Genomic DNA, 72,089 nt, shown 5'->3' with positions numbered 1-72,089 from the left:
GTATATGATTGCTGGGCTTTGGCGATCATGTCTTTCACTTTATCAAAAATAGTATTATGCATACTAGCAATATCATCAGCACTCTGAATTCTATTTGACAAAGATGCAACAGGTGTAGATAATCTATAATCATAAATCACTTCAAACGGTGCTTTCTTTGTAGATGTGTGTGGTGTATTGTTATATGCAAACTGCAATAAATGCAAATGTGTATCCCATGTCTGAGGTTTAGAAATAGTATAAGCACGTAAAAGATCTAGAATAGTGCTATTAGTGGCTTCTGTTTGTCCATTAGCTTCAGGATGAAATGTAGATGAGAAATCAATCTTTGTGCCTAGGTTAGCAAACAGAGTAATCCAAAAGTTGTTACAAAATCTAGAATCACGATCTAAAATAATAACTTTTGGCAATCCATGGTTAGTGAAAACAGTTTTCAAAAACAATTGTGCTGCCTGTGATGCTGTTAAAGTTTTCTTACATGGAATGAAATATGCTTGTTTACTAAATCTATCTACTACTGTCCAAATCATATTATGGTTAGATTTAGTATTAGGTAAACTAGTAATAAAATCCATAGAAATTTTTTCCCATGGTCTAGATGGAATAGACAAAGGCATAAGTAATCCATAATGTTTACCATGATGTCTCTTAACTCTTTGACAAATCAAACATTCAGAAACAAAGTTAGATACATCAGGGTTCATATGCGGCCAATAAAAATCTTCAGTTAATATACGTAAAGTAGATATGATACCTCTATGACCTTCATATGGGGGACAATGAATCTCATTCAAAACAAAAGATCTGAATGGAACTGTAACACACAATCGCTTTTCATAAAACATAAATCCATCATTATTTGACAGTGAATCAATAGGAATCAAGTTATTTTGAACTAATTTATTCCAATCAGCATGAAAAGTAATATCCTGATGATAAGTATCTTTCACATCAATCAAAGAATCAAAAAATATAACAGAAATATTATGAATGGCGGGTCTTCTACTTAATGCATCAGCCTCACTACATTTTCTTTTCCGGGTTGATATTGAGTAATAGGATGAAAACTCTGGATAAAGGATGCCCATTTGATATGTCGGTCAGATATTTGGGGTTGGCTAAGTAAATGTCCAATACTTTGCTGATCGGTCTTAATCATAAATTCTAAACCCATTAAGTAGTGTTTCCACTGTCTTAATGCTTGTACAAGAGCTAATAATTCTTTGTCATATGTGGAATATTTCAGTTCAGAGGGTTTCAGCTTACAACTTAAATAGGCTATAGGATGATTGTCTTGCATAAGTACAACTCCTATTCCTGATCCGCTAGCATCAGTCACTACTAGAAAGAATAGTCTATTAAAATTAGGCAACTGTAGGACAGGGGCATGGGTTAATGCATGTTTCAATAAGTCAAAGGATTTCTATTGATTTTCGGACCAATGATAGACAATACTTTTCTTCAAAAGTTTAGTCAGTGGTAAAGCAAATAATGAAAAATTACGTACAAACTTCCTATAGAAACTAGCAAGACCAAGGAAATATCGTAACTCATGCACATTTTTAGGTACAGGCCAGTTCAATATTGCATCTATTTTCTTAGGGTCAACTTTAATTCCATCAGATGATACAATATGACCTAAATACTCAATTTCTGTTTTAAAGAATTCACTCTTTTCAGGATTTGCATATAGTTGATTATCTTTTAATAATTGAAAAACCAATGACAAATGCTCATAATGTTCTTTCTCATTTTGACTAAACACCAAAATATCATCAAAGAAGACAATTACACAATACTAATATTTCAAAAATATACGGTTTATCATTCTACTAAATGTAGTAGGTGCATTAGTCAATCCGAATGGCATCACTAAAAATTCGTAATGACCAAACTGTGTCCTAAATGTAGTCTTGAATATGTCTGACTTATCTAGTCTCACCTGATGATAACCAGACTTAAGGTCTATTTTACTAAATATAGCAGATCCTTGCAGTTTGTCCATAAGATCATCAAGTCTAGGAATGGGATACCTATTCTTTACAGTGATCTTATTTAGAGCTTGATAGTCAATGCACATACGATAGGTATTATTCTTTTTCTTGACTAACAGAACACGTGCACCAAATGGAGAACTACTAGGTCTAATCAATTCTCTATTTAGTAATTCCTCAACTTGACTTTGAATTTCTTTTTGCTCTATCTGGTTATGCCTATATGGTGCTTTGCAAGGTGGTTGTGTGCCAGGAATCAAATCTATTTTATGGTCTTCTGGGTGTGAAGGAGGTAAACCAGGTGGTAGATCTTCGGCAAAACAGCCTTTAAAATGTGCAAGAAATTCTTTATGCCTAGGATGCATATGATTTTCTTTAACTTGCAGTTCATTCACCCAAATGAGATAAGATTTACTACTTTTGCGTAATGCACGTTTAGCTTGAGTATGCGAAAGCAGTGGAAAAACATTAGATGCATGCATAGCATACAATGTAATAGGTTTTCCTTGAAATTTAATATTCATTGAATGTGTGGCATAATCTATATCTGGGTTATGCTGATGACGCCAATGCATACCTAAAATAATGTCACTCGACTGTTATGGAACAACTAGAAAATTTCTTCTTTCAGTGTATTGACCAATTTGAATTTCTAAGCCATGCACTTCCTGTGTGCCATTATATCTAGTGCCTAAGAATGCTGCTTTAATGCGATAATGTGTAGGTACAGTCTGTAATTTCAATTCTTTTACTAGCTTTGCTGAAATAAAATCATAAGTGCGACCGTCATCATGCAAAATAATCTTTTCCTTTCCATGCACTAAACATTTCATAGTCAATAAAGAATGTGGAGTTGGCATACCTGGTAAAGTATCCGAAGGAGTAGTAATGTCGTCCTCATCTTCTGTGAAATCAGGCATATCTTCATGTTCTTCATATTCCATTGCTCCAAGGTAGTTGATATGGGCAGGTGGCTTCTTTGAATGGCAATTTGCTGCTAAATGTCCAGGCTGGTGGCATTTATAACATACTATTGGCTTGGTTTTGGTTACATTGTTTGCAATGGCAGGAAGTCTAGGGACATTAGGATTTGGCTGTGGAATAGGCTTAGAATTTTGATTGACATTGGATGGTAAAGCAGGAGGTTGTGCCCAATTTTTATGGAAAGATGATGAAGCGAAACGTCCTTGATTAAATCTTCTAAAATTTGAGTTGAATTGCTTAGATCCATAGTTACCATTGGCTTGGAATTGTTGTGGACGTCTATCTTTACCTCGCAGCTTGTCTTCAGTGTCATGAGCTAGTGAAATGGCGTATTCAAGAGTAGCAGGCTTGAACATGTTAACTTTAGCGTAGTAATGCCCAAGGAGTCTAGACATATACTTGCGCTTGTGTGTTGCTTCAGGTACATCTTCAAGCATGCATAACTGGAGTAATGCATTCCAAAAACGCTCTGTATACTGAGGAATAGGCTCATGATCCCGTTGCTGAAGAAGATCCCATTGCTTAATAGCTTTCTCATGAAATTGTGGAGGAAGGAAATTCTGCATAAACTTCTTCTTGAAATTCTCCCAGGTAGTGGGACAATCTATACTCTTGCGTACTACAGTCCACCAAAGAGATGCTCTATCCACTATATGATTAGTGACACACTTGATTTTATCTTTTTCTGCATAGGTTTCCTCACGAAAGTAGTTGTCAAACTGACTAATGAATGTAAGAATAGTTTTTCCCTCTCGAGTGCCATTGAAAGTACAGAATTTGAAATTTCTTTTACTTATCTTTGATTCCTTACGGATGGTTTGAGCTTCGAGAGTCGCGTCGATGGTACGTCAAATAAGATCTTCAAATTGAGGTTCTTCTTTGTTGATAGACAATCTTTGTAAATTTGCCAATTGAACTTGTAATGCTTGCCTAGCTCTTCGTTCTTCATCCAATTGCATCATGATTAAGTCCAGCTTTTGCTCCATCGTAGGTTCAGGTAGGTCGCCTTCAGCCATTAAATCATCCATATGTGGTTCCGTCATCCTACAAAACTTAAAAGAGCTTTCTCACTCAAAATCAAGTTAGCGGGATGAGCATAGCTCAAGTTCAGGAATACAGGGCTTATGTATTTTTGGGTGTGGCTTTCACAATCTTCAACAAACCTGCATATGTGTAGAGTACCTTCCAATGAACAACTTTGCAGTTCGGAGTTTCTGCGCAGGAACAACCCTTCTATGAGTTTTGGACAGAAGTCAGTTTTGACTCCAGTTGACTTGTTTGACTTGCATAGTACCAGACTAATGTGAGTTGCAGAGTTTATAAACTTGCAGAACTTGGTTGCTTTATGAAACTTGCAGAACTTTGACTTGATAGACTTGCTGAACTTGCTGAATCTGATTAGTTGTGTGTGACTTGAAGTTTGTTATGACTTGACTGATTGAAGCTTAGTAATGGTAGTGTAGCTTAGGTAGGCAGAAAAACGTCGATTTGAGGGGGGGGGCGTTTTTCAGCCAGCGGCGCAAAAATCGGAGGTATTAAGATACCTCGCGTTGATGTTTTGAAGCTTTTAAGCTTCTTAAAGCTTATAAAGCTTTAATAATAACTTATTAATCATAAAAGCTTTTAAGCTTTTGGGCTATGGAGGCTTATCTCTGTGTATGAAGATGACTTGATGAAGAAGAGATAGAAGTGGTCCTCCGCCTCTGCAGACTGGTCCTTTGCGATCCGATGATGGAAACAAGGGTTCTTGATTGCCAGGAATCTGCCTGTATCGACCGTTCGCGACGAGATTGACCGTAGAGCCCCATCGTTCCAGGAGCTCCGCCTTCGCACAAGATGGGTAGCGATTGGAAGCTCTTGATCTCAGCTTCACTCTGATACCACTGGTGCACAGATCGGATGTTGTACGCTCGCGTAGTGAATGCCGGAAGGTCCCCAAGAACAATAGAACTCTACTTTTTGCACAAATTACAAGGTAAAAAGCATGAACGACAAGAGCAAGATACCAATTGGGTGCAATCTCCCCCCATGCCTTGTGTGAGCGCTCCACAAAGCATGTATTTTATGTATTATTCATCTTCAAGCTCAAATAATAGCCCAAATTACAAAATAGCAAGCTTTTAGCTTTTGAGTTTGCTGTAACACAAAATAGGAATAAAGCTAGTTGACGGTGCCCAAATAGTCGGGCATGCCCAATACAATGTCCAAGTAGAAATAACATAATCGTGCGCCCATGTGCATACAAAATAATAATAAATAACCGACGCCTCAATAAATAGGCATGACAAAGTATAGGCGCCATGTCTAAGGTATGCGCCCATCAAAATATAATCCATAAATCGAATACTCTCTATCCTCCAATGCTTTTCTCCGCCACTGTTGCTATCTCTACACATCAACTGAAGCATTCACAATCATTAGTAAAGTAATACAATGAAACCGACAAAAGTGAATACCTAGCAGTCTTTAGCTACATAAATAAATCAACTGGTTAGAAATAAATCCTAACCTTAATTTATTACGAGTGCACACTCTAAACTCATAAACGTTTATTAATTTAATATGAATTTTGCGGAATCACCCGCTATGGAATCACCCATGTACACACTAAAATAATGAAACGCCCGAAAAGGACAGGCGTCCCCATCAACTTCTCACAAAAAGAATCCACTTTGTGTATGAGCCCCGGTCATCAAAGTTTACGGAATCCACTGTAAAACCTCACGGAATCCACCGTGAAATATGTCTTCTGGCATCAATGGGACCTTAGATAGAGTAAGGATTCATGCATGTTGGGAGCAATTGATTACAATGTACAATGGACTTGGAATGATTCAATCTCAATGCTATAAGATTTGTGGAGGTACACATGATAATCCTCATGAGATGGAGCTTTTTGAGCCTAGTAGAGAAGATCTATATGTGGGCAATGTTGAAAAGTGTTCTTGTCCAATAAATAGAAGACAAAGCATCTTGAAACATGATTGCTTGATTTGTTCTTTCTAGTGTCCAAGGTGTCAAAAGCCATGAAAGGATATGCTTTCATTTGACTATTTATCTATTAAGAACCAACTACAACTTTTTGTAAATAGTCAAAGCTTTTGCCATGGATTTTTACAAATATGGTGCCACAAAGAGAGATGGCTTGGACAGGTTGTTTCTATGCATCCAAATTCATCCTTTGAATTTTGGGATGGATCAAAATGTCATGAGGTCCAAGATTTCTGGAATCCAAATGTTGAGTACGAGCTACCTATCATCTGCCAAAACTCAAGGTGTAATACTGTGTTTTTCACCTTTCCAAGAAAATCAGAAACACTTCAACATGGATGGAGTGAATCTACCAAAGAGTATATATTTTTATGCAATAAGTGTCATACTTTGAATAAACACCATCAACAGTTATGCAAGGTACATATTTCAGTAGTTATCTTTTCAAAATATGTATACCAAATCTAGTTGTCAATACATAGAATCATACTAGTTATTGCTTTATGCATATTTGTACTAAACTAATTTTTTATGTAGGGAGAGCCTCAAAGCTTCGCTCTACTTTTACATTAGGATGGGTTCCAAGCTTCTCGAACGACTAAAAAATATTGTGGTGCGGTAGAAATTATGATTTTAAATTGTGGCAAAAGGTCTAGGGTTGGGATTCTTCTTGTATTATTTTTGCCACTAAGCATCAAGAAGTTGATTCGCAATTCAAGCTCTGCATTCGGAATCCTTTTGAGACCATTAATAAAAGAGCTTGAGGAGTTATTCATTGAGGGAGTAAATGTGTTTTATAATTATCCAATTGAACGTATCTTTGATAATTCTGCTCAACAAACACAATTTTGCAAGATACGTGCAATGTTAATGATGGTCATAGGTGACCATCCAGCCCAATGCACACTTGGAATGTTTAAAGATGGAGGATAGTCCCTTTGTTGAAGGGACAAAGCTCAGGCTACCTTGGATAGTAATAACTCAGCATTTCAAGGTTGTTATATTTATGATGGAAATGGACATCAAGCTTGGTATCCTCTGGAAAAACTTACCATAGAAGGAATGAAAGAAGCACTTTTACAATCCAAAAAAGCATTCACACAGATTGAACGAGAATGTATACACAAGGAAGCAGGATTATCAGGAGAGTCTATAATGTGGAGATTGCATGATCTATATGGTTTCAATTTATCATTGGATTTAGTCTATGATTCAATGCATATTTTTGCATTGAATGTATTCAAAAAATATATAAGTGCTCTTATGCAATGTGCATCCAATGAGAGAAAGAGAGAAATAGATGCTTGTGTTGAAAAAGTATTTTCCCTCACTCCACAATCCATTCGATATGGTCGTTGGCCATCCACTCCAAGCAAATACCATGATATTTTTAAGGCAGAGGAGAATCAAAAGTTCATCCAGTGGTGTTTACCATATATTTTACTAAGAATTCCTGACTTACATAGAGAAATCTATGACGTGGGGATTCTTCTAGTAGATATATACCATGGGTTTTATAATTATAGTCGCGACAAATGCTAGTCAAAGGAATGCATAGAAATGATGTGTTCCTTGCTTCTTTCATGGAGAGTAAGAAAGGAAGAGTCTATGGGAGAAAATTATTCTCCTCTTGAGCATGTTGCAGGTATAAACCTTTATTAATTCCATATATAAATTTCTCATAGCCTCTAATAATCTCTACTAACTTATTTTATTTACAGGGTTTGAAGAAATACTTTATAATGTTTGCAGGCATGGAATGCATGATATCTATTGGTGTTATGAGTTTGAATGTAAGGTACTAACATATGTTGGTATCGAGACCAATAAAAAAGACATGCAAATATCATACATTCATTATTATATAAGAATACTATTTATAGAGGTTTTCTCAATCTTACAACAAGAAAAGGATAGCCTTTTGCCACATGAGAGAACATTAAAAAGTACTCATATGTGTTTGTCAGTTCCTTCTTTTTTTGAGATAAGAAGTCGTGACAACACATCATGCCACGCAACACATGAACAAGCAATCTTAGAGGTTTCATCAGTCAAGAGGGAAAAGGAGCTATGGAGGGAGCTTGAAATAATAAATCAAGATATTGAATGTTGGAGAATGATAAAACAAAAAGGTATAGCAATACGACAAAAGAGAGGAATAATTGGACCATTTATTCAAGAGGAACAAAAATATGTAGAGCACTATTGGTCTCTTGAAGAGAATTCTTTACAATCTCAACATGTGACAATGTATAAAAAGTTATTGTTCAATGGGGATGTTTATAAGCTTGGGGATGATGTAGTAGTTAAAGTTGATGAGCCTAACACTACTGTTGAAAGAATGGGTCATTGGAAGGCTCCTATTACTTCATTTTTTTCAGTACAATGGAATAGAGAGATCGTGCTTTTCTTTGGGGCAGAGAATTATAAACAATGTATCATAGTAAAAGATAATAAAGAGTGCTTACTTATCGAATCAACTACAGGAATTAGTGTGTCACAAAGAGAACGTCTTCCATTTGACTGGGATTGTGTAAGGCCTATAAGCTCATTATTGCACAAGTGTATGCTTCTCCCTTTCACTAATAAGCTTATTGCTTATGAAATAAAAGATCTCTCACCAAGGATACGACTGCTTCAAGTAGGTGAAGTTGGATGTACTCCTCCATAGCTAGAGAAAAATGATATTGTGTTGGCATATATGGATAGGAATAACAATTTAACCAAACATGCTGCGGTACATGAAGTGGATAGAGAAAAAAAAGAATGCAAATTAGCATGGTTGGAGAAAGATCACAATCAAAATAACTTATGGAAAGTTTCTATGGAGGATAACTGCATGAGGGACTGGAATTGTTGTATCACAATAATGCATAGATGGTCGATAAGGAAAAGGAGGAGATAAATATTTCCCTATGGAGAATTATGTGATTTTTCAGTGTCATGGATATCCTAAATTTATGCAAAAAAGACACGTCTTTATAGACTATATACATGCTTACAAATGTAAGTATTTTTTATAACATCTATTTTATTAGATCAATCCAACTTTCAAATATCTTTAAAACTACTATTTACCATTTTGTAAATGATTACTATCTTAAATATTATGTTTATTTGGCTTGCATGTATTTTTTTTTCAGGTTATATTTTACGATGGCCTCTAATGAGGTCATGGCTGTAGATATACCAACATATGAGTGAGAGTGGATTTTTGAGCCCGGAATATGCCTAAAATTTGCCAAAAAAATTGGAATTTAGGGGAAAAATATTTAACATCGAAGGCAGCGGGTGCAGCTAGGACGATTTTAAGCACCAAGTGAAAGACGGCTTTTAAAAGGCGCCCGAGCGACACTTGTGGATTTTTGATAATTTTTCTGACTATGGTACGGGATGCTAGGAGCTGCCAATCAGTGAGGGATGCCAAGCCGGACGTGCAGGATTTTTCAGAGCTTGAAACGGAGCCCGGACGAGAAAGGGGCCACAATTTGGCCAAGATTTGAAGAGGTGGACATTGAGAGGACCAAAGGAGGGGTGCCCTTTAGGAATTTTAACGCTCCCCCCCCCCCCCCCCCCCCCCCCCCCCCCCCCCCCCCCCCCCCCCAAAATTTTATACAACAAATCATGAAGAAATCGTGAAGAAGCGTGGAGAAAACGTGATGAGACATGGCGCCAATTTTTGTGCCCTCATCCACCCACATGATGATTCTGGGCTGTGAGTAACCTATCCAACCGACATTGGGCCTCAACTTCTCCCTCTTGGCTGATGATATCGCCGGTCTTCGTGTGAGATATGGCTTTTCGGATGAAGAGATCAGATTCTAGTCTTTCTCTCTCCTCCCTCTCTCTCTTCTCTATGGGCTGTTCATGTGTACCAACTTGATGGAGGAACCGAGGAGGGAGAATGAAGGAAGTGGTGATGGAGATCTATGGAGATGCTGAAGATTAAAGTATAGAATTTAATTGAGAGAAATGGAGGCTCCATCGACTGGTTATGCAGTCATTCAAGGCATCTCGGGGTATGTAAAAACACGGTATGACCATTTTTATGAAGAAAATGAAGGATTTTTGATAGTTTATGATGATAATTATGTTCTTATTGGATGAAAATTTGTTTCTGTGCTGTTTGCAACATGAGTAATTGCTATGTATCAGAAAATCTTGGTTTTGCAATGATTTACATGCTTTATTTAATTCTCGTAAACCCGAAATGCGGTCCTTAAGCGGTAAAATGGTAGTTTTTCCGTTTCGAGTGGGTAAAGGTGTTCCCATGTAGGGAATATGAAAGATAAATTGAATGTTAGTATGCTGAAGTGATTGGAACAAGAAAAACTAGAAAATAGCCTATTTTATTGCCAAATAAATTTTAAAAATGGAAAAAATAAGGGAAAAAATAGAAATACATCTTGGAAAAATATAATTATTGTTTGTGGATATGTGGTAGTGGCAAAGCATGAGGTTTAGCCTCAGTTTGCCCTATCTCTTTGTCAAAGTTTGTGATTTATTGCTTTTTATACATCAAAACATGACAAAATGAACCTCTACACCTATGCAACGAAAGCAATACCTAAATGTAGGGGGTTGGGATGTTTGAATGGTGTGGTTTGCATGCTGATTGTTGCTGATTTTCTGATGCATATCATGGCATAGAGTTCGTGTACTTTAATTAAAAGGATAGTAGCACGAGTATTGTCTCGGTGCTATCCTTTCATTGCTGCAACGCGTTAGGGAATAAGCATTTGAAAGTCTGGTTGTGCATCACATGTCTGATTTGAAAATTATATTTGAGCACTTTAGGATCATTCACTTTGCATGTGCATGCAAACCATGGTATCGGAATAAAAAACCTGGATGCATAGCACAAATACAAAAAGCAGAACGTGATGAGAGGGCTAGACGGCGGTTGGAGATCGTAAGTCGCTATTCTCCTCAAAGGAGTAGCCCGATATACATAAAAGGTAGTGGTCTTAGTAACCCAACTGTTGCACATAGTCCTTTAGGTGCAGGAGGAAGCGCAAGTTTTTCCTCTCATCCACCAAGTCAACCCACTTCAAGTGGGGGTGTGATACCATCAGTTTAAACTCCCATTGTCAATCCGATTGTCATCATGGCAGAACCCATTGCAATTCTTGCAGGGACGCTGGATTTGCCAGGTTTAGGAGTGCCTTTGCCCATTTTTAATGGGTTAGACGAAGAAGATGCAGAGTTTCACATTTGTGAATTCCAAAGATTAAAGTTTAATTACCGCATCCAAGATGAGGGACATCTTATGATGTTCTTTAACATGACATTAAAAGGAAAGGATGCGGTATGGTATCATAGCATAGAGACTGGAACCATAACCACAATTGACCAATTTTATGCAGCTTTCTGAGGAGAATATGCCCCTGAAAGAGGTGGTCAATACTGGTTTCATGTGTTTAATGTAACACGCCAAGACCCCCATGAGAATGTGAAAGCCTATGCTAAGAAGCTTAAGGAAGTATTTCGTAAGTTATAAACTTACATTCCTATTCCGCCGGCTGCCCAATTGCAATACTTCTTGCATGGATTGGATTTCAATATTCAAGTGCAATTGAGCAGTGTGGCTTTGGCTGATATAGACACCGCCATCACGCGGGCAGAAGGAGTAGAGTCACGATTACAAACGGCCTACTCCTCTCGAATAAATCTTAATGCAGGTCTAGTACCTGGAGGCAATTTACCATTGATAAATGGAAGTCAAGGGACACCTATGAATAACCCTAATGGGAGAGGAAGCGTGGTTCAAAATGTACCTTTGCTGCCAACTCCTCCCAGTATGACTATGTCTATGGCTAGTCAGTTGGCTCCACCAAATGTTGGAGGCCAAGTTTCGAATCCTAATGTTGTTCCTGTGAGTCAACAACCAATGCCCAATCAAATTGTTAGGCCAATGGAACGACGGATAGACGATCAAGGCTATGAGTCGAGTGCATCTAATGTCCTTGGCGAAGTTAAGGATATGATGAAGCACTACACTGACATGATTTCTGAACAATATCGGCAAATAGCTGTTGACGTCAATTTCCTGAAGAAGCAGGAGAATCTGATAAGGAGTCGACGCCCTGAAGAGGGTGGTCCCTCAAGATTCAGCTGTAAGTGGTGTGGTGGACAACATTTTTCTAGAAACTGTCCAAATGTTAAATGTGATATTTGTGGGAAGTCGGGCCACGTAGCCGCTACCTGTTGGAGTACGATTAGTTCCCTCCAACAAGGGAGTAAACAACCAGGTCGAGTTAATCATAGAGCGCAAGGTAATAACCTCCAGCAAAATGATGGACCAAGACAAATATTGCAAAGGGGAAAGACCACTATAGAAGAGTTGCCACAAGGCAATGGAGTCAGCCTTATTGAGGCTGTACGCGTCAATGGCGCTGAAACCTCTAACCTACGAGCCGTGACAAGAGGCCAAAAGGCTAAAGAGGGTAATAAAGATAATGCAAAACCGATCGAGGGAAACCCTAAGCAAGGGGATAAGGGGACGCAAGTCCTAAATCCTGGCATGGAAGGTGGACCTCTAAGGCCTGTTGATAAAAAAATCGATTCTAAGAAGGATGAGGAAGTGCCAAGAAAGAAGGCAAGAGCTAAAAGAGAAGCACCAAAGCCAGTCCCGAGGCCAAAAGAAAGGATGGTGTGGCGAGAAAAGAGAGCTTTGGCTACCTATCATGATTTTGATCTAGCAAGTTCTCTTTGCGAAGTCAAAATAGATGTAAACCTCTTATAGTTGTTTAAATTATCTCCAGGAGTACGCAAGGAATTCAAGAAGATCCTACCTATTGGGTATATTGTAGAACCATTGGGCATAGCACGAGTAGGGGAAGATTGGTTTGATCATGCTGAAAAGAATTGCCCTAGGGTTCCAGCATATATGGATGGAATATTAGTGGAGCATGCTATTGTAGACAGTGGGTCCTCTGTCAATATCATGAGTTCAGAGTTGATGGAGAGGTTGGGTCTAGGAATCCAAAAAGATAGCTCCACCCTTCTTAGAATGGCTAATGATAGTCTAAGGCAACCAGAAGGTTGCGTTACTAAGGTCCATGTTACAATTGCAAGTGTAGAATGCTTCTTGGACTTTAGGGTGATAAGATTTGCAGGACGTCCTAGCTATTGAGTTTTGCTAGGTAGGCCTTGGATCTTACAAATAGACTGCCAAGTCGATATACCCACCAGTCGAGTGGTTCTAGGTAGAGGTGCTAATCGAGTAATAGTCGATGCTTACCCTGAGTCTCCTCAGAGTGAGAGAGCTCCTTTATCCTCTACTGAATTAGAGACAGTAGATGATCCATCTGGTAGTGAGACATCATCCAATGATGAATCTAGAGAGGGGTCCACTACAGAGGATATTTATCAGATAACTCTAAATGAGCCAATAGAGCCACAAGATAGGATAAGAGACGCGGATGTGATTGAGTTGGACCTTAGCACACCAAATGATTCGCGGCCAATTAAATTAGGTTCCATGCTCAGTTCAGCAGGAAGGGAGGACTATGTATCCTTGATTCAAGAATTCCGCGACATCTTTGCTTGGAGTTATAATGAGCTGAGAGGCATTCCTCCGGCTGTTCATACTATTCTTGTAAAAGAAGGCGGTCGCCCTGTGTGTCAGAAAGTAAGGCATATGCCTTTTGAATTGAGGGACGGACTGTCTGAGGAGTTACAGAAGTTACGAAAAGCTGGTTTAATCTTCCCTGTATAGCACACAGAATGGTGTTCACCAGTTGTTATCAGGAAGAAGAAAAACAACCAAATCCGACTATGTGTAGATTTTAGAGAGCTGAATAAGCAGACGGTTAAGGATTACTACCCATTGCCATTTATTGACCACATTTTGGATCAATTAGCGGGTAGGGAGATATATTCATTTATGGATTGCTTTGCAGGATACAACCAGATGGCAATTGCAGAAGAGGACAAATTGAAAACAACTTTTATTACTATCTTTGGTACTTTTGCATACCATGTGATGGCCTTTGGATTGTGCAATGCACTGGATCATGGTAACGAACAGCAGACAAGACCTTTGGTGACATCTCCCAAATAAGTTGAAAGTATTTATCGATGACCTGGGGGCAGCCATTGTAAGGAAATGGATGTTGAGTATCTTAAGAAAGTGCTTTGAGCGCTGCAGACAATTTTGTATCGCTCTTAACCCACATACGTGTGTATTTGGAGTGCCTTATGGGCTATTGCTAGGCCATGTGGTCAGTTCAATAGGGATCGCAATTGAACCTAAAAAGATCAAGGTTATAGTTGCTATGAGTCTACCACACACTCCGAAAGAGGTACATAGCTTTCTTCAATCGATAGGGTATTATCGGAGGTTTATAAATGCCTTGGCAGAAAGGACGTTGCCATTAACGAACTTATTATCCTTTAGCTGTCTATTTGTATGGAGCGACCCTTGTAAGGTAGCTTTTGAGGATGTGAAACAAGAGCTAGTAAAAGCACCAGTTTTAAAAGTACCTAAAAGAGGTGAGGTATTTTACATATTGTCAGCAGCCACCATGCATAGTATTAGCTGTTGTTTAGCCCAAATCTGGGAGGAAAAGTGGTATCATCCGATAGCTTTTGCTAGTCAAAAATTGGGCATATCAAAAGTTAACTACACCTATATGGAGAATTTGTGCCTTGCGATGGTCTTTGAGACTAAAAAATTCAGGCACTACATCCTCTATGAGAAAGTAGTTTTCTATACGAAGGCGGAAGGGCTTAGATTGCTTATAAACAAGCTGCAACCGCCTGATCGTTTGGCAAAGTGGTTAATCACTTTGCAGGAGTTCGATTATGAGATTAAGAGTAAGCCACCGAGGTTGCAGGGTATTGTGGAATGCCTTGTGGATTTCGGGGAGCCGAAAGAGACTTTGGCTGAAGGAAGTGATATTGAAGAAATGTTTAAAATTGATACAGCTTCTATCCCATCTTGGTATATTGCTATCATGCATTATCTATTAACAAGAGAGACTGGAGCTGGTTTATCAAAATCTAAAAAGAGGAAAATCAGAAAATAGGCTTTGAAGTTTTCCTTGATAGGAGGAACACTATATCACCAGGGTGTTGATGATATCTATAGCCGATGTGTGATGCCTGACAAGGTTCCTTTCATCTTGGAAAAGTGCCATGACTCTGCATGTGGAGGGCACTTCGTTGTCGATGGTTGACGACATAGAAAGCTTTAAGAGCTGGGTATTGGTGGCCATCCATCTTTCAAGATTATTTTGAGTACATTAAGAGATGTGATACCTATCAAAGACATGACAGCAGAGAGAATATGAAATGCCCACTTATGCCTATCATGGCTATCCTTCCATTTGAGAAGTGGGGCATTGACTTTGTGGGTCTTATCATCCCGTCATCTACTACTCAGAAGAGATACATTATAGTAGCAATCGATTAGTTTACAAAATGGTTAGAAGCATGGGCGACGAGGTAGGACAATGCAAAAGAGATTGCAAGTTTTCTTTTAGAGTAGATTATCTCCCGTTTCGGTCCACCGAAGAAACTAGTGTCAGACCGTGGAATCCACTTTTTGAATAAAGTGATCAAAAGCCTGACTGAAGCTTGGCAAATCAAGCACAACAAAATGATCCCTTATAATTTGCAAGACAATGGGCAAGTCGAAAGTACTAATATGCAACTTGTGGGTATCTTGTCTAAAATCGTCTCTGAGAAGAAACGAGAGTGGGACAAGAAGTTGTATGTGGCAGTATGGGGTATAATACAACATTCAAGCGAGCTACCGGCCATACTCCATTTAAATTAGTTTATGGGGAAGAGTGTGTGTTACCCCTCAAGATTGAGTTGCCAACCATACGGTTTGCAATTAACCACTCTTTGGGAGAGGAGGATTCACTCTTTGAACGGTTCACGACCATAGCCCACCTGGATGAGTTGAAATTGCAAAGCTTATTACACCAGGAGGTAGCTAAACGTCGGATGAAGCAGTTGCACGACCTTAAAGCAAAGCAGTTACCTTTTAAAAAGGGCAATTAGTTGTGTACTACGATGCGCGTAGGGAGCTGTTTCTAGGAAAGCTGGAACCTAGATGGAATGGCCCCTACAAGATTGTTAGGATAGGAAAAAATAGGTCTACGGCTCTACTAGAGCTGATCTGCAAGGAGTAGAATTTAAAAATAAGGTTAATCTTAATAAGATTAAACCTTATTATTTATGAGTATGCTAACATGGAAAAATGCATTGCATGTCCATGCTGGGGGGCTGATTTGAGACCTACAAAAGAGCTTAAAGCTGGTTGATGGGGCAGTTAATTCCTTATTTGGAGCACCCATATCTAGAGTAGAGATATCATCAAGGGAAACTTATCTGGTGGAGCAAAGGATACAACGTGATTGAGCAAGAAGACGGAACCTTTGTGTGGGAGATCAAAGTCTTCTGCCATCACTGCTTACGAGTGTTGACAAGTATCCCTATTGAGTTTAATGAAAAAGGTGGGATGGAGCCGTCAGTTCATGCTCTCAACATGCTAAATTTTGATTATCATAATTACGAATAGAGGAGTTCGTGATGGCAGGATGTGTAAACCCATTGTGGGCGTACACATTATATTTCGATGGGGCGTCCAGGGGTCCTAATAAAAAAGGGAGTATTGGAGTAGTAATCCGAGATCCCCGACGTAGAGTTACGATGAAGTTAGCTGCTTATCTCGAGGTAGGATTTACTAATAACATAGCGAAGTATAAAGCCTTGATTATGGGACTACATATTGCCAATCAAGGTGGTATTTGGCGGTTGTTAGTAAAAGGGGATTCCCAATTGTTCTTGAATCAGCTAGATGGGACATACACAGTGCGGAATCCCATCCTTTGTATGTATCATAGAACTACCATGACCCTACTTGAGGAGTTTGAGAGAGTGTCTCTTCAGTTGATTCCATGTTACTGGAATCAGTTTGCGGACTCACTGGCAAATCTTACTTATGAAGAAGACCTTTTCTTCAACTGTGATCCTAGTTTGGATATTGCTATCAATAATGAGACAGGACCTGGTCACTTGTGGGGAATGTTATCAGAGCATGCAATATATGGCAGGCGATGGTTAATATGGATGATGCAAAGAGTAGCCGAGACCAATCTATCGTTGTTATCTTGGTCCCATAGGCTGATTAGGCAACATGTTATATGTACACCTCTTGCTATATACGTAGGAGGGATGGGTCATAATCTTATGCATTTAGTTTACGGTTGTGAGTCCTATTTTTCCTCCTTGGAAAGGAGCATATTATTGTATATCTGTACTATTTCGGGGAGGGATGTGTAGGTGCTATTCTATTTAATCTTGTTAGGCCAAGAGGGCCAGTTTTGCGAGGTTTTAGTGTTTTATTCCATTAGGCCAAGAGGGCCAGTTGTCTGTTGAGTACAGGTGTGGTTAATGGGTTTTTCTTTTAGTCCTATGCTAGACACGTTCAAAGAAGAGCTTGGAAGGATCCTATGTCGCGCGGAAGCTTCTCGTGGCCCTATCCAAGTGATTTCTCTCCTTTACGAGTAACGTGTTTTTATGCTATATGTGTCTGTGTACTTGTAGGGGATTTTCTTTTCTTGTTGGGAACCGGCGTCCAAGACATGAAGTCCTAGGTCTAGGTTAGGTATGTCTGAGGGAGGTTTGAATAGTCGTTGCCTCCTGTAAAGACATTGCCAGGCATCGAAAGACCTGTTTTAGAAGGCAGTTCTAGTGACCCTGTTCTGCTAGCCTGCTAGGCAGCCATTCTAGGAGTTCTTGTTAGTTGTGAGGCAGTTAGAGAAGCCTGCCAAAGGAAAAATGATGATGATAGAGAGAAGAAAAACCCTGAATATCTCAAAGAAAATAAATAGATATAAAGGTGTGTAAAAAGGGGTTCTAACCCCTATAAAAATAGAATAGAAAAGAAAGGAAAATTTGAAAGCAGTTGATCATTGCCTTGCAAAATCCTGGTAGGTTCCTGGGGACGAGTCAGACCCGGGGCAGACTCGGGGCAATACCTTGTCTTCCTAGGGATGGCGTCTCGCTGGAAAAGAAGGAAGTAAGGAAGGTTGGAGCAAAAATAAAAGTGAGCGTCAGAAAAGGATTAAGTGTCACCTCACGAGGGCTTGGTAGGTTCTTAGGTACCAAGACAGGACCCGAGGCGGAAGCCCTATTCTCCTCAGGTCACTACGCTCACCTCCCTCCTGTTTACATGCCCGAGTATGGAAAAATAAAAACCTAAAAGAAAAAATGTGCTAAAAGACAATGCTTCTTGATCAGGCTATAGGAGTCCTCGCCTAGTAGGAGCTCCTGGTTGTGTTGTCCTTAATTAGGTAGGTAGTTCAGACCTCCACTTAGGGCGACCTGTTTGATAGTTCTTTTTAGTTTGGCCATGTTGGAGCAGTCGATTTTAGTGACTAGCTTTGGCCCTTCTATCAGATTATGCTAGGCCTACTCCTTGTGGATGTTATGCCTTGGTTTTATCAGGGGGTAGGGTGAGTATTGTGCTTTGTTTTAGTACGCATCTATTTTGTGATGCTTCCTTTGGTTGTTTTGTGCAAATTTCTTGTGGGATTCCATAGGCTGAGTGGCCCTATCCCATGGTTTTGACATGGGAAGTGCCTAAAATTTTCCAAAAAATCCGGAATTTAGGGAAAAAATATTTAACATCAAAGGCGGCGGCTACAGCTAGAACGATTTTAAGCACCAAGTGAAAGACGGCTTTTAAAAGGCGCCCGAGCGACACTTGTGGATTTTTAATAAATTTTTCAAATGCAGTGCGGGATGCTAGGAGCTGCCAGTCAGTGCGGGATGCCAAGCCGGACGTGCATGATTTTTCAGAGCTTGAAACGGAGCCTGGACGAGAAAGGGGCCACAATTTGGCCAAGATTTGAAGAGGTGGACATTGAGAGGACCAAAGGGGGGGTGCCCTTTGGGAATTTTAACGCCCCCCTAAAATTTTATGCAACAAATCATGAAGAAATTGTGAAGAAGTGTGGAGAAAACCTGATGAGACATGGCGCCGATTTCTGCACCCTCATCCTCCCACATGATGATTCTGGGCTGTGAGCAACCTATCCAATCGACATTGAGCCTCAACTTCTCCCTCTTGGCTGATGACATCGCCGGTCTTCGCGTGAGATATGGCTATCTGGATGAAGAGATTAGATTCTAGTATTTCTCTCTCCTCCCTCTCTCTCTTCTCTATGGGTTGTTCATGTGTACCATCTTGATGGAGGAACCGGGGAGGGAGAATGAAGGAAGTGGTGATGGAGATTGATGGAGATACTGAAGATTGAAGTAAAGCATTGGATTGAGAGCAATGGAGGCTCCGTCTTCTGGTTATGCAGTCATTCAAGGCATCTTGGGTTACGTAAAAACACGGTATGACCATTTTTATGAAGAAAATGAAGGATTTTTTATAGTTTATGATGATAATTATGTTCTTATTGAATGAAAATTTGTTTGTGTGCTATTTGCAACATGAGTAATTGCTATGTATCAGAAAATCTTGGTTTTGCAATGATTTACATGCTTTATTTAATTTTCGTAAACCCGAAAAGCGGTCTTTAAGCGGTAAAATGGTAGTTTTTCCGTTTCGGGTGGGTAAAAGGTGTTCCCATGGGGAGAATGTGGAAGATAACTTGAATGCTAGTATGGTGAAGTGATTGGAATAAGAAAAACTAGAAAATGGCCTATTTTATTGCCAAATAAATCAAAAAAATGGAAAAAACAAGAGAAAAAATAGAAATACATCTTGGAAAAATAAGAAAAAATATAATGACTGTTTGTGGATGTGTGGTAGTGGCAAAGCATGAGGTTTAGCCTCAGTTTTCCCTATCTATTTGTCAAAGTTTGTGATTTATTGCTTTTTATACGTCAAAACATGACAAAATGAACCTCTACACCTATGCAACGAAAGCAATACCTAAACATAGGGGGTTGGGATATTTGAATGGTGTGGTTTGTGTGCTGATTGTTGCTGATTTTTTGATGCATATCATGGCATAGAGTTCGTGTACTTTAATTAAAAGGATAGTAGCACGAGTGTTGTCTCGGTGCTATCCCTTCATCGCTGCAACGCGTTAGGGAATAAGCATTTGAAAGCCTAGTTGTGCACCACGTGTCTGATTTGAAAATTATGTTTGAGCACTTTAGGATCATTCACTTTGCATGTGCATGTAAACTATGGTATCGAAATAAAAAAGCTGGATGCATAGCACCAGTTTTCAATGACAATGACCCACACTTGAGTGTGGAAAGGCATCCTAAGCCGTAGGATAGAGACGTTCGTTTCTTGGGGGATTATTTAGTAAGGACACATGGTATCTCTTGGAAACTTTCGAAGTGAAGAGTGGAGTTTGTTTGTTTGTTCTATATGTTGAGCAGCGCATCAAGGGGCTAATCCCTGCGATGTAGGAGAGCTACAATGGGGCTGCGGTGTTTGCACCGAGAGGTTGTCTCCCATGTATGTGATTATCGTGGCATTTATTGCCAATGTGTAAGGGTTCTCCCTCTGAGGAGTTTATAGAAAGGGAAACGTTGGACTACAAAACTATAAAAACTATAAACGCATAGATTAGGCTTTAGGGCAGTTTGTCCTTTAGCAGTAGATAGACGCTCCTGGTCCACGAGGTCGTGAGGGTGTGTTTGTCTGTTATGAGCATGAGGTTCGGCTAGTACCATATCCAGTGCTAGCCTATTTGAGGTCCCATCAATGAGCAGATATTTTTACCTCCATCAAACAATCGCAATCCTAATAAGAAATATGGAAGAAAATATCACATAGCATATTGTCGTAGTACACAAAACCAAATTTATTGTGCAAATCAAGCTACTATAAGACAGTGGGTGGTGAAACATGTGGAAGAAAAGTATAAACATTTGCGACATAAGCTTGACTTGCAACACGAGATAAAAGATTACATTGAGTCTAAGCATCATGAGATTAAGCCACTTGAGTTTCCAAGGGCAACTTATATTTGGAGAAAAAAAGACATCTACCTATATTTCCTTCAAAATATACAAACAAATAGAAAGTTCAAGAAACAAAATATGAGACACTTATCGAAGAGATCCTCTATGGTACACTCTTTTACATGTATTAGAACTTACTTTACTTTTTATGTTGCTTACAACTCAATGTCTTTTATCGAAACCAACTACTTCTATAGTTAGAGAAGATGCTAAAAATGATCAAGAAGTTCAGTAGGTTTATTTCAAAAAAATTATTTCATTTTTGGAGTGATGTTTTTTTGAATTAAGATTTGGTTTACATAACTGTACTGATATAAATTGCACTTTTTTGTTATATTTAAAAAAAACATTGCAGCAATCCCAAGCTTTTAACAATGAAGAAAATGAGGGTTTGGATCATAATGCATGTGGCACAATAGAGGTTTTTCAATAAAACTATGATGCACCTCATTGATCATTATTTTTTGGAATATTTATGTTTTTTTATTTGATTACTGAGTTTTCTTTCAAACAAGATGGAGATAGAGGATGCTTATTGTCCATAACTACCTTCACATACACAAGATGATTCAAATCACAAAAAAAATGATGAGAATTTTGATACGATGAGCATGATATTCATAATTATTTTTAATTAAAACTTTGGATAATTTTACTAACATGCTTCATTTTCTTTTAAGGATGACATGCTCAAGAATTATAAATCACTTACCGACCTTCTTATACATGCTACACATGTTAGTTACCTTCAATGCTTTGTAAAAATTAAATATTAATATATATAATATTATAATTTAATAATATTATTTTTTTAAAATTATAGATTGAGGAGAACATGATGTTGGCAAATAATGTTATAGTTCTAATTCGAAAAAGCAAGTGAATCCCAAAGGTACTAAGATATTTCTCATTCTTTTTATCTATATAGTTTGTATTAAATATTATCTTTGTTTAATCAATTTATTTTTATCTTATAGTGGAGTGAAAAGATGAAAGATAACATGAAGGAAATGAAGAAAAAAGCTTCAAGGGATATAGAGAATCATAATAAACCCAAGGTATTTTGAGTGTATCTTAAGATAAATATGGATGTCTTTATTTTGGTAACTTAACCCTTTTATGATGCTTAACAGGGGATTGAGAACTCCAATGTGTTGCTAGCTAGGAGCCATGCTAAGACACTTGATAAATGCCAATCCTCTTAGGTTATATGTGTTGTGTTTATTTAGTATATGTGTGTATTGCTAAATATGTAAATATAATTTTTTGAACTAAAATCATTTTTTTGAAATTGCAGAGTATGTTGAGTGAGGTGAATGAAGAAACGATCTTGTTAAAATACTTGGATATTGCTATGGTGGATGAGCTATATACATCATTAAAATCCACTTTTAACTTCATTAAGAGAGATCCCACTTTCACTACAAATCGTACAAAGCATAATGTGGATGCCATGAGAAAGGCTATAGTACAGTGGTTGGTGGTTCAAAAATGAGTTATAATCAAAGATATAGTCATTGGAAGTTTAAGCCTAGATTATGTTAATGTAGTAGAATAGGGACAATTTGGATTTCACATTATAGTATGCTACTTTTGTATTGTGGACATTGGCAAAAGAATCACTTTTTAGATAAAGTATTCTTCTATTATTATTTATATCAAAGATATAAAAATTTCATTCTATGAGATTTTATTATGTCATTATATGCCTCCTATATGCTAAGTTGTATGATAAAGTTACTACATAGATGTTATATGTTATAATTTCTTATATGGTAACTTTTACAATGAAGTTACTATACATATTATATCTATTTATGAAGTTACTATATAGATAGTTATGATAATAAACTTCCTATATGGTAAGCTAACAAAAAAGAGCTTTCTATATAGTAAATTAACTAGAAAAATCTTTCTATATTGGAAACTATCTTCCTAGATTGGCAGTCTAGTAAAGTTTGATTTTTCCTATATTAGACTCTTTCTAGTTATGTGGAAATCTAACTAGCAAATTCTCCTTTTTTTCCTATATAGTAAGTGGTTTAGAGTTTCTTGTGAAGCACTCATGTACTCGAAGTCATACCGCATGTGGTCATCGAAGGCAAGGGCAAGGCTCCCATCCATCCCATCCCACCCCTCTTGGTGCCCACTAGTGAAGCAACTACTCTCACTCCAAGCACCCCGACGAGTGCCGATGTAAACAATTTTGTGGCTTGGATGCAATACTTCATTAATAAGGAACTGGCCCAAGGAAAGAGTGTGGAGACTACGGCCACTAGGCAGAAAAGGCTAGCCACAAATGCTCCTTTTTTTCCTATATAGTAAGTGGTTTAGAGTTTCTTGTGAAGCACTCATGTACTCGAAGTCATACCGCATGTGGTCATCGAAGGCAAGGGCAAGGCTCCCATCCATCCCATCCCACCCCTCTTGGTGCCCACTAGTGAAGCAACTACTCTCACTCCAAGCACCCCGACGAGTGCCGATGTAAACAATTTTGTGGCTTGGATGCAATACTTCATTAATAAGGAACTGGCCCAAGGAAAGAGTGTGGAGACTACGGCCACTAGGCAGAAAAGGCTAGCCACAAATGCTGAGTCTAGGCATGTAACGTGTCCACCTGTTATCTTCAGGACACGTCTTAGCAGACCATCGGAAAGGATATCTAGAAGTTTTGCCCGGCACTCCCATGGAATGTTACGGGTTTTGCGATCTAGGACTCTCCACGTTTTCCACGTAGCGGAAGTATTCCAGCCGTTGCCACTTAAGACCGGCCTGATTTAGGGTTTTCCCTATTGGTCATTTCCTAATGGCAACTAGCGTCGAACCCAAGCAAACTACTTTACGCAGAAACGCCAGGCCCAAAGCGGATTCACACTGCACTTGATTCAAGGAGAATGGGAAACGAGAGGGATGCAAAGCTCAACCTCTCTACCATAAGGCATAGTCCCATTCTGTTCCCCTAAAACAATGTAAATCGGGATCAGTTTTAACTCTAGGTCAACGCTCTTGTTGTTCTGTTCTTTGAACGATCTTTCTGCTGTCTATTTTGATTGAGAAAAAATCCCAGCCAATCGGGACCACCCATCCATAGGACAGACCTATGGCCATATCCACCGCACTTTCCTCAGGTTGCTTTAGTTATTTAATTACCTAACACATTTAGTTGGACATGTATCAATCAGCTTCATTAATTAGCCCGTTAGGCACTAGTTCCTTCACGTAATCATATCACTTGACACAGAAAAGCAATGTCAAACAAGTTCCTTTTTAACAAGTTATCATATTTATTTTGAAATACCCGTAGGCTTATCCACAATCTGCCCGAAGGCTATCCAACAATCCACAGGGATCACTAATCCAAGATTCTGCCCATAGACTAGTATGCGGGCCTCGAGATCCAATCCTGAGTCACGTTAGCCTCTTGTACAGGGACCGGAAGGCGAGGGATTTACGGCTAGAGCCCCCCCTGGCACCCAAGCATCCTCCTGCTCCAAGTAGCGCTCAACGGAGAGACCTCTCGCGGCGGGTTTAGTCCACCTTCCTGGCACGGTTAACAACCCCCTTGGTTAGGGTCAGGTAGGCAGTCGGGGGTAACTGAAGCTGCCTCTCCCTTCAGGCCTTCAACCTGAAGCATTAGATATCCATTTATCCTTTAATTCTTTGATCAAACAAAGCAAAACAGTGCTCTTAAATCTCTAACAAGCACAAACATTTCCATTGGTCGTTTATTGTTGGCCAACTGCTAAGGAGTAAATCCTTCTTTCTGAATGCCTTCAACACTCGATCCGGGATGACTTGCGACTTGGCAAGATCCCCAATATCCTGGGTTAGGGCGTACCCTATTAACCTGACTTGATCAATACCTTAAGTTCATATTTTATTCCAAATTATTGGCTTGTCCTTTGCTTCCAAGCAATTATATTTACCCAAGAAAGATACTATGTTAGGATGATTATTCATCCTCTTGCAAGATAACTTGCGTAAGAATGTGCCAACCTCATTCTGAGGAATTGGCCATTCCCTTGTGATCAAATCACAAGATCATGCGACTCTACCACCTGTTGTACAAGTGTTGCATCAACTATGGGACTATTTACCCATCGAATGGAGTCACGAAATAGTCTGTTCCTGATGGCATTAGGCCGACTTGTCAGTCCTAGGGATTCGAGTTTCATCATTTTAGCAAGAGATTCTTAGGAAAACCCTAGATCACTTCTCACAAGTAGGTCCTACTGTCCCTACATTCCGTGAATGTGGGCAAGTATTTAGGATTTAGGAGTTTTAGTTTTTCGCAATACGTGTGACTAGGTAAATGTCTCCACTGGGCTAACCCTCGTCAGTTCCTTGGGATACGTTGCATTAAATTAACCCTTTTCTAAATGAGTACTCTGCGGGTTTTTTAGGTGTTTAGGTTATTCCAATTTAATTTATCTATTCTTGAAGATAATTACGCTATTATTTCCATAACCACATGGCTTATTGTCTATGCGTAAGTTGAATTTTCAAATCCTAACTTTTCGGTTTAAGATTCAGCATAGATTAGGTTATAGCCCAATTGAATTATAACGACATAAAATAAAAATTAGGAAGAAAAACATGGACTTGTGGTGAGATGTCCACGTGGATGCTAGGAGACAATCCTCCTGCGGCTGTCCCTTGTGCAACAGAAAGAAAACTACAATACAACTACAATACATGCAACAACTACATCCAACAACCAAAACTACAATACATCCAACAACCAAAACTACAATACAACTACAATACAATCCTCCTGCGGCTGTCCCTTGTGCAACCAAAACTACAATCCTTGTTCTACCATCTAACCAATAGAAAGAAAACTTTTACATGCACTATATGAGCCAAGTACTTATTTTTGCCATCCTGCATACTCAAAGGAACATTTTCAACATGACTAATGGGGTGGACTATATCATCTCCTATCTCCACATAGATTGAAGACTTTGGATTGCACATCTCTCTAAACCACTCTCCATGAAAAGTCACCTGGTTAGAGATACCTGAGTCTATATACCATATATCATTATCTAATGAACTATCTGTCAAGATTGTGGGAGAGAAGGAAGGAGTCTCACTTGTAGCTCTCTTGCTTGCACAATGGGGGAATACACACAAAGGTGGAGGCTGAAAACAGTTTTCCTCTTCTTAGTTGTGTAAGCCAAAAGAACTCTAGTACATAGAAATAGAAGAACCCTATATATGGGTCTCAAACCAAACTCAACTAACTAAGGTGGCATACTAACTTAGCCACGAACTAGAATAGATAAGGATAGCTGTCATCTAGCTATTATTCATGGGCAGTGTACCAACCGCATCTACAGCTAACAAGTCGGTGACATAAATGCACAACAGTCACCCTGGCATATCACGAGTGGAGCTCAATATCTCAACACTCCCCCTCAAGCTCAATCCCAATTCCAGCACACCAAGCATGTCTCTAAACTTGCGTAGCTTCTCTACACCCAATGCCTTCGTGAATATGTCAACTACCTGATCCTCTGTGCTGACATAAACTAGATCAATAAGACCTAGTAAAACCTCTCCCACACATAGTGATAATGCACCTCAATGTGCTTTGTTCTAGCATGATAGACTGGGTTATTTTCCAAGTATATATTGCTCATGTTGTCACAATAAATGAAAACTGGCCCATCTGTAAGCTGATGCATATCATAAAGTAGCTTATGCAACCAAGCTACCTCACATGCAGCCATTGCTGCACCCCTGTACTCAGCCTCTGTGCTCGACAAGGCAACTGTAGGTTGTTTCTTGCTGCTCCAAGTGACTGCAGCACTCCCAAAAGAGAACGCATATCCAATGGTAGATCGTCTATTAGAAATACTACCTGCCCAATCGGCATCAGTGTATCCATGCAATTGTATCTGAACCCCAGTCTCATAAAGTAGTCCATACTGCAATGTGGACTTCACATACCTGAGTATGCGTCTAGCCGCATCCAAATGTGGTTTCCTTGGAGCCTGCATAAACTGACTTACCAATCCAACAACATAGTTCAAATCTGGCCTGGTAATAGTCATATAAATCAAACTTCCTACTATGCGTCTGTACATAGTAGGGTCTTCTAGAAGCTCACCTGCATCTGCGCTCAACTTCACATTCTGCTCCAAAGAAATTGAAATAGGCTTACAGCCTGTCATCCCATATTTGGACAGCATGTCCAATCCATACTGCCTCTGCAAGAGCTGTATCCCACTTGGTGATCTAATCACCTCAATGCCCAAGAAATAACACAGCTCTCCCAAATCCTTCATCTCAAACTTCTGCTTCAATACCATTTTCACATGAAGGATATCTTCATCACTATCACCTGTGATAATCAAATCATCAACATAAATGAAAAGTAGCATAATATCCTTCTCTGTTTTTCTCACATAAAGTGAGAAATCTGCCTTGGAAATCTGAAAGCCAATAGTGACAAGATACTGTCCTATCTTGTCAGACCATGCTCTAGGTGCTTGCTTCAAGCCATACAAGACTTTCTTCAACCTGCAAACAAACTCAGAATGAATAGCATGCACATAACCTGGTGGTTGCTCCATATAGACCTCTTCTTGCAAATCACCATGGAAGAAGGCATTCTTTACATCCATTTGATGTAAAGACCATCCCTTTGATGCAGCCATAGCAATGAATGCTCTTCCGGTTGCCATCCTTGCAACTGGACTGAATGTTTCTTCATAATCAATGCTATATGTTTGTGCATACCCCTTGACTACTAATCTTGCCTTGTATCTATTCACAGAACCATCTGCATTGTGTTTCACCTTATAAACCCACTTACAACCAATTGCATTCTTATCTTTAGGCAAAGGTACCAATTCCCATGTAGCATTTTCTTCCAAGGCATCCATTTCTTCATCCATGGCTTTCTCCCATTTTTCTTTTCCCATGGCTTGCTCAAAAGAAGTGGGTTCTGGTTCCTGTATCACTTTGACCATATATGCATAGTGAATGGCTGTAAATCCATCATATTTCAACCTATCCACTGGATACCTAGCTCTGGTAGACCTGCGCAAAGTAGGTTCACTCCCAGGTGCTCTCAAAACATCCATGGTCTTCCTTACTCTAGGTGTAACAATAGAAAGAATACCCAACTCATCATCAATGCTTTATTCTGAGCCACTGGATTCACCATCCACATAAGAGTGACATGCATTCACATCAAACATGGGCTGATCTACCTTTTCTTTTCCTTTTCGTGATACATGCATACCACTAGCTACATTGCTTTGAGAAGATTCTCCTGATCTCAATCTTCCTGTCCATGGCAAAGAATGTGAACCACTGCTAGAGGACGCTCCAGGTCCACTAATATCTTGTGACTGCTGTTGTGAATTCTATGCAGCATTACCATTTTGTGCATCTACATTATCAATCACATTTACTAGTTTATACCAAATACTCATCTCATAAAAAACAACATCTCTGCTCACTGTAAAATTACGAGTAGAAGGGTTATAGCATCTATACCCTTTTTGCTGTAGAGAATAACCAATAAAGATACACTTCTCAGCTTTTGGATCCAACTTGGATCTCAACCCATCTGGCACATGAACATAGGCAAAGCAACCAAAAATCTTCAAATGAGAAATATCTGGTTTCCTACCTGTATACCTCTCCTCTGGAGTCATCCCATGTATTGCTGCAGTGGGAGTCCTGTTCATTATGTAGACTGCTGTAGCAACTGCTTCAGCCCAGTAAAAATCTGCTGGCAAGTCTTTTTCATTGAGCATGACACGAGATACCTCTCCAATATGCTTGTTTTTCCTTTCTGCAATTCCATTTTGTTGTGGGGTATGACTGCATAAATATTGCTGCTTTATGCCATGCTCCTATAGGAACCTTGCAAATTCATTTGAGAGGTACTCTCCCCCTCCATCCGACCTTAGGCATTTTATTTGCAGGCCTATTTCTTTTTCAACCATAGCTTTAAGAGTTTTGAAATGCCCAAAAACTTCACTTTTCTTTTTCATAAAATACACCCAAACTTTTCTGCTATAGTCATCAATAAAAGTGATGAAATAATGACATCCTCCAAGAGACGCAGCTTTAGTAGTCCACACATCAGAGTGGATTAATTCCAATGGATTATTACTCTCTTGAACATGTCTAGGAAATGGTTTCCTTGCCTGTTTTCCAAATTGACAGGCTTCACATACCTTATGCATTTCTGCAACCTTGAATTTAGGCAACCCTGCAACAATGTTTTGGGCTTGCATTGATTTAAGTCACTGTACATTAACATGACCAATGCGTTTATGCCAGATATCAATATCTGCATCTACACCGGTCCCATGTGCAAACATTGCTACACTCAATTCAGGCATGTCTGCATCCAACATAAACATTCTACCCTTCTTCTTTCCTTTTGCTATCAAGCGACCTTTATTTTTCATATCCTCAACAAAGGATCCATGAGAATTAAATCTGACCTGCAAGCCCTGCTCAACCATTTGACCGATAGAAACCAGGTTCTTGGTGATATTCGGGACATGAAATACATCCGACAGGTATTTCTTTTTCCCATCCTGTATGGACAAAGGAAATTTTCCAATCTGCACAATAGGATGTGCAGTATCATCACCAGTCTCCACAAATCTTGGTTTTTTCATTTTCCTTGCATCCTGCATCCATTTTGCATGACCTGTCATGTGGTTTGATGCAATGAGTCAACATACCACACATCGTTTCTTTCTTCTGCACTTGTCACAGAATTGGTCATGTGCTGCACCATAAACAAATGCTCATTTCTGTCATCACCCTGTCTACTAGGAGATGCATAATTCCCTTATTGCAATTTTCCATTCATGATGTCATTGTGCTTTTTGTAGCAGTCTTTAGCCATATGACCCATTTTACCACAATAGTAGCATTCAACATTGCTGTTTGCATTTTGGCCTCTTTGACATCCACTACGATCTCTTTGGCTCCCCCTGCCTCTAGAGTTACCACGTTCTCCTCCATAGGACTGGTTTTCTTGACTTTGCTGCATATTTTGATTTCTACCACGGCCTCCAGATCGGCCTCTTCTACCTCTGCCTCTACCTCTTCCAGCATTTGAGTAAAAGACAACTTCTTTTGAAGCTCCTCCTGAAGAAGATGCACCACCATTTCTTTGCTCCTCAGAAATTAGAAGAGCAATCAACTCCTCAAAATCAGGAAATCTTTCACGGATGGAAATGGATGTTTGGAACTGTGCATAATCCTTTCCTAGACCATTCAAGGTCACAGAAACTAAATCATCATCTTCCACTAGCGACCCAATGGAAGCAAGTGCATCTGCAATCTTCTTCACCTTCATGTGATAGTCATTGATGCTCATATTTTCTATTTGCACATTGTGCAACTCTTGCTTGAGCTGCATTTTCCTGGCTTGCGTATTTGTGCTATACATTTTTGACAAAGTATCCCATGCCTCCTTTGGCGTACTTGCATCTTGAATATGCACAATCATAGAGTTTGAAATGCTGATAGACAGCCAGTACATAACTTTCCTAGCTCTCTCATGCCATGCTTTAAATGCCTGCATTTGCTGTTGATTGGAAACATTAGGAAGAACTAGTTCTTCTTCATTTCCTGGAATGAACTCCCAATATCCTTTTCCCATAAGGAAATTCGTCATTCGAAACTTCCATGCTTGGAAGTTGTTCTTGTCAAGCTTTTCAGTGACAATCTGTGAAAGAGAATCGGACGCCATTACAGAACACTGCAAAAAATTCTGTCACTGCAAAGAATACAGCTTCAGCCTCACAAGGGCAAATCTGCAAACCTGACAAAAGTAATATTTGACCACACAGTCACTTCCTAGTGACGATTTTGCATCAACAGGCAACAAGGATGATTCTGTAACTCCCAATGTCTTTGCACACAAGCATACAATGTAATTTTTACAGTAACTTTTCACCGACCTGTAGAACAGTGGTCGCACAGCATAAAACTGGGCCTTTTCCTGAGTGCATGTAGAAAACTTCCGCCTCCAAAACATGCCCCGAAATGGCCTCAAATAAAAAAAATAGAGCAACCAAGGGCTATGGAAGCAACACTGGTCCTCTTACCAGAACACCGCAAACTTGGTTTGCTTTCTTGAGCTCCTTACCACGAATCTGGCTCTGATACCATGTCAAGATTGTGGGAGAGAAGGAAGGAGTCTCACTTGTAGCTCTCTTGCTTGCACAATGGGGGAATACACACAAAGGTGGAGGCTGAAAACAGTTTTCCTCTTCTTAGTTGTGTAAGCCAAAAGAACTCTAGTACATAGAAATAGAAGAACCCTATATATGGGTCTCAAACCAAACTCAACTAACTAAGGTGGCATACTAACTGAGCCACGAACTAGAGTAGATAAGGATAGCTGTCATCTAGCTATTATTCATGGGCGTTGTACCAACCGCATCTACAGCTAACAAGTCGGTGACATAAATGCACAACAGTCACCCTGGCATATCACGAGTGGAGCTCGATATCTCAACACCATCAATAGTCATACTATTTAGAAAGTGCTACATAGCAAATAATTGCTCACTTTTGTCATCATTGTTTCTGCTGCCTTTTGGATGCATAGTTACCTTACTCATTTTTTCCATTTCTAATTTTACCTTTCTTTTTTAAGCAATTTTTAGAAATGTGGCCTTTCTAACCATAATGCCAACACTCTCTACTATCACCAAAATTCTATTGTCTATTAGAATCTATACCTTGGCCTCTTTGGCTCCCCCTTCCTCGGGACTATCCCCCTCCATTTTGTTGTATATCATAACCTTAACCACGACTACCACCTTGGCCTCTACCACGACCTCTACCTCTACTAGTAGAGTAAAACACATGTTTAGACTTGTTTTTGTTTTGAGAAGAAGAGGAATCCAAGCTAAGGCTCTTCTCCTCAAGTATTAACATAGAAATGAAGTTTGCAAAATCAGGGATATCATATCATATATGACTTGAAGCTCTTTTATTCATCTCCAAGTCCATCTAAGCATGCATGCACAACATCATTATCATCAACTACTACACTGATAGATCCAAGAGCTTCCATGATATTCTTGATCTTCAAGGCATAATCATCAATGGACAAGTTTTCTCTTTTCCTTCGTTTAGCTCTTTGACTTGCGATGTAACTTTTTTGCCTTTGTATTTACTTCAAATGACCTTGTCAAAAATTTGCATGCAAAAGTGAGGATTTCTGGTTCCTGCAAATAGCCCATTATGCTATTGTGACATCAACAAACAACCAATATATTACTTTACTCCCTATCTACTCCCAATCTTTCTTAGCCTTTAACTATTCTGCAATATCATTTCGTGTAGGGACTTCAAGTACTACTGCCATGTCTCATTCAATGTAATTCCAAACACCTTTTCCCTTTCAAGAAATTTAACATCCTGAACTTCCATGTAGGATAAATATTCTTATGAAGCTCACTAAAAATCTAGTTAAAGTTGTTAGACATTTTGACAAAGAAGAAAACCTTGCAAAAACCTATAATATGCAAGCAAGATGAGACAAGTGCACTACAACTAAACACACAACCTTTTTTTTACAAACTACACATCAATAATTCTAATCTATAATTTGTATGCAAACGCCTTTTATGTTTGCAACCCAAAAAAACATATGAGACCTTACAAAATCGAAATTTTTTACTTGTGTATTTGTAAATGGTAGACATATTCAAAATTATAGTATACCTAAAAATTATTATTGGGACCACTTGTAGGTCCAAAATGGAGGCCAAAATGATCTTAGATGCCAAAAATCACAATGGATGGGCCCTAAATGACTTTCTACAGTACATCCACTATTCTTCTTGCTCCCCAAGTTTCACTACAATCGGAGATTGTAGCTTTGTCAGCCTTTAGGAGCCTTCTATGGCTATAACCTAAGGCAAATTGAGCAAGGTGGAAGAGCTTCTTACATGTTGCTTATTTTCATGCTTCGATGCCTTCACCTCAACCTTCAATCGAGCTCCACATAGCCGTGGGATGACTCTGATATTATGAAGACAGACAAGATAGAAGAGAAGTAAAGAGACCAAGAGCACACACACAAAAGCAATGGAGACTTGAGCACACTCAGAGATAGGGCTGAAATCTTCTTTTTCTTATTTCTTCTTCTTTCACACAAAAGAACTAAGTCTACAACATTATAAAAGACTAATATGAAAGTACACAACGTATGTACATGTAGTCATTAAGTGTGAACTTACTGAGAAACGAATAGGTGGCACAATGAATGTGTTGTAACTAAGGATGGAGTACGTGGGTGTAGTCCAGCTCTAAAATCACTAGCATATCCTCATGTCGGTCACCTAATATGCCAAGGAATAATATCTTGGCATATCACCAATGCACATAGTTGATGCCAAATTATGTAGAGCTCAATATTTCAACAATACATAGATGTTGATGTAGGGGCTAAGTGGGTATATTAATAGTCCATAGTGTTGGAAGTCAAAATATATTAGATAGTAATACATAGGGCTTGTTAGATGATGCATCCATGTTAATCATACATTTGCATTACAACATACATATAGTTGATGGAAAAAGTACAAATGAGGTTTTCAGATCCCATGGTAAACCATGCCTATTATGCCTTTATCCCCTTAGGCTTTAAGGATCTGCACAGATTGTGTAACCTTATGATAAACCATGCATGGTATGTTTTAACTTGCTATTTATAGATCTTAAGGTCATGCTATGGTTAGAGACCATAATCTCACGTAATGAGAGTACTTTCTAGCATTATAAGGTATGGCAAAGGTATGGAAGAGTTGTATTATGTCATATATCACCATAGATTGAAAGAAGGAGGTAGGAGATGTTGGTGGTTGAATGATGATATTATTATGCAAAGACATAGATGCTTATTATCATGTAAGGTGAGGGCCATGGCTTGGATGCCTATGCATTTATATGGCATAGGTAAGGAAACCATTATAGGATCTGGAAAATCCCATAGCTTTTATTATGGGCTATATGTGAGTTGCATTATCTCATATATCACCACACACTAGAAGAATAAGGCATGGGACACAAGTGGTTGAATGATGTTGTTATTACACAAAGACATATATGTCTATTATCATGTAAGGTGAGGGTCATTCTCGAGTAAGCTACTCATGAATATATGTGTGCATCACGTGGGTTAAAAATAAAGTATTTTTAAAATACTATTTTTATACATTTTTTACATACAAAAGGGTATAATATAAAGGGGTTATTTACAACTTGAATAGAAAAGGATTATCTTTTATTTAGGAAAAATTCACTAATAAGGATATTTATAAATAAACCTTGAATGCACGTGATGAAGAGGATATACATATAGTAACTTCCTTGAGGGGCCAGGGATGCATATGCATTTGTATAGCACAGGTAAGGTAGGAGATTAGTTACTCATGTTAATTACCCCATGGCACAATGGCCATCTCTAATAGGGCTACCACAAATATTATAATAACATCACAATGGCCATCCCTACTAGGATTTCCACAAAGGTTATAATAGCATCACAAGACTTAGAAGAACATGTGGCCATTAATCAGGTGTGCGCTATGAGTATGATGCTTCTTGTAAAAATTGATAGTTCTATATGCAGTCAGTTGAGAAGAGAAAAAAATAGGAGTGTTACCTATTTTATTGCCCAACATAAGGCTACTATGCCAATAGAGAAGATATATAGGATTTAACCATATGCAATTAGCCCCATAGAAATGATAGCATTGTAAAATAATGTTGCAAGTTTTTAAACCCCATAGTATGGCACTGTCCAAGATAGATTTTCATCCATATGTTTACCGCAGCACAGAGGAGCGGGAAATGGAAAAAAGGAAATAGCAAAAGGCACAAGACAAAAAGAAGAAAAAGGCACCTTAACCGGTAACCAGACCCTGGAAAAAATTAAAAGCACGGGCATGACCCTAAAAATTAAAAGCGCGGGCACGACCCTCAGGAAGTCTTAGAGTCGTTGAAGGAGAGTAAAAGAGTAAAAAGTGCACCATTAAGTGTGAAAACGCTCCCAAATCCTTGTAAGAGAGCGCCAGGCTCACTCTTGTGCAAATTGTATGCATTAGTTGGGAATAGGATAGACTAGAACGGTGGGAAATGAGAAATGGGCCTAGGCTAATGGCCGGCCATGTAAAAAAGGGGATGATTGCCCACAAAAAGTAGGGCATGTATATAAAGTTGAAAAGTGAATGAGAAGCCCATTCTTGTGTATGGCCAAAGCTTCTTCTTCTTCTTTTTCTTCTCTTGTTTCTTGCCTCCTTGCTTGCGCTTGAGAGAGGGATTGAGAGAGTGTGAGGGAGTGATTGTGTGAGAGTGAGGGATCTTGGAGAAGAAGCTCTCCATCTTCTCTCTTCATCTTCCCTTCCTCTCTTCTCTTCTCTTGTCTCGCACGTGGCTATGGAGAATGAAGCTCTTGGGAGAGGGATTGAGGTTGCTTGAGCTTGCCTCAAGGATCGTGGAGCTATTGGTTTGCGAGAAAGAGGAGGGTACTCGATCGAGCAACAAGGTAAGCTCACTACACCCGTAAGGTAGGCATTGCGCGCCGGCTATGTGAGAGGTAGCCATGGCCACTCGGTTCAAAACACTTGAGCAATAAGTGGTCCGTAGGTATCGGGGTAGAGCTCAAAGCTCCCCTCCATTTTGGTTCCATTGCCGGGACCGACTCGATCCTTGAGTGACGCGCGCATCAAATCGAGCATAGAAGTAGGGTTTGCAACCTGAACCGGTGCTCAAGATAGCTAGGAGATTTAGGAGGGTTTAATCCGTGAAATAAGTAAGTATTTGGGTTTGTTGGAAGCGTTACTTTAGGACTACCATTCTACATCTCTGTTTTGCATTTTGGCTGCACTAGATTAAGGTTAGATTAGGTTAAGAAAAGAGAAAACAGAGGTTTTGGCTGCTGTTGGAAACAAGGAAACAGGGACCAAATCCAATTTTCTGGGTGAAACAGGGAAAGGGAACTAGCTGTAAGGTTTTGCAGTGCTAGGAAAGGACCTTAAGAGGCTTGGGAGGCCAGGACAAACCTCATTTCACTGGTTAGCTTTGTGTGAGAGAGAGAGAGAGAGCTTCTGGTTGACAGGAAGAGGGAGTGCTATCACAATTCTGGGTGCCATCGATTTGTGCTACTCCAGGTGAGTCTGGTGTTTCTTAATAGTGCTCTAATCAGATATGGAAATTCTATCGTGATTGTGTGCAGTAGGCATCAAGAGGGATCCAAACGCGTCGGAATCGCACCCACCGCAGACGCAATCGGACTAGGTCGCAGTGGTCCGATTCCCAGAATCAGACCACCCGAGTCCTGGAGTCGGACCGTCCAATTCCCAGAATCGGACCAAACAATTTTAAGACTGAGACCACCCTGTCTGACTAATAGACTTGGACCACCCTGTCCGACTGATAGACTCGGACCACCCTGTTCGACTGCTAGAGTCGGACCACCTCTGTCCGATTCCGATTCCGATTCCCAGAATCAAACCATCCTGCTAGAAGGAAAAAATAAGGATCTTTAGTTGACCCTGCCACAGACCTGAACCCCAGGACACAACCTTGAACACCCCGAAGACCCAGTTTGACCATTAGAACCTCAGAGACCAATCGAACTTAGAGCAGAATAGAAAACGCACCACCGACCTGTAGAAAGACCATATAATAGCCGAGAACCGAGCTTAGAACTCAAATTAGGCTGGGAATGTGGAGGGAAACAAGGTGGAGTTCGCATTAAACGTTTTCTACATCGGCACTTCACTCGTGTTCCACTAAGTCTGCACTGCAAGAAAAGAGAAAAGCCTATTTTCACACCAATCACCACGAAAGCACTAAGCATAACGTGTGAATAAGGATTGTAGCTGCTTTCAAATAACAAGGAACACATCAGGAAAGTTAATAACATTAAGGAACCCACTAGTAGGAGAAGACCCCAAGACTTAGACAGGTGCCTGAGCGCCCTACTAGTAAGACTTGGACAAGACACGGAGACACGGGAAGTAGCAATATAGAGGATTGGACACTGCCGGAGCTACTTGGATTTATTGACAACCTTGTAGAGCTGGAAGCAGAAATAATATCGGGAGCAAGAGGCGAATGAGGAGAGGACCAATTAGACTTAGGAGAATTTTCAACCTCAGTCTAGGAACTGGTCCATGACTACGATCTACTCACCAGGACCGTGATCCAAGGCAGACCTATAGAGGAAGTGGTAGCTAACCTGGAAGAAGAGAGAAGAGCTATCAAGAGTGCTCTAGAATGCATAATTGCCTACAACCATGAGCAAAGGGCTAGAAGGCTGCAGCAAGATGTAGATATGTACGAGGCTAGACAAGTGCTAGACCTAGTCAGAGTGGCCAAATCCGGACAGAATGTGGAGAGGGAACGGGCAGCAGAGGCTGACATGACATTGAGCAAACTGGTAGCAAAGCGACTCTTGGACAACACGTCCATTGAACAGAGTACTACTATCCTAGCCACCATGCTACTATCGGGATTGGGAGTCACGCAAGGGGCTAAAGGGCAGGCTAGAATCCCCATCGTAGCAAAACAACTAGCTAGATACGAACCTAGCAGTGACCCGTACAGTTTCATGGAGCAGTTCAAGCAAGTATGTGAGGCAAATGGTCTTACTGACCCTGCACAGCGAGCTCAAGCTTTCAGCCTGTGCTTAGGCGATAAGGGGAGGACCTGGTATTCTAGTCTGGATGATGTAGAACGTACGAACTTTGCTTGCCTTAAGGGCCTCTTCATCAAGAGGTTTTCGAAGGCGGGGTATTTGGATAACCTCATTGTTAGGTTGATGAATATCAATCAAAGGGAGAAGGAGGATGTTAGGGATTACGTCACTCAGGTGCGCAACCTCTACAATAGAATCCCTGCCAACGAGCGACCTACCGAGAGGGCAGTGTCTACATTGTTCATGAATGGGATTTGGAGTGAGGAGCTCTACAAGGCTTTGGCCAGTAACTCCACCTTGCAACAAGATGTGCTAGCCAGAGTTTTCGAGGAGGCAATATGTGTAGATGATCAACTCAGGGAATGCAGCATGAGGACTTCCAACCGAGAAAGTGCAAGCCAGAGGGACCTTGAGAGATCAACTACTTCAGGGGAAAAAGCAACTGCTAGCGTGCAGGATAAGGGAAAGAGTGTAGACCACGACCAAGGGATGGCAAAAATGAGAATGGAGATTGCACAGTTGCAAGAGCTCGTGAGGAAGCCTATGAGGTCACATGTACAGTGTATACTACGGCGGCAATCACCTCCCAGTTGAGTGCCAAGATCCTAGATCTCGGCCGTGCTCAAATTGCAGTAGATTTGGGCATGATGCAGTGCATTGCAGAATGCAGAGGAGATTCCCATACACACAGCAGTACAACCCTCCATACTTAGGTAATAGACCACCTAATTTCTTTGGGAGGGGAGCCCAATTAGCTCTTCCAGCATGGACTGATTCAAGACCTGCTGTGCCTAGGCTGGAGATGAACCCAACTGGTGTACCCAGGCCACCGAGGCCTTTTTTAGCCCACCCATCTAGTGATGCTCCTGTTCACTTTGTGGAGGAGCCTAATGAGGAAGAAACATAAGTCAACCCGTACATATCCTATGACAAGGAGGGCAACCCAATCCTGATGGACTATCGGGCAGTGCCAGTGATGGCTTTAGGAAGAGGAAGAGGTAGAGGCTTTGGAGGGCCCAGCCAGGATCCAGTCACATGCTGGACTTGCAGCCACTCAGGCCACATTTCATCACGCTGCCCAAAACGAGAACAAGCTAACAATGACAAAGTGGATCTCCGATGCACAGAGTGTGGAATCACACATCTGTTTCCTGACTGTCCTAGGCGAAAGCCATCAACTAGCTCTGCCAACATGCCATCGGTGCCTTTGGGGATCTTTGGAGTGGAAACCTTTGGTAGTGAGGATACGCCCATCCCACTACATGCTATGACGCGAGCTCAAACAAAACAAGTAGGCATCTTCTTTTCAGGACCAAGTAACCTTGACGCAACCTCAATAGGGAAGAAAAGCCAGAGGAGACGGAAAAAGAGAACCGATGCAAAGATAACCCTTAAAACCGAGGAAGTGACTATGTTTAGTTAACGGGAAAGAAGGTCACAGATGCAGAGGCAGAGACCTCGGCTCCTAAGATAGCTGAGCTAGGGAGTGCCAAGGTAGGGGAATATCCCCACCCCAAATGGTAACTCGAGGCTATAGTCAAGGTCAAGGAGTGGGTCAAGGATGCCCAAAAGCACCTCGAGGATGCTGAACCCATATTAGAAGATCTTATGGATGACTTCTCCAATGTGAGCACACCAATCTCACCCTCAAAACCATAGGCTGCGAGCGTACCTGCACCACTGGGAGCAACTCAGTAGCAAGGCCGGGGGGAAACTTGCCAGGGCAGGTAGAACGCATGGCCTAGAAATGCTAGCCTCAAGGGAAGACAAGAGCCCAGTAACCTCCTCACAGCCTTGTTGTCTACTCCAGTAACTCTAAGCTTGGAAGATCTACTTAGGCAAAATCATTCCTTGTGGCAGGAGTTAAAAGACTTGATTGAGGGACACAGAGGACTTGCGGGTGTTGATCTGCAAGATCATGATGTAGTTACACAGATCCCAAGTCTAACTCTACACTCAAATCCTAAGTCTTTGCACATCAATGCTTTTTGGGAAGGCACTGAAATGCATGCAGTTTTGCCCATCCTAGCCTTAGGGGATATGACGCGAAAAGGAATTGTAGACACAGGCGCAGGTGTTAGCGTACTAAACCATGTAGTCTTAGAGGCATGGGAAAACCCTCCTGTAGAGACTACTGGGTTTAACGTCACGTTAGCAAATGGAATGAAGGTAAGACCATTCGGGGTCTTAAAGAATTGGCTAGTAAAGATTGCCGGTGTGCAATTTTCGGTAAACTTCATTGTCATGAAGGGAGTGGATTACAACATACTATTAGGCTGACCTTGGATGAGAAATATGCGTGTCATAGAGGACCAGGAAAATGGGTTGATTGATGGGACCTAAAACGGGCTGGCACTGGCTCATGCACTACCCGGACCTCTATCATGCGCTCAACAACCCCACGGCCTTGCAGCCAGGAGCGTGGATGACACATACATCATCTTCCTAAACATCTTGCGTTTGTATCATGACTCATAGTCCAACTCTAACCCAATTACCACTCCTCAGAGGGAGTCCCATCACATTGCCAAATAGCACGAAGTACAAACATAAGAGGTCCTCCCACGGTTGACTGCCGCTACCTCACTGCACCTCTCCTACACCTTGGGGATTGGCCCCTCGATGTGTCGCTAAACATATATAACATATGAACACAAACTCCTCTCTTTTATGATTCGCGCATTTCCAGGAGATATACCATGCTTCCTCACTTTACTTTCCCCTTAGACCCAATGCCTAGCCTACATCTTGGACAACCTTACTCACTCAACGTTGGTCATGTCTCTAGAAAGCAATTGCCATTCATCTAGGAGGTATTGTCTAATACCTCTTATCATTTTATGCTTCATGCAAATTGTGAATGTCCACATGCTCAAATAATTAAGAAAATCAGCATTTGTGCACATGTGGAAAACATTTCATTCAATGATTTTGACTATTGCTCGTATGCTGCATTACAAGAACCTAGCACCGAGAAACCCTCGTGCTATTAGGTTCTTATTTTTTAATTATCGACCAACCTAAATGGTATGCATAAAAACTATCAAGATTTTTATCATTTCATTCAGCATTTAAACACTTTTCATACACTCTACCCCCCACCCGTTTAGGTTGTGCATGGTGCATAGGTTTAGGGTTTATTTCCCACATTTTTATTGTATAAAAAGCAATAAAAACTCACTAAAACATAAAGGTAGGGCTTAACTGAGGCTAAACCTCATACTTCAGACCCCCCATACATCCACAAACATGAATCTTATTTTTTCTTAATTTTCGGCACTCAAAATCCATTTGTTCCTATTTTAGAGGTTTTTTCCTATTTTTATTATATTTTTTGCAATATTAAATGACTAGAAATTAAAAATGAGTTATGGGATGTGGCCCTTAGGTTCATTTGCAGCAAAAAGATAAATTTAGTTGGTGTGTCTTATTATATTTTCCATTTATATCTCAAAAACACCCAATTTCCCCATATTTCGTGTATTTTACGGGTTTTACACTATTAATTTCATCCACAACACTTATGATTTTTTGATTTTTTTATCATTAACAGTGGAAAGACACTGCAAAAAACATCATAATGCATAATCATCCCATGGGAACAAGTACTCATGAAGCAAATTGCATAAAAACATCATTTTCCTTTGTAAAAATGAGAATATCGTTCTTTGCAGGTTGCGGGTTTTTATTTGCCATGTCTCGGGACTGATTTCCAGCCACCATTAATGATTATGACAGTCCACAATCATCAATCTTCACCCTTCTTGAACCACGGAGCAATCCGGTCTTCATTGGACAAGCATCCATCATCCATTCTTCTTCTTCTTCTTCACCACATGAATCTGCCTTTAGGTGAGAGAGAGGGAGGAGAGAGAAAGACTGAAATCAGAATTCTTCATAGAGACCACCATTTGACGGGCGAGAGGCGGCAATATGATCAGTAGGGAGAAGGTCGACAAGGCCAATGATCATTTGCATAGGTTGTGTGCAGCAGGTAAGTTGCCTCCTCCCATCCCATGGCATGATTTTCGGCTCCATCTGTTCCTCACGTTTCTTCATCTCTCCCATCCCATGATTCCTCATTTGCATGCCTTTTGGTTGGGGGGTTAAAATTCCCCCAAAGGGCACCCCCCCTTTGGTCCATGTTGTGGCCACCCTTTCAAATCTTGACCATTCTTGGCCTTTTCTCCGCCCGGACTCGGAATTGAGCTCTGAAAAATCCTGGGCATTCGGCTTGGCATCCCGCATTGGCTGGTAACTCTTATTAATCCGCACGACTTTTTGAAAAATTATGAAAAATCAACAAATGTCACTCGGGCGCCTTTAAAGCACTTTGACGCTTAAAATTGTCCTAGCTGGAGCCGCCGCCTTCGACGTTGAATATTTTTCCCTTGATGTGCGTAATTTTTAGCTATTTTAAAGCACTTCTCAGCACTAAAATTCCGCTCTCCTTGATTTTCCTAGGGAACAGAACTAGTGCAGTAAGGGTAGAGATGGACACTTGGAAGACGACACTTGTTGACCTAGTTGCCATCTCGGCTATGCTGAAAGGCGATACTCAAACGACCAAACCCTATGGATCGCTCGCTAAATATATTCCTTGGCCTGAGGATGAGAGGGATTGGATGCATGTTTTGGCAACCAGTGACCTACCATTCTCGGATGAGGAAGAACCATATCGGCAGGCTGCTAAAGCCGCAACCATGCCAACTGAGGAGCCAGTTGTGCCACTTTGCATGATGGCAGGGAGCTCACTCAACCTGGGCAAACCAGTCTCGTTCATATCCCGAACAAGAAATTAGAGCTTCAAGAAATCGTAGAGTATCTGACCAATAAATTGGAAGGCAATTTGGCTGCTAACTTAAAACCTCTACGTGATCTTTTAGCTAAGCCAGAATGGAAATGGACCAAGGTCCACGACCTGAATTTGTTATATAACTGGGCTTTAGTTACTGATGACAAGGAGATTGAAGAGGAAAGCTTAGGGGATGATGAGCAGTCAGAAGGACAGGACTCGAATGATGAGGAGTATGAGGATTGTCACTCTACGGGAGAAGAGAGTAAAGAAGAGATAGACACAATAGAGTTCTACACGGAAGGAAAAGTGATAGAACAAATCAGGGCAGACTTGAGGCCTGGGAAAGAAGGGACCAGTCAGAACGAAAAAGGAGTCACAAGGATGGAGTGTGACAGATCCTGGCTAGAACACATGGGAGCCATGGACTACGAGCAAGCTGGAGTGGCACGACCGTGGGTAATCCCACTGCTCAAGACGGATGCACCTACTGAACTATGACCCCCTGGGGAAACACCTTTCTCAAGTGAGGGGTGCAAGTTTAACTCAGAGTCGGAAGTTAGCACTGAGAGTGATCTCGAGATACCGCAAATCTCTAAGGTCAAACGCACCAAGGGAGACTTACCAGTCCACTTGAGGCGCAGGAAGCTAAAAGAGGAGGCCAGAAAGCAAGCAAGGGACTCAGAAGTAGAAAGGCAAAAGAAATCACAGGATCTGCCCAAATGGTTTACAAAATTTAAAAAGGGTGACAGAGTGGTGATTCTGCTAGGTGCAAAAAGACAAGGCCAAAATAGTGAACTGATCGAGGGACCCGCCAAAGTCAAGGAAGTTAAATTGGTTGGGGAAGGTGAAAAGCCAAGACCGGTGTGCATTGCGGATGGCTTGGCAGAGGATGAGGAGACCAAACTCATTGCGCTCTTGCAAGAGTACATTGACGTATTTTCCTGGACATTGGACGAGCTTAAGGGAGTCGACCCTAGGGTCGTGACTCATAATATCCCAATAGTCCTTGATGCAGTGCCAACGAAACAACGACCTTACCCCATGAATCCCAAACACGCCCATGCAGTAAAAGAGGAGATTGATAAACTCATGAGGGCAGGATTCATATATGAGATCGAGCACACGGACTGGGTATCACCTATCGTGATTGTCATGAAGAAAAATGGGAAAATCCGAGTGTGCGTGAACTACAAGAAAGTGAATGCCGCTACGGAGAGGGATAACTATCCTTTACCCTATACCGAGCACATGCTTGAGAGGGTAGCAGGTAAAGAAGCCTACAGTTTTTTGGATGGTTTCTCAGGCTATAATCAAGTGCAAGTGCACCCCAATGACAGGCACAAGACTGCCTTTGCCACAGAATGGGGTGTGTTCACCTACATTGTCATGCCTTTTGGGCTAATGAATGCACCTGCAACTTTTCAATGCCTAATGTGCACTATCTTTAAGGACATGCTTAGGTGCGAACTGGAAGTGTTTGTAGACGACTTATGCTTACACTCTAGTTGGGCCGAACACTTGGAGAAATTGAGAGCTGTCTTTGAAAGGTGTAGGTTGTACCACCTCTCGTTGAACCCCTTAAAGTGCCAGTTCTGGGTGAAACACGGATGCATCTTAGGGCATGTAGTGTCAAGAAATGGCATTGCCACTGACTTTTCCAAAGTCAGAGTCATTGTTGACTTACCGCCACCCGATAACTACAAGGGAGTTCAGTGCTTCTTAGGACACACTGGATATTATCGACACTTTGTACTAAATTACGCACTAATTGCTAGACCATTGTACAAGCTGCTGATACTGTTCGAGTGGACAGAGGAATGCCAGCGCGCATATGAGGAGTTGAAAAAGGCTCTTACGATTGCACCAATCTTACGAGCCCCAGACTGGAACATAATGTTCCATGTACACATAGACGTCTCTAAGTTTGTTATTGGAGCTGTGCTATGTTAGCCTGGTGAACATAACTTGGATTACCCGATGAGTTTTGCCAACAGGCAGCTCATAGAGACCGAGATGAACTATTCCACGATAGAAAGGGAGGGGTTGGCCATGGTATTTACGGTAAAGAAATTTAGGCATTACCTGTTGGCCACTCCCTTTGTCTTCTTTGTTGACCATCAAGCCTTGTTGTATCTTGTGAACAAGCCCTGCGCTACGGGATCCATAGCTAGATGGTTACTCCTACTAGAGTTTGACTTCTCTATGGTTGTATGCAAAGGAAAGCAGCATTACATGGCTGACCACATGTCCCACATACCCACGGGAGAAGCTTCTGGACAAGGCATACCTGACGATTTATCAGATGCTCATCTCTTTAACCTGTCTAGCGAGAGAGAATTGTTTAAAGCTGATCTGACGCCGTATTGGGCTGATGACATAGTGCGAGTGCTGGAAAATGGACTACCTGAGTGACCCATTGAAAAGGCTAGGTTGAGAAGGCTTATCCTGAAAATTCAACCATACCAACTGATCGCTGGCCAACTCTACAGGTTGGGACAAGATGGTCTATTGCGCAGATGCGTATGTGAGCACGAGATGCACGATGCATTGAACGAAGCACATAGCGGAATCGTTGGATGACACTTTAGCGAGGACACAACAGCCCAAAGGTTCTACAATCCCAACTATGGTGGCCCACCCTCTTCCGCGATGCAGCTAAATTCGTAGAACACTGCGATGAGTGCCAACGGACCAAAGTGCCTGTGCGGAAAGACAAGATGGAGTTGACCCCTGTCATAGCCCGACAACCCTTTGAAAAATGGGGCATCGATTTTATTGGACCGATCAGTCCTGCGGCACAATATTCCCAAGCTCGCTACATTATAGTGGCAACCGATTATCTAACGAAGTGGGCAGAGGCACAAGCCACGAGAAAGAATGATGCTAGGACCACTACAAAGTTCTTGTGGGAGCAAGTCATTTCATGGTTTGGCTGTCCAATCGAACTTGTAAGCGACCAAGGCATGCACTTCGTTAATGAGGTAATTGCCCATCTGCTCTCTACCTTCCGAATAATTCATCAGAAGTCCTCTCCCTATTACCCCCAGGCTAATGGCCAAGCCGAATCCACAAATAAAATCTTAGTCAACATGATTACAAAGGTCGTGTCTACTTCAAGAAGTGACTGGGACAACAAGCTAATGGCGGCCTTGTGGGCCTATCGCACAGCTTATAAAACGGCTGTTACAGGACAGACACCTTTTAGGTTGACGTACGGAACTGAAGCCATTTTGCCCTTAGAATTCTTCATCCCTAGCTTAAGACTAGTAGTCCAGGAGCGTTGGGAGGGAAGAGAGGCTTGGACCAATCGCTTAGTGGAGCTAGAGTGCCTAACGGAGACTTGACTCCTCGCCACTCACTCTCTGATTTGTGAGAAGGCTCAACGAAAGATGTGGTTTGACAAGCATGTCAAACAGTGAGACTTTGAACAAGGGGACCTTGTTCTACTATACTCTGTAAAAGGACATAAACAGAAGATAAAGTTTCGGGGGCTAGGGCCTTTTAGAGAATGCATGATTGGTAGAATAGGGAATGTTGAGTTAGAGACACTTGAAGGCGAAGGAATAGGCTTTTTTAATGGCAGCCGCATAAAGAAGTACTATCCTCCTTCCCACCCATTACATGAGCCACCCATGCTAGAACCCCCAATGAACGAGCACAGAGGACCAACCAAGTAGAGGGCATATAACCATGCCACCATCAACACCACCATTACTACTACTACTACTACGACGCCACCACCACCACCACCACCATACTACTACTACTACTACTACTACACCACCCCCCCCCCCCCCCCCCCCCCCCCCCCCCCCCCCCCCCCCCCCCCCCCCCCCACCACAATGCCAAACTTACCCCATTTGGGGGTAATGCTTATTCACTCCTAGGGAAGTGCAAGGTAGTCATTTCTATCGAGTCTGAAAGTTTACCAGCTTTCTTCCATGTGTTGCCTGACACTAAAGGAGCCGGTAATATTTCACTATTAGGTCGTACTTTCAAGAAGCAAACGAACTGTAATGTGGATTACAACCTAAGCCGCATTCATCTTGCTGTCGGCAATGTGCATATAGTGACGACTTTCAGCAAGGGCTGTCATGATTCCTCCACCATTATGAAGCCATCGGTAGAAACCCCTAAGATCACGTTTCAGCCCAAGTCTAAATAGAAAAAAACTACGGCCTCGTGCCAGGCTCTCGACCCCAGGTCCAAACCCACCAAGGGTGCTCATAAGGCCAAGGAGTCTAAGTTTATATGGGTGCCAATACTGCAAAAACCACATCTGGGTAGACCACCCAAGCGTGATCCTAAATGCCAAAATCATCAACCGTCACGGCCTAAGAGGCAGTCTAAACGCTATCAATGTAGACACACAACCACGCCGCAATGGATCCCCAAAGATCTCTTGCGAGCACAAGGATACTACGAGGGAAACCCTGGATTTGGGTGCCTAAAAATGGCCAGCTAAAAATCTCATCTACAAGCAATCTCACCCCAGTGAGGGAGGCTTGCACACGTGGTGCCCAGAACATAGTCAACACACCATTGCCAACTGTGGCTAGTAAGCCCCAGCTCATCTATCGACCAAAGCAAATGCCACAAGCCTTAAACTTACCTAATCCAAAGAACTTAAAAATCCCTATGATTGCTCACTCAGAACCCAGCACAACTCCCATGCCTCCAGAGCTTCCTACAGCACCTCAAAGTGCTTCGGAGTGCAAAGCCCAACCTGTGACACCGATGATGGAGTCACCACTATCCAGTCCAGTCGCACCATCCCCACCAGTAGGTCTTAAACCTTCCTACTCGGTACAACCTTTCCTTTCCTTGGCTAAAGACCTCGCCGCGACTTCTGGGGATGACTTAATAACCTGCATCAAGATGTTGGACAAAACTTTCACTACATTCGCTAGAAGTTATGAGAGGCTAGACCTAGGTCTTCTTGTTAAAACACTTGCTTCGGATGTTCGTGCATTACCATGCACTTGGGAAGAATACGAACTTATGACCACTAAATTCCCCAAAATTGCTGTCGAACTGATAGCAAACGACGAAATCTCAAAGGAGAAAGCTGCCCTTAGAAGACTAATCACTTCATATTGTAAGCCTCCTCGTTCTATACTTGAACATGAGTTGCAAGAGCTCACACAGATGGCAAGCTTGCCTTCCACGTTCTTGCAACAGTGGTTTGCTCTGAGAATCCAATGGGAGAAAAAAGGTTGCTGGATAATGACCAATGCTGAGCAATGTAGGGCAGTTAAAACCATTGCATATGACCCTACTTATGTGGCACCTATCTCGTCTAGTGTTTTGGCCATCGCCCGCAACCAGCATTTAGATGACCAGGTGCTCGCTCACCCCTACATTGACCAATTCCTCACAGAAGAGGAATTACATGCTGCCAATCGCCTTAATACTAGAGATCTCTTTCACGATGTCTTGACCTACATCTCCCAAGTCTCCATCTAACCATCTGCTCTTGATTATCATGCCCAACTCGAATATAATCCAAGCTTCTATGATTGGTTATTGGCTGAGTAAGTCAACCCATGAGAAACAGTGTTTGCCTCGTCCTTCTTGTGCTAATCCTAGGAAGGATTCCTTGAAAGATCCAAGACGGGGGGGGAGCAGTGTGAGCAAGAGTAGAGCAAAATGAGAGTCATGCTATATGATTAATTAAGTTTCAATGGAAGATACTGCAAGGGAAAACAATAGCAATTGCTGCTGTGAGCCTGCCTCTAAAATTCAAGCCTCTAAGCAAGTATACCAATTTTGGACACATACATTTTTCTCTCAAAATTGAGTTTTGATTAGAAATAAGACGATTTTTAAGCATTTATGTTGGCATGGTGTGTTGACAGGTAACCACCATGGCAAGACAAGACAAAGGGGGCAAACTCCGATTTTCTGAAGAAGAGATGACCAAGTTCGGCATCAACGTCGAGACACAAGGATTCAATCAATTCACCTTCAAGCACACACTGAATCTGGATGAGGCCATCTTGGAGGAACCTGCGATTAAAGACTTGGTGGACACATGCCACCTCCACAAATACGTGGAAAAGGTGGGGTAGGCCGTGGATTATGGCATGCGTGCAGACTTTCTGAGGAACTTCAACAAGGGCAGGAACTGTGGCACTGCCACAATGAGGACAGGGGAGTAGGAAAGAAGAATTGAAGTGCCCCTCAATGCGGCAATCGTAGAGAAGGCCTTGGGGCTCGTACCCAAGAAAGAGAGGTGGCTGAGAAGGGATGCTTACTCCATGCTGGGGGTAAAGAAAGAAGAGGTGCACACCATGGATGGAATCAGCTTGGCTGACATCCCGGATCCAGCAGTGAAAGTGCAAGCGAAGATGATCCACACACTCTTCTCGGGCCAAAGGTACAATGCATTGATGAACAAGATCGGGGTCTCGCTATTAGAAAGCATCGCAGCAGGAGTCCCTGAGGAGGTAGACTAGAATGGGTTCATGTAGAAAACCATTCAAAGCTCAGCTGCCCTTCTCACTCCAGCGGAAGCACCAGCAGGAGGAGAATCCCCTGCCTCAACCGCATGCTCCACAAGGAAGAAACCTGCCTCAAAGGCAGCCACAATTAGATACGGTGGTATTTTCATAGTCATCATAGATGAAGCAATAAAGGCTGTTGGCGTCATGGAAGAGCAAGCTGCACATCAAAGCCCACCGCATCAAAGCCCACCTCACCACGAAGGAGGAGAATCAAGCGAAAGAACGATAAGTGACAAGGGAGAACAGGAGGTGCCGCCTACACGAGCAAGCAAACCTGAAGAACAAAAGAAAGGAGATAGGAGACAGAAGGAAAGAAAAGAGAAATTAAGCAAAGAAGAACGAGCTGGCATCAAGAGGGCTCAAAGAGAGTCTAGGAGGGCTGAGGAAGAAAGAAGGAGGAAGGAGGAGGAGGAGCTTGCAAGGATAAGAGAAGAGTCAAAGAAGGGAGAAGAGGACAGGAAAAGAAGGGCGGAAGAAGAAGCTGAAGAGTAGAGACTGAAAGAACTAGCCGATTTGGCAGAGGCTACACAAAGATCTCTGGAAGAGACCCACGAGGGTGGAGAGCTCAAACCCGTGAGCCCCCGTCATAAAGCCGAAGCTAGTGCAAGTGTGGAAGTAGCTCCAGTGGCTGTAGGCAAGGGCAAGTCCCTACTACATCCACTTCCTTCCTCTTTTGTGCCTACAATGGCTGAAACCACAACTGCAACCACCGCACAACCCACACCTCCCCTCGACACGGCATAGCTCATGAACATGGTGCAAATGCTAGTGAGCAAAGTGGCCGAAATCGTGCCAGAAACTAGATTGAAAGGGCCCATTGCCATAGATGTAGAGTCACTGTAAGACCCTAAAAGACAAAGGCTGGAGGCATCGACCACCACACCCCATACTCCCATGCGTGCCGACACTGACTATGACACATATGTGGCTGAGCTATTGACACAACTGAACAAGGCGTAAGAAGAGAAGAAAGTGGCCTTGCTGGAGCTAGAGAAAGAAAAAGAAACGTCAGATGCCCTTAGGCTAGAAGTCTCAAGGCCGGGAGCTGACCGACGAAGAGAAATAAAGGCCCTGCAGGACAAACTAGCAGCAAAAACGAAGGAAGCCCAGGACAACGAAAGCTGCCTTAGACAAAGGCTGGAAGACGAGAAGTAGAACCTGGTGGTAGAACAAAGGAGTCTAAAGCTACTAATGCAGCAATACAATGATCTACATCAAAAGGTCACTCAAGTGGAAATGCTCAAACAGGAGGTTCAGGAAGGCGAAGCCAGTATACCACAAGAACATACCACGGAGCCCCGGTCGTGGCAAGAGCTAGATGAACAAAATAGGTTAATAAGTGAAATCGAGTTCCTGAAGAGTGAAGGGCCAGGAGTCTAAGCCTGAAGCAAAACGGCTACAAGATGAAGTGCAAAGATTACAAGATGCGCTAGAGACCTCCCAGGAAGATGTAGAGGCCCTCATGGCCATGGCTTTCAATCAAAAAAGGCTATTCCTTGTTGCTGAAATCCAAAGCCAAGAGCAGCTGGTGCAGGAAAAATCAAAAGTACTGGCCAGGTGCACCAAAGGCTCACCATTGTAGATCAAGCCAAAGGGATTGCTGAAGAGCATCTGGCTCAGAAGTTAAGAGAAAGGAACCAGTTATGGTTTTTAACAAATGAGTAGCAACAGGTAGTAACCACCCTGGTGAGCCAACTGGAGGAAGAAAGGAAAATGATGGAGGAAAGAGCTATGGAATGGGAAAGGAAAAATTTTGACAGGGTGAGGGACTTGACCGAATGCCTGGTAGTGGCAGAATGCGAAAGAATGCTTGCAGAAGCTAGGGTTGAGGATGCCGAAATAACTACTAAAACACAACGGCAGGCCTTCGTCAACACGGTGCTCCACGTCACACAAGCTAATGGCAATGATCCAGTGGAAAATGTGAAAAGGAAGTTGGAGCTAACCACCTGAGCTCTAAGATATGGTCTTCAAGAGCGGGAGCTCCCCACGAGTACAGGGATCGCTAACGAGCAACAATTCCGCTACCTACATTGTACGGGCCTTTCCACTGCTGAGCTCAAAGAGCTAGGTTTTCAGGAGCATGAACAGCCACCACCACCACCGCCAATCATCCCATCTGTGGTTGAGCGACATGTCGAAGAGGGTTCCGATTTCGAGCAAGCTGATGAAGAAGAGAAAAAAAGAATGCCGAGTCCGTCTCAACCCGATATCCCACAGGAAGAGCCTGCAGATGCCAATCTACCTGAGCACATAGTTGTAGCAAGGAGAAGAAGACAAGAATTAGCTGAGGAGGCCCAACGCCGAGCACACACTCTTCCAAGACAACTTCCGGAGGAGCCCATGCCACTAAGAAATGATTCACATCCTGTAGTCTGGCCCCAGGAGTTGGTCATCTGGCATCAGCGAGAGTTCCATAAGAGGCCATTTGAGCTTTCGTTTGCTTTCCCACGCTCTCTGGACTGAGCCCTGCCTCTAGAAGTCATAGCCAAGATCAAGGATTTGGCTAATGAACTTGCAAACAGATGGATAGAAGAGAGGAGCATGATAATGACTAGGTGGCGACAAGAGCCACAGGAGTACTGGGAAGATAAGGTCAATCCAATTCCCAAAACAATCCAAGGCTACGAGGCACAGCCGAAGTGGCAGAGGAGGATTTGGGACACCAATTTTGATGTATGGACCGCTTTTTGTAATTCACTTCCCGAAGAGCGCAATGATCCTATCTACATGCCCTACCCCCGTAGGCATGGAGTGAACTATGATAGAGACTTGCATGGGGATTATGACTTCCCGAAAATATATAATGTGAATGCTAGGAGCCCTGAGGAATGCTTAGTGTTTAGGTTAGAGGATATACTTCCTTCCATAAACCGTTTTCTTGTAGACTTCTCTTCTTGCCCAGATCCAACGTTTTTGACCACTTGTAATTACCTCCGACTTATCAAATTCCTGCTACTCCAAAAACCTGCAGCAGAAGAAGCCCATCTTCCCCCACTCTTCTTTGATATCAACCTAGGAATAGATAGTAGAGCTATGACTAGGTTAATGATGTGGGCTACTCTTCTTCCTTCCTTCTGTCTAGAGCTCTTAGAAAATATGAGTGACACCCGCTTTGCAAGGTGTAATCACCCTTTCTTGTCAACCACTCCTCTAAGAGCTAAAGCCGATATGAAAGAATACCTACAAAGTTGTGCATTCTTATCCCAATGCCTGCCGACCGCCTCGTGATTAAATGGGTATGATATACCTTGCCAATTGTACTCCCTCTCTCATTCTTATTTATTTAAAAAAAAAAAGATAAGGTGACTGGAGAACAAGACAAGAGCAAAAATAACAAAGCTGAAAGATGAATCTTCTACTAAGCAGGTTAACAAGGAGGACACTTCACATGTGCTTGCAGTCTCCCTTCACTGTTATTGTGCACCACACTCACTGCATCTAGGGTTCTCTCTAGCCCCTCCCCCACTTCACACTTAGGGCACATCAAGGGCACGACTTTCACACCTGTCACCCTAAGTTTTGCACCGCACCTCCAACGACGCACGAACTGGGTCCTCAAGTGTGGGACATTACCAAGGGCTTGGCCAACGTTAGACCCATCTCCCAGTTCCACAGGCACAGGCACCATGCACTACACAGTGAGACAGACACACCCCCTAGGAAGTGCACAACTTTTCTTGCAAGGTATGTTCGTATTTCTAGAACTGGCTGCTTGACTGAAGAAGATCATCCACTACATCCTCCAATGACAAGGAATTTTTCCATGAGTCGGACATGACTCCATTTCCGCAACTTAAGGAGCTTCGCTGCGAAGGTCTAAAGGGCTCAATAGACTTCATGTTGTCAAACATCCATCTACTGATGGCTGCCATGACTGAACCCAATCAAGCACAAGGAAACCCAGTGATGGATCTGCCATTGGCATAGATCTTGGAACCTCATCGTCCAATGATCCATGCCCAACGCCTCAAGATCTACCGATCGCTTATTGATTCCACAAGCCTGAAGACCTTTAACTCAAAACTGAAGACCTTCTACTCAAAGACAAGGATCTTCAACCACAGCCACAGATTTTCAAGGCAAACAGCGTTCGGGGGGTTTCTCCAGAATAAATCCCTCCAATACCATCCTCCTAAGGGATTACTTATTACTTCAAGCATTTCGGATATTCAAAGGACAACCGGCTACCTACAGAGGCACCACAACAGTGTGAAAGATGCCCAGTATCTTCATGGAGCCTAAAGCACGCTGGAATCTCTCCTGGTCATCGTCATCCAACTCCATCACTTCTCATTCACAAGCATTAGTGTCATCTACCCACCAGTTCCACCTCGCAACAACATCATCTATCCCACTACCTCCCACCACAATGCCATGGGACTGGCACTTGGCTAGGAGGGGGGTAATGTTTACCGCAGCATAGAGGAGCGGGAAATGGAAAAAAGGAAATAGCAAAAGGCACAGGACAAAAAGAAGAAAAATGTGCCTTAACTGGTAACCAGACCTTGGAAAAAATTAAAAGCACGGGCACAACCCTAAAAATTAAAAGCACGGGCACGACCCTCAGGAAGTCTTAGAGTTACTCAAGGAGACTAAAAGAGTAAAAAGTGCACAATTAAGTGTGAAAACGCTCCCAAATCCTTGTAAGAGAGCGCCAGGCTCACTCCTGTGCAAATTGTATGTATTAGTTGGGAATAGGATAGACTAGAATGGTGGGAAATGAGAAATGGGCCTAGGCTAATGGCCGGCCATGTAAAAAAGGGGATGACCGCCCATGAAAAGTAGGGCATGTATATAAAGTTGAAAAGTGAATGAGAAGCTCATTCTTGTGTGTGGCCAAAGCTTCTTCTTCTTCTTTTTCTTCTCTTGTTTCTTGCCTCCTTGCTTGTGCTTGAGAGAGGGATTGAGAGTGTGAGGGAGTGATTGCGTGAGAGTGAGGGATATTGGAGAAGAAGCTCTCCATCTTCTCTCTTCATCTTCCCTTCCTTTCTTCTCTTCTCTTGTCTCACACGTGGCTATGGAGGATGAAGCTCTTGGGAGAGGGATTGAGGTTACCTTGAGCTTGCCTCAAGGATCGTGGAGCTACCGGTGTGCAAGAAAGAGGAGGGTACTCGATCGAGCAACAAGGTAAGCTCACTATACCCGTAAGGTAGGCATTGCACGTCGGCTATGTGAGAGGTAGCCATGGCCGCTCGGTTCGAAACACTTGAGCAATAAGTGGTCCGTAGGTCTCGGGGTAGAGCTCGAAGCTCCCCTCCACCATCATGGCTAGGATTGGATTCATATTAGAGAATGTTGAGATGAAATATTTTGATTCAAAAAAGAAAGCATTGCCATTAATATCAAACTCAAGTGGTATACCTTTGTATATAGAAAAATATGAATTATAATCATTTTTATGAAATATGATTGGATTTAGTACATTGATCATAAGTAGATCATCATAGTATTTAAAAGGGGTGTATGAATGTATATGTTTGTGCATGGATACATATGTTTGCATGGATGTGAATGCTTTATAAGTTTGTATCCATTCCCTCTCCTCGCCTTTATTTCCTATCTTCTCTCTTTCATAGTTCTCTCTCTCTTTCTCATCAGATTTTCCAATTCTCATCCCCCTTTCTCTCTCCATGTTTGTTCTCACTCATATATAACACGTGTACATGTGTGTGGGTGTGTACATGTATACGTCTATAAAGATACGTGTATATTTAATACATGTGTTTTTGTTTATGTAGTCTCATAAATGTGTCTCCATTCTTTGTCTCTCTTTCTCTCTCATCAATTCTCTTGCATTTTCTTTCTTTTTTTCTAGAGTCCCATGTCCCTCATCTTTTTTCACCTCATATACGTGCATGTTGTGTATGCATGTGTATATGTATGTAGGAATGTGTTTGTGCATAGATATTTGTCTATATGTGTATATACATGTATGTATATGCATGATTTATAAGATTGTATCCATTCTCTCCCTTCTCCTTTATTTCTCCTCTTCTCTCTTTCATAGTTCTCCCTCTTTCTCATCGACTTTTATAAACTCTCTCCCCCCTCCTCTCTATCTCCATTTCTCCTCACTCATATGTTTATATGTGTATGGGCATGTGTGCATATGTGTTTACACATATGTATGCATACATACATGTGTAGATATGTATGATTTCATCAAGAAAATTCATCTCCTGTTTTATAATATATTTGTATTGGTAGGTGCTTTTAGAGTATGAATATTTTGCATGAAGATGTTGAATCATTAAAATATAAATTCGTCTCATATCTTCAATTAGAAAAGAAAATTGTCTCTCTACAGAAGAGAGAAAAAGGACAACCAATAACTTTCCAAAGGCTCAATAAGAGTGAAATTGGATGTTAAACAACTGGAACAATAGGTTCTACCGAGATTTGAACTCGGGCTACTGGATTCAGAGTCCAGTGTCCTAACCACTAGACCATAGAACCCCTGCTTGACTAACGAACAGATATTGTTATACACAACGAAAGCAAATAGAAGAGCACACTCCATGAACGGGGACCTGTAAACAACATCATAGCATGACGTATGAAGATTCGGTTATAAAACGTCGAGAGACCAAAGCTCCTATGGGTTAATGGTAATTAGTGCTTTGTCTAGACCAGATCGAGGCTCTGAAGCAACATCTGCCGCCCATTTAGGCGTCATTGTAAGCATGGGAAGCCTCGCACTGCAGGCTCGATATATATGCAGTGCGGTTGCTGTTTGGATGCAACTTTAAACACGATCATGATGGGCGTTCGTTTCGGCCAGCAGCCCCACTCTGATTTCTCATCATGCCCCAGCGCCTCGCGTCCTTGTGGAAAACTCCTAGTAAGTCTTTCCACAGACGTGATAGCGGATGTCGTCACATGCAATATCCTTCTCTCCTTTCTTTCTCTACGAAGATGAGAGTGTACATTCCTTTGGCGTGAACTTCATATGTGCATGTACATCGATACATATAACCTCGTTAGATCGAGACACTGATGTCTTCAAATTTACACATTCGTAAGCTACTAAGCCGTTCATCATCGTTGAAATTTAAATCAAAGCCCCAAAGGTGGCGGCCTAGTAGATGAGACTTCCCTCATAATCCGGTGCATCGATTGATTGGGCAGCTATGTTCACATGCTATGGTCACGAAGTCCAAGCTCCTCTCCACTCGAGCACTCCCTTGGTGCTCCTCCTTGGTAGGGTCATCGAAGAGGAGGATCCCAACCCTATCAAACTTTGATGTTCATTCCACTTGTGAGCTATTCTTGCTTGCATAGAGGGATAATGCCAACATGACTCTAGTTGCCCACTCTCTCAACTAACATGAGGGAGGGATCTAAATCAAAACACAAAGTCATATGGAGGATAGAAATCCTTTCTTAGAAATCATCGTATGTTTTAGGTAGTTTTAGAGTAAGGTATGTACACACATATGTATGCGATACGTACATCTACTAAAAGGTGACCACTAGCTTATGCAAATATTTATATCTAACATAATTTGATATATAAAAGTAATAAATATATGGTTGGTTATACATAGATGCTAACCTAACCCTAGGTCTCACTAATGTATTGGTCATCTACACAATGATAGCTTGTTTTGCTATGACTTCAAATTAGTACATGGAAAAATTAGGGTCCCGTCACACATAAGAGAGAACCCAAAATGGTAACAATACTAATGCGATTAACAAAATCTTAAACATACTTATTCATTAATTAGTGCTCCATAGGAAGGACAATGTGTTATACAAACATGGTCATATACATCAATTTGAACACACATGTCAATATCCCTTGCATCATTCCACTATTAACCTTCCAAATCCATTTTTCATCGTTGCTTATTTATAGTTAATACAAGGTAGAGCTCATGAAATTTCCAATGATCTTCAATTAATTTTATATGAGAATGAATTAACAACTCATACTAAATACTTTTTAGCATTCTTGTGTATAGTGGTTTTTAATTTCCAATATTTATCGGATTCTATTCACAAGATTGCATCACATGGATGGAGTTAGTCATGCACGATGGGCATCACAAGGAGATAGATTCTTCCAAAAAGAGTGTGCAAAAGTGTGCTATTTTTCATCTAGAAAATGGCATTCCAAGTAGAAGAATGGAAAGAAGAAGACAAAGAAATTGGAATCAACTTCCAACTCTGAATCTAACACCAAGGGGAAGCATATATCCTAAGTGTCCATGCTGTGGGGGAAGACCCTACATCCAACGAGAAGTGCTAGAATAAGTATTCTATCCTTCATGTTGTTGCAAATGAAGGAGCAATGGATCTTACTTCTACATTTATCTCTACTTGTACAATTATGATAAAGTGAGTATTCTTCACATCAAGCATAAATAGAGGAGGTTTCTTTGACTATATCATCTTTAGAGTGGCCTAGACTGGCCCAACCTAAACCATTGTGGGTGGTGTTTCATCAATGCCTTTCTTGTGGTATTGGCACCTTGCCATTGTTTTTCAATTATCCATTTCCAAGCCCCTGTCAAAAGCTCCTCATGTTTTGTATTTAAGCTTCCATCAACTCTCTAGTCTTGGTCTTACCCAACTTGGTATACACGTTGTCCTCATAGAGCAAGTTCTATTTGTTGAGGGTTCTACATCAAGAGTCATTCTTGTGATGTTGCTAGCCTTCGTCATACAACAATCAAATATTGATAAAAATTTGAGAGAAAATAAATTGCAAGAGAGAAGAGAAATAGACAAGACTTGCACACCACTAGATCATTGGGTACAATCTCCCCCCATACGTAGGTAAGTACCTCCCCCCATGCATGTATTTATGAATTGTATCAAGCTTTTATGCTAAAAAATAACATTGAGAAGCGTCACCTTTTTGGAATGTTGTTTTTTTTTGTTTTGCATGAACACCATGCATTTGCTTCTAACTACTATTAAATACAATTAAGCTTCTAACTACTATTAATATTTGCTTCTAACTACTATTAAGATTTGTTGTTTGAGATTTATTCAGCATACCTCCATCTAATAATATTCTCACCACAATGCACAAAACATATTAGTATCATTCAATCTATCTACTAGGCATTATGCCAGGAGTGTCACAGGTAGTGCTATGTGTAACAAGTCACTGATCATACAACAAATAGAAAAAAACTATACAAAAATAAATAAAATGAAAATAATATTATTTTCATAGTGAATTTTTATAAAATACCTTCAATATCATAATTCCATAGCATGTGATAGGTTGGAAAGAGAGAGGGCTATATCAGCTCCACTTGCCTTCCAATATTAAAGGACCCTCCAAGGCATGTTTCCATTGGTACATCCATTTCCATCGATGCATCCCTATCCCACAAGTTTCATCCCATCCTATCCCCCACCATCATCTCCTCTAGTGTTTTCCTCACACTTCTCATCCCTTTTGGAGGGGTATGATGATCTAAAAGATGTGGCTATGGACTCTAAATATTTATATTATTGAATTCTAAACTAGTGAGTTGTGTATCAGCCAAAAATGCCAAGACATGCAAATGGATAATACTTAAAATGAGCTTCAAGAAAAGAAATTCCTCCTAAATTAGATCCCATCACTGAGGTTTAATAGAGAAGGATCCAAGGTGGAGCATTATACAAAGGCTTGGATCAAAGCCATGGATGATTAGTTCAAGGTTGTAAAAACCATTGTTGTGAATCAGTCCATGATTTCATATCTTCATCTCAATGGAGAAGCCATGATATAGTGAAAACAATGGTGTCAAGATAATGAGGTAGCTCAAGCTTTTTGTACTTCGGAGAAAATCAAGAAAGCTATCAAAGGGCAGTGCTTGTATCCACCCTTCAAAACCATCAAGATGAATGTATTTTATATCCTTTGTCAAATGAATTGACTCTCGAATGCTACTATTGAAAATATAGGTGCCTCTAAAAGTATACCAATGAAGGAAAATCAATAGATTAAAAGATTCTACCAACAAGTACCGAAGTCTTCTTTAGACACCGATCTTGAGTTGATAAGGCCCATAACTCTTAAGGATACCCTTATGCGAGCCAAAACCATAGCTAAGAAGATTTCCAAGAATGGTTAGAGAAACCATACAATGAATAATACTTATGGAAAGGATTATCCAAACCACGATGCCCATACAAGCAATGCCACGTCTAATGAGTGGGCTAAGACAATCCCCAATGAGAGGGACGCTGAAATGTATGTGGCGCTAGAGGGCACAAATGCTAGAGGCACAAGTAACCAAATCCCATAATCAAAGAGAGGTATGTACCCAACCTAAAAACCTATAAAGAGATGTACTTGCACAACTATGACTCAATCAAGTTCTTCTCCATTTCATTATGGTCTCATTTCCATTATTCTTCTTCCCTCCTTAATCTCCTATCCTTCTTGTGCTCTATCATGTTTCTTAACATGGTACCAGAGCCTCCTTCCAAGAGGTCGTGAGGTTGTGGGAAAATTTTGTAGAGCTATGTGTCAAGGTTTGGGAGTCGTGGTGTTTCTATCCAAGAAGCTCTTGGAGTGGAGATTAAAGGCAAGGACCTACAAACCTCACTAAGGAAGGTCATCAACATCAATGCATATTTCCTAATGCTTATTTGGTTCAATTTGAAGGCATTTATTACCAAGAATAAGGGAAGTGGTAGCTATTCCAAAAGCTACATATGGTCTACGTGCTGGCATACTATATTGCCCATTAATTGAAAAGGGGAAACTTACTAAGGGATTACTTCTCCATGAGAGACAGAGAAGAGAGAGAGAGATAAGTTCTTACTTCAAGCGCGGGCTTTGAGGGGGCCTACTTCTTCATCAGAGGTAGAGAAGAGAGAGAGGGATATTATTTTTTACTTGAGCCTTGAGATCAATGATTGTTGTGGGAGTATCATTCATCCCCAAATCGACCAGTTTGTTGCACCTAAAAGGCATGGCCTTTTGACGCCAACTTGTGAAAATAGTGGCTATCAATGATTAGGGATGACTTGTTTCTTTTAATTTCTCCTATCCTTATCTTTTTTAAACTAAGGTTACTTAGCCTTAGTAATTCAAGCCACATTCACATCTCTTCTTCTTGAACTAGTTCAAAATAATATGTGTTCACACCGAGTCCTTTCAAGTTGCTATTTTTAAAGAATTGTCGACACTGTTGGATATAAACTGACTATTTTTGTGGCTTGATTAATTCACATTGCCTATGCTTGAGTTGATCAGCTAAAAAATCATTTGTAAAAAGAGTTAGATTCACATTGTCATGAAATCAAATCAGTTATTGTAAAATACAAAAACGGTTGTTCACACTCCTCCAAAACCCAATCCTTTTGTATATATCTAAAAAACTTCATCTCTTTGTAAGAGGAGCTAGACATTGCCGTGTGAGTCATTGGTATGACCTTTGGGCCTCAAAAATGTGAGAAATAGAAGCAATTGAAAATTTCAATGCCAATGGTTTTCACACTTAGAAAATGAAAACCATGTATCATTTGATGAGGAAAGATCTTTGGGAGACTATCGAACATCCTAAAGACCCTAATGATCCAACATGGAGGAGGAAAAATAACAAAGCCCTTGGGATAATAGCTTGGGTTTTATCTAAAAGTGTCCTGCATCACATTTTGGGAATTAACATCATATTAGAGAGTTTAAGAATCTCCCAAGTCCCACTTTTAAATAAGGGGTAAAAATTTGGGCATGTGGCTAAATCTTAGCGCATGCTTCAAAGTGGGACTTGGAAAGACAACCTATATAGTAATTAGAGTAGACTTCACTTTTGAGTAAGGGGATAAGATTTGATCGTGTGGCCAAATGTTAAATATATTGTGAATTCCCAAACTATATGAGGATTTCCAAATTCCCTAATATAGTTTTGAATTACAAATGCAAAAGAGGCATGGGATGAGCTGGATAAGATATTAAGCAAAAAACTCTAAAATCAATTTATTGATGGACCTTTTTCAAGCTTGATCTAAACCAGTATGATTCACTAACATCATTGAAAAATAAAACTCAAAAGCTTGAAAGTATAACTATCTTCAATAGGCAAAGATATTGAAGAAGATGAAGGCATTGCTATGCTACTCAATAGTGTGGATAAACTTAATGAGAAATCCGTAAAGCATATTTTTCCTTAATTTTCTAACACAAGAACCTTTTGCTAAATTTGTAGGAAAAACGGACACAAAGAGCAAGATTTTTGGAACAAAGGTAAACCAAGGTGCAAAATCTAAAACAAGAAAGAATGCAGAGAAGGTACATTTTTAAAAGAAAAATAAACTTTGAAAACTCTACTTAAACTCTCTTCTAAATTGCCTACACTTTGCATGAGCTAGAGATCTTGCAGGAATTCAGGGGGGCACAACCTACATCATTAGGTGTAACTATCTAGACGATAAGCTAACACCAAAGGGGGGGTGTTAAAATGTATGTGGTATTAGAGGTCACAAGTGCTAGATGCACACATAACCAAATTACATAAGCGATGAGTGGTGTGTAACCAAGTTGAAAACCTATAAAGAGATGTACTTGCTCAAGTAATATTCAATCAAGTTCTTCTCCATTTCATTATGGTCTCGTTTTCGTTCTTCTTCGTTTCTCATTAATCTCCTGTCCTTCTTGTGCTCTACCATGTTTCTTAAGAGGGAAGTGATGGTAGAATGTGAGGTAGAAGTTATGGAATCTAAGAGGGTTGAGAGAGAAAAGCACATAAGAGAATTTAGTGGGTATAATGAATGGTACCCTTGTTATTTGTTATCTTCACTTATATAGGACTGCATATGTTGACTGCAAAAGTATACAATGTGCAACCTATAAGCAAGCACAAGAAAGGAGCCTAAATGTTTGGAAATAGTCTTCAGATTATTAACCACAACTTAATGTGCAAAAATCACTTACTTTCTTGAATTGCTAAAATATTTTTACAACTAAATTGATTTACCATGCAAATCTACAAGTTGGGCATGATCTTATGCAATTTATAATGATAGCATAGGCTCCCAAGGAAAAACCTTAAAGGTTTTGGTTAATTCGCACCATAGAAAAATCATGGAATAAGAGATGACCAATCTTGAGGCCCGAAAGTGGACTGGATGCCCAAGACGAATGGGAAAACCGTAACCTCACAATCATGTATAAAAAGGATGAGAATAAAAAGAACAAGCTATTCATATGTGTGTAAACTTTGTATACTTTTAGATTTCTTTGTATAAAAAGGATGAGAATGAATAGAACAAGCTATTCATGTGTGTGTAAACTTTGTATACTTTTAGATTTCATTGTAAGAGAGAGAGTGAGGGTAAAAATGGGAGATTGAGAGCAAGAGAGAGAGTGAGTATGAGAGACCAAGAGGGTAAATCTTTACTCATCTTCTCTCTAAGTACTCTATCTTGGCATGCCCATGCTCTCTTTTAGATGTGGAGGTCATAGAGGGTTAAGAGTCAAAGGAGCACTTACTTGGATCATGAAGTGTGCAAATAGCATCCTTCATGGGATTGAGGGAATGCCATGCTTGTCAAGATTGTGGGAGAGAAGGAAGGAGTCTCACTTGTAGCTTTCTTGCTTGCACAATGGGGAAATACACACAAGGGTGGAGGCTGAAAACAGTTTTTCTCTTCTTAGTTGTGTAAGCCAAAAGAACTCAAGTACAAAGAAATAGAAGAACCCTAGATATGGGTCTCAAACCAAACTCAACTAACTAAAGGTGGCATACTAACTGAGCCACGAACTAGAGTAGATAAGGATAGCTATCATGTAGCTATTATTCAGGGGCGGTGTACCAACCGCATCTGCAACTGACAAGTCGGTGACATAAATACACAACGGTCACCCTGGCATATCACGAGTGGAGCTCAATATCTCAACACTCCCCCTCGAGCTCAATCCCAATTCCTGCACACCAAGCACGTCTCTGAACTTGCGCAGCTTCTCTGCGCCCAATGCCTTCGTGAATATGTCAGCTACCTGATCCTCTGTGCTGACATAAACTAGATCAATAAGACCTAGTAAAACCCTCTCTCGCACATAGTGATAATGCACCTCAATGTGCTTTGTTCTAGCATGATAGACTGGGTTATTTGCCAAGTGTATACTACTCATGTTGTCACAATAAATGACAACTGGCCCATCTGTAGACTGATGCATATCATAAAGTAGCTTATGCAACCAAGCTACCTCACATGCAGCCATTGCTGCACCCCTGTACTCAGCCTCTGTGCTCGACAAGGCAACTGTAGGCTGTTTCTTGCTGCTCCAAGTGACTGCAGCACTCCCAAAAGAGAACACATATCCACTGGTAGATTGTCTATCAGAAATACTACCAGCCCAATCAGCATCAGTGTATCCATGCAGCTGTATCTAAACCCCAGTCTCATAAAATAGTCCATACTGCAATGTGGACTTCACATACCTGAGTATGCGTCTAGCCGCATCCAAATGTGGTTTCCCTGGATCTTGCATAAACTGACTTACCAATCCAACAACATAGCTCAAATCTGGCCTGGTAATAGTCATATAAATCAAGCTTCCTACTATGCGTCTGTACATAGTAGGGTCTTCTAGAAGCTCACCTGCATCTGCGCTCAGCTTCACATTCTGCTCCAAAGGAGCTGAAATAGGCTTACAGCCTGTCATCCCATATTTGGACAGCATGTCCAATCCATACTGCCTCTGCAAGAGCTGTATCCCACTTGGTGATCTAATCACCTCAATGCCCAAGAAATAACGCAGCTCTCCCAAATCCTTCATCTCAAACTTCTGCTTCAATAGCATTTTCACATGAAGGATATCTTCATCATTGTCACCTGTCATAATCAAATCATCAACATAAATGACAAGTAGCATAATACCTTTCTCTGTTTTTCTCACATAAAGTGAGAAATCTGCCTTGGAAATCTGAAAGCCAATAGTGACAAGATACTGTCCTATCTTGTCAGACCATGCTCTAGGTGCTTGCTTCAAGCCATACAAGGCTTTCTTCAACCTGCAAAAAAACTCAGGATGAACAACATGCACATAACCTGGTGGCTGCTCCATATAGACCTCTTCTTGCAAATCACCATGCAAGAAGGCATTCTTTACATCCATCTGATGTAAAGACCATCCCTTTGATGCAGCCATAGCAATGACTGCTCTTACGGTTGCCATCCTTGCAACCGGACTGAATGTTTCTTCATAGTCAATGCCATATGTTTGTGCATACCCCTTGACTACTAATCTTGCCTTGTATCTGTTCACAGAACCATCTGCATTGTGCTTCACCTTATAAACCCACTTACAGCCAATTGCATTCTTACCTTTAGGCAAAGGTACCAATTCCCATGTAGCATTTGCTTCCAAGGAATCCATTTCTTCATCCATGGCTTTCTCCCATTTTTCTTTTCCCATGGCTTCCTCAAAAGAAGTGGGTTCTGGTTCCTGTATCATCTTGACCATATATGCATAGTGAATGGCTGTAAATCCATCATATTTCAGCCTATCCACAGGATACCTAACTCTGGTAGACCTGCGCAAAGTGGGTTCACTCCCAGGTGCTCTCAAAACATCCCTAGTCTTCCTTACTCTAGGTGTAACAATAGAAGGAATACCCAACTCATCATCAATGCTCTGTTTTGAGCCACTGGATTCACCATCCACATAAGAGTGACCTGCATTCACATCAAACATGGGCTGATCAACCTTCTCTTTTCCTTTTCGTGATACCTGCATACCACTATCTGCATTACTTTGAGAAGATTCTCCTGATCTCAATCTGCCTGTCCATGGCGAAGAATGTGAACCACTGCTAGAGGACGCTCTAGGTCCACTAATATTTTGTGACTGCTGCTGTGAATTCTGTGCAGCATTACCATTTTGTGCATCTACATCATCAATCACATTTACTGGTTTATACCACCTACTCATCTCATCAAAAACAACATCTCTGCTCACTGTAAACTTACGAGTAGAAGGGTTATAGCATCTATACCCTTTTTGCTGCAGAGAGTAACCAATAAAGATGCACTTCTCAGCTTTTGGATCCAACTTGGATCTCAACTCATCTGGCACATGTACATAGGCAATGCAACCAAAAATTTTCAAATGAGAAATATCTGGTTTCCTACCAGTATACCTCTCCTCGGGAGTCATTCCATGTATTGCTGTAGTGGGAGTCCTGTTCATTATGTAGACTGCTGTAGCAACTGCTTCAGCCCATTAAAAATCTGGCAAGTCTTTTTCGTTGAGCATGGCACGAGATACCTCTCCAATATGCCTATTTTTCCTTTCTGCAACTCCATTTTGTTGTGGGGTATGACTGCATGAATATTGCTACTTTATGCCATGCTCCTGCAGGAACCTTGCAAACTCATTTGAGAGGTACTCTCCCCCTCCATCTGACCTTAGGCATTTTATTTGCAGACCTGTTTCTTTTTCAGCCATAGCTTTAAGGGTTTTGAAATGCCCAAAAACTTCACTTTTTTTTTTCATAAAATACACCCAAACTTTTCTGCTATAGTCATCAATAAAACTGACAAAATAATGACAGCCTCCAAGAGATGCAGCTTTAGTAGTCCACACATCAGAGTGGATTAATTCCAATGGCTTCTCACTCTCTTGAACATGTCTAGGAAATGGTTTCCTTGCCTGTTTTCCAAACTGACAGGCTTCACATACCTTATGCATTTCTGCAACCTTGAATTTTGGCAATCCTGCAACAATATTTTGGGCCTGCATTGATTTAAGTCGCTGTACATTAACATGACCAATGCGTTTATGCCAGATATCAATATCTGCAACTACACCGGTCCCATGTGCAAACATTGCTGCACTCAATTCAGACATGTCTGCATCCAACGTAAACATTCTGCCCTTCTTCTTTCCTTTTGCTATCAAGCGACCTTTATTTTTCATATCCTCAACAAAGCATCCATGAGGATTAAATCTGACCTGCAAGCCCTGCTCAACCATTTGACCGACAGAAACCAGATTCTTGGTGATATTCGGGACATGAAATACATCGGACAGGTATTTCTTTTTCCCATCCTGCATAGACAAGGGAATGTTTCCAATCTGCACAATAGGATGTGCAGTATCATCACCATTCTCCACAAAACCTGGTTTTTTCATTTTCCTTGCATCCTCCATCCATTCTGCATGACCTGTCATGTGGTTTGATGCACCTAAGTCAACATACCATACATCATTGCTTTCTTCTACACTTGTCATAGAATTGTTCATGTGCTGCACCATAAACAAATGCTCATTTTTGTCATCACCCTATCTGCTAGAGGATGCATAATTCCCTTGTTGCAGTTTTCCATTCATGATGTCATTCTGCTTTTTATAGCAGTCTTTAGCCATATGACCCATTTTACCACAGTAGTAGCATTCAACATTACTGTTTGCATTTTGACCTCTTTGCCATCCACCACGACCTCTTTAGCTCCCCTTGCCTCTAGAGTTACCACGTCCTCCTCCATAGGACTGGTTTTCTTGAGTTTGCTGCATATTCTGATTTCTACCACGGCCTCCAAATCGGCCTCCTCTACCTCTGCCTCTACCTCTTCCAGCATTTGAGTAGAAGACAGTTTCTTTTGAAGTTCCTCCTGAAGAAGATGCACCACCATTTCTCTGCTCCTCAGAAATTAGAAGAGCAATCAACTCCTCAAAATCAGGAAATCTTTCACGAACTGAAATGGATGTTCGAAACTGTGCATAATCCTTTCCTAGACCATTCAAGGTCACAGAAACTAAATCATCATCTTCCACTGGCGACCCAATGGAAGCAAGTGCATCTGCAATCTTCTTCACCTTCATGTGGTAGTCATTAATGCTCATATTTTCTCTTTGCACATTGTGCAACTCTTGCTTGAGCTACATTTTCCTGGCTTGCGTATTTGTGCTATACATCTTTGACAGAGTATCCCATGCCTCCTTTGGTGTACTTGCATCCTAAATATGCACAATCATAGAGTCTGAAATGCTGATAGACAGCCAGTACATAACTTTCCTGGCTCTCTCATGCCATGCTTTGAATGCCTGCATTTGCTGTTGATTGGGAACATCAGGAAGAACTGGTTCTTCTTCATTTCCTGCAACAAATTCCCAATATCCTTTTCCCATAAGGAAATTTGTCATTCTAAACTTCCATGCCTGGAAGTTGTTCTTGTCAAGCTTTTCAGTTACAACTTGTGAAAGAGAATCAGATGCCATTACAGAAGACTTCAAAAAATTCTCACTGCAAAAACCACAGCTTCACCCTCACAAGGGAAAATCTACAAAATTGGCGAAAGTGGTATTTGACCACACAGTCACTTCCTAGTGACGATTTTGCATCAACAGGCAATAGGGATGATTCTGTAACTCCCAATGTCTCTGCGCACAAGCATACCATGCAATTTTTACAGTAACTATTCACCAACCTGTAGAACAGTGGCTGCACAGCATAAAACTGGGCCTTTTCCTGAGTGCGTGCAAAAAACTTCCGCCTCCAAAACAGGCCCCGAAATGGCCTCAAATAAAAAAAACAAGGTCGCCAAGGGCTAAAGCCCTGTCCCGCAGCATATACTGCCCTCTTGCTTCACCGCGAAGGGCGTCTCAACCTGAGACAATGCACTCCTACACTTTCCGGCTGTGCTACCTGCAGAGATCTGCTCCCAAAACAGAAAATGAAAGCAACACTGCTCCTCTTACCAGAACACCGCGAGCTTGGCTTGCTTTCTTGACCTCCTTACCACGAACAAGGCTCTGATACCATGTCAAGATTGTGGGAGAGAAGGAAGGAGTCTCACTTGTAGCTTTCTTGCTTGCACAATGGGGAAATACACAGAAGGGTGGAGGCTGAAAACAGTTTTCCTCTTCTTAGTTGTGTAAGCCAAAAGAACTCAAGTACAAAGAAATAGAAGAACCCTAGATATGGGTCTCAAACCAAACTCAACTAACTAAAGGTGGCATACTAACTGAGCCACAAACTAGAGTAGATAAGGATAGCTATCATGTAGCTATTATTCAGGGGCGGTGTACCAACCGCATCTGCAACTGACAAGTCGGTGACATAAATACACAACGGTCACCCTGGCGTATCACGAGTGGAGCTCGATATCTCAACACTTATTTTATGTTGATCGTCAATGACTACAATAGGAAGATGTGGGTGTACTTCCTTTGTGATAAGGCTCAAGATTTTGTTAAGTTTAAAGAATGGCTAACACTTATTGAGAATGAAATAGGGAAAAGTGTAAAGAAATTTAGAACAGATGGTGGTGGTGAGTTCAACTCAAAGGAGTTTGAAGACTTTTGTAAGAGCAAAGGGATCAAGCGTCAATTGACGATGCCGCACACACCTCACCAGAACGGTGTTGTGGAATGCAGGAATCACACCATTGTGGAGATGGCAAGATGCATGCTAAAGGGCAAGGGATTGCCTAACCATTTTTGGGCTGAAAGCTATTAATACTACAGTCTACATTTTAAATCAGAGCTACATAAAGGCTCTCAAGGGAAAAACACCTCATGAGGCTTACATTGGTAAGAAAGCATCTATCTCACACTTCAAAATTTTTGGATGTGAATGTTATGCACATATTCCAGATGAGAAGAGAAACAAGTTACAACCAAAAAGAAAAAAATGTATCTTCTTAGGTTATAGTGATGAGCAAAAGGCTTACAAATTATATGACCAAGAGGCAAAGAAGATCATCACGAGCCGTGATGTGGTGTTCAAAGAGAAGATACATAGAATGAAGGAGGAGAAGGCAAGTTCTTCCACTTTATCATCAATCAAAGAAGTAGTGTACTATGAACCTATCTCGATAGCTGTCCCTCTCCTTAAGGAGGAGGAAGTATCATCTTCAGATGATGAGGAAAAAGCTCACCAAACTGACATCACCCCATCGGAAAATCCATTTCCGCATTGGGTAAAGCAGCTCTATGACCACAATAATCCTATGCCCACATCTGTTGAGGAGAAGGCAGACGAACCAAGGAGGTCTTAGAGAATAGAGGAGCAAAGGAGGGCTTCTACTCACATAGTCAATATGGCCTTGATGGCTAAGATTATGAGAGAAGTAAAGGAGCCAACTGACTTAGAAGAAGCACTTGCAGATACAGCATGGAAGGTAGCTATGCAAGCCAAGTATGACAACATAATGAAGAATGACACTTGGGAGCTAGTGGATCGCGACCAGCAAAGTGGAAGGTTATTGGCACCAAGTGGCGTTGGAAGGTAAAGTACAAGGCTGATGGTACCTTAGAAAAGTACAAAGCTAGACTGGTTGCACAAGGATTTTCACAGGTTGAAGGGTTTGATGTTCAAGAGTCATTTGCCCCAACTGCCAAAATGACCACTATTTGCATAGTACTTGCAGTGGCCGCCCACAAGCAGTTGCCAATTTACCAAATGGATGTTAAGTCAGCATTCTTAAATGGTGACCTCAAGAAGGATGTGTATGTGGCTCAGCCACCACCAGAGTTTGAGGCCCCCCCTTCTAAGAACAAAGTGTGTAAGCTGAAGAAGGCATTGTATGGGCTGAAACAAGCCCCCAAAGCATGGTACTAGTGGATAGATAAGTTCTTTTTAAGCTTAAACTTCAAAAGATGTGCCTCAGATACTAACTTGTATGTTTACAGGGATGGTGAAAAGTCTGTAGTGATTGTCCTATATGTGGATGACCTTCTTATTACAGGTGACTATGAAGATATGATCAATCAAACTGTAAAGGCTTTGACTTCTAAGTTTGAAATGATAGACTTGGGCTTGCTGCACTATTATTTGGGAATTGAAGTCTGGCAAGAGCTAGGAAAGATCTTCATCTCTCAGAAGAAGTATGCATGGGAGATCTTAAAGGCATTTGGCATGACTGAGTGCAAGGAGATAGCTACACTATGGAGGTGAATTCAAAGTTATCCGTTGAGGATACATCAACATTGGCAAATATTGGGAGGTACAGGAGAATGGTTGACAATCTGATCTACTTGTGTAATACCAGACCAGATATAAGTTTTGTTGTTGGTGTTTTGAGCAAGTTCTCAAACAAACCTCATGAGAGTCATTGGAAGGCTGGGATGTAGGTGCTCAAATACTTGAAGGAAACTCTTGACTACGGTATCACATACAGTTCCGAAACTTCTCTTGTGGGGAATTGTGACTCATATTGGGCAAGAGACAGTGATTCTAGGAAGTTAGTTTTTGACTATTGTTTCTCATTGGGATCAAGAATTTTCTCTTGGATTAGTAAGAAGCAGCCAACAGTGGCATTGTCTTCTACTGAAGCAGAGGACAAGGCAGCTTGTTTTATTGCATGTGAAGCAGTATGGTTGAGAAGGATCTTATGGTATATGGGAGTGCAAGATGAAGAACCAACAGTTCTGAGATGTGACAATCAGAGTTGCATTGCCATTTCCAAAAATCCAGTGTTTCATACATGCACTAAACATATAGAGATCCAATATCACTATGTGCGTGATTTGATGGAGGATGGGATAGTGGAACTGGTCTACTATCCAACAGAGGAGAATGAGCAGATATCTTTACCAAAGCACTTACGAAGGATCTGCTTCAACTTCATCTTCAGAGACTCGGCATTGGGCCGAGGAGATAGTTCACCTATGGGTGGACAATGAGGGGGGGTTTTAGATATGCTCAATGCCCCACCCTCATAAGATGCCACCAATGATCCATGATGCTCAAAGTTGTAAGGCCCCCATTATGAGGAGAAGGCAAATGTGAGCCTAGACATTGGTTGAGTCCTAATTTGTATATCAGATGAAGTCTATGTGATCAGATGGAAAAAAGGTGACCATTGTGGGTCTAATGTTTGGGTTAGATTGAGTAGTTAAGCTCGTAGCAACTCGAGTCACATTGCATTGAGTTGTGGGGTAAGGGATTTAAAAGGGGCCCCTATTTCGGGGTCAGTGGAGGCTCATATCATTGGTCGGTCATGCCGACCTAACCACTTGCATGGGCTATAAAAGATAAACCCCTTCACACCCATAGATAATCTATCTTTCACCCAGTCAGAATTGTTCCAGATAGCCTTAGGCTCTTAACCTATCTTCTATCTAGATCGCCATCTAAGCTTCACTGTGGAAGCACACGGGTGGACAGGGCCATCTCTGTATCAATTGTTTGGAGCTAAAGAATTTTTCTAATTCTCCTCTTATCTGTTGTGTACTGTCGATCTCTATCTCTTTGTCAGATTTTGTTCACTGCGCCGTGTAATTTTTATAGAATACCCTATTTTATGCTAAGAAGAAGAGTCCAAAATTATCACTTATCAGTGTCAAAAGATGTCCTTGAAGTTTACTCACAAAGAGTACAGGTCGTAGTCATTTATATGAATCAAGAGCAGTCCATGTTCTACCAGGTTTAAGGAAGTGGATCACAAATAAATATTTGGCTCATTAACTCCCTATTTTGGGCAGCCAATAATAATCCAAGATGACAAAAATAATCTACCAAAGAGTGTATTCAATTCCCTTTCAAGGTAAGAGAGTTTAGATACAACAATTTCAAGTGAAAGTAGAGCATGTTCTCTTTATAAACCATAAGAGTAGAAAATGGAACATCAACAAGAATCAGCCCAAAGAATGTGATGGGCTGAATATGACAGTCCAAAATCAGAATTTAATGTCTCCCAAAGATCTCTTCTTGGTAGAGAAGAGAGTCTACATCAAACAATAGGTACATAAGGTGTCAAGATTGTGGGAGAGAAGGAAGGAGTCTCACTTGTAGCTTTCTTGCTTGCACAATGGGGGAAGAAACACAAGGGTGGAGGCTGAAAACAGTTTTCCTCTTCTTAGTTGTGTAAGCCAAAAGAACTCAAGTACAAAGAAATAGAAGAACCCTATATATGGGTCTCAAACCAAACTCAACTAACTAAGGTGGCATACTAACTGAGCCACAAACTAGAGTAGATTAGGATAGCTATCATGTAGCTATTATTCATGGGAGGTGTACCAACCGCATCTGCAACTGACAAGTCGGTGACATAAATACACAACGGTCACCCTGGCGTATCACGAGTGGAGCTCGATATCTCAACACTCCCCCTCGAGCTCAATCCCAATTCCTGCACACCAAGCAAGTCTCTGAACTTGCGCAGCTTCTCTGCGCCCAATGCCTTCGTGAATATGTCAGCTACCTGATCCTCTGTGCTGACATAAACTAGATCAATAAGAC

General features: G+C 41.2%; 1 non-coding gene across 1 annotated transcript; it reads right to left on the bottom strand.

Annotated features, from left to right (window-relative positions):
- Window positions 1–55,326: 55,326 nt before the first annotated feature.
- Window positions 55,327–55,398, bottom strand: TRNAQ-CUG (transfer RNA glutamine (anticodon CUG)). Its single transcript has one exon. It is a non-coding gene; the product is annotated as a tRNA-Gln (tRNA).
- Between the last annotated feature and the right edge of the window lie 16,691 nt (window positions 55,399–72,089).

This window comes from Lygodium microphyllum, chromosome 11 (genome assembly GCF_053477565.2).
Source record: "Lygodium microphyllum isolate KBCC chromosome 11, Lygodium_microphyllum_v1.1.10, whole genome shotgun sequence".
Taxonomy (NCBI): Eukaryota; Viridiplantae; Streptophyta; class Polypodiopsida; order Schizaeales; family Lygodiaceae; genus Lygodium; species Lygodium microphyllum.
The sequence above is the reverse complement of the archived record's forward strand: the minus strand, read 5'-3'. Positions and strand labels throughout refer to the sequence as shown.